The sequence below is a fragment of the Sturnira hondurensis genome, unplaced genomic scaffold (assembly GCF_014824575.4).
Source record: "Sturnira hondurensis isolate 20B ecotype Veracruz unplaced genomic scaffold, ASM1482457v3 Scaffold0000648, whole genome shotgun sequence".
Taxonomy (NCBI): domain Eukaryota; kingdom Metazoa; phylum Chordata; class Mammalia; order Chiroptera; family Phyllostomidae; genus Sturnira; species Sturnira hondurensis.
The window spans coordinates 12080956-12133811 of record NW_028073279.1 but is presented as its reverse complement, the minus strand read 5'-3'; the positions used below and the strand labels follow the sequence as shown (position 1 = coordinate 12133811).

The 52856-nt window shown below is 42.9% G+C and overlaps 3 pseudogenes; 1 reads left to right on the top strand and 2 right to left on the bottom strand.

The window, feature by feature from the left end:
* Positions 1 to 13701: 13701 nt before the first annotated feature.
* Positions 13702 to 15174, top strand: LOC118985493 (peptidyl-prolyl cis-trans isomerase FKBP3-like; annotated as a pseudogene).
* Positions 15175 to 19926: 4752 nt separating this feature from the next.
* On the bottom strand, positions 19927 to 20599 carry LOC118985489 (protein DGCR6-like; annotated as a pseudogene).
* Positions 20600 to 24668: 4069 nt separating this feature from the next.
* On the bottom strand, positions 24669 to 52622 carry LOC118985485 (40S ribosomal protein SA-like; annotated as a pseudogene).
* Positions 52623 to 52856: the final 234 nt, after the last annotated feature.

Sequence of the window (52856 nt, the reverse complement as noted above, 5' to 3'; positions counted from 1 at the left end):
CTTCCATCCCAGCCCACCCCCCCACCCCCCCAGCACTCCTGGACATATCAGTAAAAAAGTTTCTGTATGAAATAGCTGATATTTTCCTGCCAATGTTCTCCTCTAGGACTTTAATGGTGTCACAGTTTATATTTAAGTCTTTTATCCATCTTGAATTTATTTGGGTGTATTTATTTATTTATTTATTTGGTGCCAAATTTATTTAAGTTGGTGCTTGAGTTTCATTTTTTTGCATGTAGCTGTCCAGTTCTCCCAACACCATTTGTTGAAGAGGCTATTTTTACTCCCTTTTATGTTACTGACCCTTTGTTGAATATTAATTGATTGTAGAGACTTGGGTTTATTTCTGGGCTCTCTGTTCTGTTCCATTGGTCTATGTGCCTGTTTTTATGCCAGTACCAGGCTGTTTTGAGTACAGTGGCCCTGTAATACAGTTTGATATCAAGTATTGTGATCCCTCCTACTTTGTTCTTCTTTCTCAAAATTGCAGCTGCTATTCGGGGTCATTTATGGTTCCATATAAATTTTTGAAGTGTTTGTTCTATGTCTGTAAAGTATGCCATTGGTGCTTTAATAGATATTGCAGTAAATCTGTAAATTGCTTTGGGTACTATGGACATTTTGGTGATGTTAATTCTTCCAATCCATGAACATGGTATATGTTTCCATTTGTTTGTGTCTTCCTTGATTTCTTTCTTCAGTATTGTGTAGTTTTCTGCATACAGGTCTTTTACCTCCTTGGTTAGGTTTATTCCCAGATATTTTATTTTTGTTTTTGCTATATCAAATGAGATTTTTTTCTTGATTTCTGCTTCTGCTGTTTCATTGTTGGTATATAAAAATGCCTTTGATTTCTGGATATTAACTTTGTATCCCGCTGTGTTGCCAAATTCATTTATTAGTTCGAGCAGTTTTTTGGTACAGGCTATAGGATTTTCCATGTACGCTATCATGTCATCTGCAAACAATGACAGTTTTGTTTCCTCCTTTCCAATTTGGATGCCTTTTATTTCCTTTTCTTGTCTGATTGCTGTAGCTAAAACATCCAATACTATATTGAATAGAAGTGGTGAAAGTGGACAACCTCATCTTGTTCCTGACCTCAGTGGAAAAGCTTTTAGTTTTTGCCCATTGACTATGATGTTGGCTGTTGGTCTCTCATATATGGTCTTTATTATATTGAGGAATGCTCCCTCTATTCCCATTTTTCTGAGTGCCTTTATCATAAATGGGTGTTGTACCTTATCAAAAGCCTTTTCTGCATCTATTGATATGATCATGTGGTTTTTGTCTTTGCTTTTGTTTATGTGATGTATTACATTTACTGATTTGCGAATATTGAACCATCCTTGCATCCCTGAGATGAATCCCAATTGGTCATGGTATATTATCTTTTTAATGTATTGTTGGATGCAGTTTGCCAATATTTTCTTGAGGATTTTAATGTCTATGTTCATCAGCAATATTGGCCTGTAGTTTTCTTTCTTTGTTGTGTCTCTATCTGGTTTTGGAATTAGGATGATGCTGGCTTCATAAAAAGAGTTTGGGAATCTTCCATCACTTTGGATTTTTTGAAATAGTCTGTGAAGAATAGGGGTTAGCTCTTCCTTAAATGCTTTGTAGAATTCTCCTGTGAAACCATCTGGTACAGGGCTTTTGTGTGATGGGAGTTTTTTGATTACTGCTTCAACTTCATCTGCTGTTATTGGTCTGTTTAGGCATTCTGCTTCTTTTTCATTGAGTTTTAGATTATATTTTTCTAGAAATTTGTCCATTTCACCTAGGTTTTCAAATTTCTTGGCATACAGTTCTTGATTGTAATTTCTTACAATCCCTTCTATTTCTGTGGTATCAGTTGTCATCTCTCCTCTTTCATTTCTGATTGTGTTTATTTGGATCCTCTCCTTTTCTTGATGAGCCTGCCAAAGGCTTGTCTATTTTGTTTATCTTTTTTAAAAAACCAGTTCCTGGATTCATTGTCCCTTAGAATTGTGCTTTTAGTCTCTATGTCATTTAATTCTGCTCTGATCTTGATTATTTCCTTCATGCTACTTGCTCTGGGTTGTCTTTGTTGTTGTTCTTTGAGTTCTTGCAGGTGTAGGGTTTGGTTGTTTGTTTAAAATGTTTCTATCTTCTTTCGGTGAGCCTGTATTGCTATGAACTTCCCTCTCTGTACTGTCTTCGCTGTGTCTCATAAGTTTTGGATTATTGTGAGTTCATTTTCATTTGTTTCCAGAAACTTTTTGATTTCTTCCCTAATTTCATTCTTGACTCATCCATTGTTTAATAGCATACCATTTAGTCTCCATGATTTTGGGTGTTTGGTGTTTTTTCCTTTGGGGTTGTTTTCCAGTTTCAGTCCCTTGTGGTTGGAAAAAATACTTGGTATGATTTCAATTTTCTTGAATTTTTTGAGGCTTGTTTTGTGTCCTATCATGTGGTCTATCTTTGAAAATGTTCCATGTGCATTTGAAAAGAATGTGTATTTAGCTTCTTTGGGATGAAGGGCTCTATATATATCAGTTAAGTCCATTCCTTCTAGGGCATTGTTTACACAATATCTTTGTTGATATTTTGTTTGGAAGATCTGCCCATTTTTGACAGTGGGGTGTTAAAATCCCCTACTATAATTGTGTTGCTGTCAATATTTTAAAGTCCTCTAAGATTTTTTTTATATATTTGGGTGCTCCTATGTTGGGTGCATATATATTTATGATGTTAATGTCTTCTTGGTGGATTCTTCCCTTGAGTATTATGAAGTGACCTTCTGGGTCTCTCTTTATGGCCCTTTTTTTGAGTTTATTTTGTCTGATATGAGTATTGCTACCCTAACTTTTTTTTCTTGTCCATTTGCTTGGAAAATTTGTTTCCAGCCCTTCACTTTCAGTCTGTGTAGATCTTTTGTCCTGCGGTGGGTCTCTTGTAGGCAGCATATGTGTGAGTCATGCTTTCTTACCCATTCAGCTACTTTATGTCTTTTGATTAGAGCATTTAATCCATTTATGTTTAATGTTATTATTGATAGGTACTTATTCATTGCCTTTTTGACAAAGATTTTATTTATGTATCTTTAGAGGGGAAGGGTAGGAGAGAGGGAGAGAAACAACAATGTATGGTTGCCTCTTGTGCATCCCCTGCTGGGAACTGGCCTGCAACCCAGGCATGTGCCCTGACTGGGAATTGAATCACAATCATGTGGTTCAAAGGCCCGCGCTCAATCCACTGAGCTATGCCAGCCAGGGCTATTGCCATTTTTGTACCTGTGATCCTCTGTCTCTCTCTTTTCCTTCCTTAAAGGAGTTTTTTTAGCATCTCTTGCAGAGCTGGTTTGGTGGAGACATATTCTTTTAGACTTCTTTTGTCTTGGAAGCTCTTCATTTGGCCTTCTATCTTGATTGAGAGCCTTGCTGGGTGAAGTAGCCTTGGTTGCAGGCCTCTGGTTCTCATTATTTGTAATATTTCTTGCCATTCTCTTCTTGCTTGGAGCGTTTCCAATGAGAAGTCAGTAGCTAATCTTATTGGGGCTCCCTTGTATGTTATTTCCTTTTCCTCCCTTGCTGCCTTTAAAATTCTCTCTTTATCTTGGAATTTTGCCATTTTAATAATGATATGTCTTGAAGTGGGCCTCTTTGGGTTCCTCTTGATTGGGACTCTCTGTGATTCCTGGATTTGTGTGACTTTTTCTCTCATCAAATTAAGGAAGTTTTCCCTCATTACTTTTTCAGATAGGTTTTCTATCCCTTGTTCTTCTTCTTCTCCTGGTATCCCTATTATTCGGATATTATTATGTTTCATATTGTCTTGCATTTCTCTTAATCCCTCTTCACTCTTTCTGGGCCTCTTTTCCTTTTCTTGCTCTTTCTGTGAGTTTTTTTCTACTGTGTCCTCCAACTCACTGATCCGATCTTCTGCTTCATCATTTCTGCTTTTGATTCCTTCTACTGTGTTCTTCAGCTCAGAAATTGTATTCGTCATTTCCTCTTGTCCCTTGTTGATAGTTTCCATTTCCTTTTTCATGTTGATATAGTTTGCAGTGAGTTCATTGTAGTTCCCCTGTAGTTTCTGGTAGTTCATTGTGAGATCATTGAGCTTCCTGATAACCATTGCTTTGAATTCAATATCTGATAGTTGACTTGCCTCTATTTCATCTAACATTCTTTCTGAGGCTTCCTCCTTTCCTTTCATTTGGGGATTGTTTCTTTGTCTTCCCATTGTTTGTGAGACTCTTCTCGTTAGCCTCCACTTCTTATATTGATCTGTTCTGACTCCCTGGATTTATGGTGTGAACGTCTGTGGTGGAATGCCTGTGAAATTCAGTGATGCAGTTTCCTTCAGTTGTCCTGGTGTTCTCCACTTCCACCTACTCCTTTTTGTGTGTGTATGTGATTAGTTGGAGGGGGAGGCAAAATAGTTTATGACAGCAGGAGAGTATTTTATGATATTTACAGTGACAGCCAGCAGAGAAGAGATAGAAGATCTTTAGGCTATACATAATGTTAACAGTAATCTTCAACTCAACTTGCCACTTTTAAGAGAGGATAGACAAAAGATAAGTCTCTTGTTGGAGAGGGAAGGCTTGTGAGTTGGATCTAGAAAGCAGTGAGTTTGCGGGTGGTCAGATTCTGAGGTAATGTGAGAGCAAAGGATATTAAATAGGTGTAGTGTGTGAGCAAATAGAGTTAATCACTCCAGTAATAGAATTCAGGAAACTGTGAAGTGGACTAAGATCCAGGAGATGTGTTGTGAAGTATTTACAGAATACTTCATGTATAGAATAGCTATTATTTACAATAATATTACAGCAACAATCATATGACAGACTCTATGTGATCTGGATAACATGAATAGGGGGTATAGAACTTTGAGTAGTGTGCTAAAGGAAAACAAGTGGCATAAAGTATAGAAACTTAGCAATACACTGTGGAGGAGAGAACAGGGCAAACCTGTCAAATGATACAGTATAACCAGCCAAGGCAAAGAAGCCTATACAGAAAGAGGAGGAATACAAAGATACTATTCAAATATAAAAGAAGTGAGAATAATGAAAAAATAATAATAATATAAATATGCAGCAACTTGTGGCTTCTCTGTTATAGCAAAGTGAAATTTGTCTCTCTGTTTCTACTGTTGGGATGCCCCCTCTTTGGGTTCAACTCTGGTCTTTTCACAGTTCTAAGTTGTTTGTGACATTTGTGGGTAAAAGGAAAAAAAGACAGGAGAAGGGAGGAAAAGGTGGTAAGGTTGGAAAGAAAGGAAGAAGGAATAAAACAGAAAAGAAGAAAAGAGAGGGGAGAAGCACTGAAAGATAAAACAATAATAACATTTAAAAGATAAAAGATTACTTAAAAAATTAAATAATAAAGAAAAACAAGAAAAAAAATCTCATGTTGGTTTCAAACTGGCCAAACCGGTTTTTCTGGCTGCAGCAAGAAGAGGGGCGATTGGTGTGGTCTTTCTGTGAGCGATCTCCCAAGAGCCAACCCGGCGCCTCTCCCCAGTGCTCAAGGAAGGGGATCTAGGTCTTCCTCATAGAGCTCTTTTCCGGGGGCTTATCACTGTGGGCTGTGTTGCGGGGTGAACATGGGCGCGCGTGCCAGCCAGGCTGCCTGGGTCCCACGGGTTCGGGCGCAGACCCATTCCAGTTCCGTGGGGAGCTCCAAGCCCTCCACCCAACCTCGGGTTCACTGCCAGGCTGGGTGGGGGGCAGTCTAAGTGGCTGTCACAGAAGAACCCTTCAGTTTACTTTTCAAAAACATTCTGCTATAGAAAGCCTGCCTCTCAGCACTGCTTAATCCCCCAGCCAGATCAGTGACTATCGGAGTCAGAGTCCAACACTGCGCCTCTCAATTCTCCTGAGCTGGCGACCACAGAGTCCATGGTTGAACTCGGCCCTTTGTCCTCAGCACCCTCTCTGCAAACTCTAATAAACAAGTCTCTCCCTGCACCCAACCTTGCTTGGCCAGGGAGGGAGGGAGTTGATAACCCAGCTCTCTCCCCAGGACCCTTCGGCAGGCCCAGGGCTCCCAAAGAGTCCACGGTACACACACCGGGAGCCAGGCGCTGAGTGCTGGGTGCTGGCTGAGGCGCGCTGGGCGCTGTGCATGGGGCACTGGGCTCCAGGCGCTGTGCGCCGGCCGCGGCCCCTACTGCTCCTGTCTTCGCCGCGTCCCTGAGACTCCACTGTACTGCAGCCCTCTCCTTACCCTCTGGCTCTTCCGTGTCCGTTACAATTATTTTGTCCTGATCTATTATTTTCATATATGCTGAGGAACTATTGGCTGTTTGCGCTGTTCCTCTATAGACTGGCCAGGATTTTCTCCCATGTGTATGGGGAAATGGAATCCACTCCGTCCTACTCCGTTGCCATCTTGGAACCCTTCCAAAAATATTTGTTGAAAAGGCCAAGAGAGCCCTGTCTGGGTAGCTCAGTTGGTTAGAGTGTCGTTCCGATAGCCAAGTGTCAAGTTTGATCTCTGGTCAGGGTACAGATAAGAAGCAAGCAATGAGTGCATAAGTAAGTGAACAACAACTCTCTCTCTCTCTCTCTCTCTCTTTCTTTCACTCACTTTTTACTTCTAGTCTCTATTAGCCGAGAAATAAAAATGTTCTACATGCTAGAACAGTTTTCAGCCTCAGTAGTGCACCCCCAATCCCAGTTTCTTCCTACCTGTCAACCTTTGGTCCTGTCCATCACTCCAGGCACCACCTCTCCCTGAGCTTGTTTCTCCCCGAGCTTATCACCACGTGTAAGTGGCAGAATGGGGCAAGTGCAGAGTCTACTGTTACGGTTTCCTCTACGTTCTGCTCCAGGTTTCTTGGCACTGACAGCTCAGAGACGTTCCAAAGCAGGTTTGGGCATTTTGGTGGTCCTGTTCTGCTCTGGCCTCTCCTGACTGGTTTCCATCCCCACCTTCATTCCTGGCTGGGGAAAAGGAGTTCCCCCGCTCCTGTTCAGGCCTCATTCCAGATCTCACACCATCACTACAAAGTAACACCTGGGCTTATCATTACCATCTGAGACCAGGTGGTAATGGGATTGGCTCACACTCACAGAGTGTAAGCCAGTGAGACCCCAAGGACAGTGTCCAAGGACAAATCCCAATGAAACCTCAGTCCAAAGAGTAAATCAGAGAGGGGACCACAGGGCACAAGGCAATGCAATAGAAAACAATAGTTAGATGTTTACCCTCTGACAATGGATTTGTATGTGGCATGGTGGTTTCTATCACAATTCAGGGAGTTGAATTTTTTGCCCCGAGCTTGGAAGGCACTCTAGTACAGAAGTTCCCTCTTTGATCACTTCTAAGAGGCAGCAGCCTTGAGTATTCATGCAAGCTTCCAGATGGCCAGGGATGAGTGTGATTTTATTTTTAAATCTGGCTTCCTAGGAACCACCTCAGGTCAGAGTCACTTATTGCTCAGCCAGTGTTTGGTCAGAAGTTGTTTAAGCCCCTTGTGCTAGGGCAGCTCCTGCCCTGAGCTAATAGCTCTGTGCACAGCACAAGTGACACTTTCAAGCTGGTCCCTATTGCTGCTCTTACTGTTCCTGAGTAGGCACAGGCTTGCACATGTGTATGTCCTTCATGGATGTGATCCCTAGCTGTCCCTTAGCTGTCTCCTTCTCTGGTTTTCTGCTACTAAACTTCTCCTCTGCCATTTTACTTGCATAATGAAGCTACCAACCTTCTCTTAATTGCTCTCCAGCAAACTCTCCATTATTTCCAGCAACAGCTTTAGGTATGGGTTCCTCCACACTGTTCCAAATGAAGTCAACCCCTCAGGCAATGCTACAGAGTTCTTCTGTCTCTATGGCCTGCCTTTGCCCTGGGCAGAATCCCTGTGCTTCTGCACCAGACCTGGGGGCCCGCACCTGATGTTACCAGAGTAACACCCCCACTCTGTGGGTAAGCACTGTGGGGAGTGGGGGAGGAGGCAACCCCTGATCTTACCTTGCCTCTTCTGGGATGGAACTTCCACCCTACAAGCAGGTTGGATGGGGGCAATGGGATGCCAGTGTTCTCAGCCTCTGCACCAGAAATAGAGTCCTTGTCCTCAGTTAGAGCTGAGTAAGCAAGGAAAACTCATTGTTTTGGCCGCACCAGCATAGAACAGAGCTTCTGCCACATGGGGCTGAGGGAAATAAATGGCAGCCTTCTCCTCCCCTGGGAGAACTAAAACTCGAAACAGGACTGGATGGCCGCGCACGCCCAGAGGCGGGTGAAGGAGCAGGCTCTGCTCAAAGGCTGCAGACTCTCACTGTTCTTGGCAAGATTTAGATTTATTTTTTCAGTGAATCTACATTTGTTTTATGCCTTTAGGACAATTGTCAGAATATTTAAACGAGTCTTTCATGACTTTCACCAGTTAGTTTGTTTTTCTGGGGAAAGAGTCCACCCAGCTTCATACTCCTCCGTTCTGAGAGTTTTGAGTCCACGCACTCTATTATTTGATCAGAGTTAGGCCCTACTCACCTAGTTGACAAATATTTATAGAGAATCACCTATGTGGCAGACCATGACTTTGTTGCTGGTTGACCTGTGTTACTAACTTGCTGTTCCGGGTTGGCACATACCCAGCACCCACCCAGAACAGGATCTAGTGAGGCTCGGTGAATGCAGCCCTGTCTCTTGGTCCTTGTAAATCTCTTCATCACTTGGCACAAGGGGGGATGTATAATTAATGCTTCTATTTAATTCATTCCTGCCCAATGTCCTTGCTTGACTAACATCATATTTTCAAATATATGTATTTTTCTGTAGTGCTCAGTTCCTCTTGCCTTTATTTTTTTCTTTTTTTTTTTTTAGATTTTATTTATTTATTTATCTTTAGAGGGGAAGGAGAGAGGGAGAGAAACATCAATGTATGGTTGCCTTTTGTGCGTCCCCTGCTGGGAGTTGGCCTGCAGGGAACTGGCCTACAACCCAGGCATGTGCCCTGACTGGGAATCGAACCGAGATCCTCTGGTTCGCAGGCCCGCGCTCAATCCACTGAGCTACACCAGCCAGGGCCCTCTTGCCTTTATTTAGCAAATAATTCTGACTGTTCTATTATTTGTCTCTGATATCAAAATTATTCTGCTGCTCTCCTTGCATGCCTCATATCCATTAGGTCTGTCTACATGCAATCTCACTGATGCTAGCATTAACCCCATGGTCAAAGTATGATTATCCCATTTAGCAGACCAGAAACCCGAAACTCAGAAAGGTTTACAAATGTACCTAAAGTTATAAGGAGTCTGCGGCAGAGTTGTGCTGCCTGACTCCATAGTCGGTCCTCTTCCTGAATGCTAAGCTAGCCTAAGTCTACTTCTGAGAGAAGAGAAATACAGCAAGTTTAAGAAAAATTGTTTTGAACACATTGAGCCATCTACAGCATCACATACTTTGAAAGCCTGCTGGTTTTCCCAAAGCAAATATGCGATCTGGCATCTTGGTGATTTTGCACGTTGGCACACAAAATGACTAATGAAGGACCACAGGCAACCTTGTTGCGCCTCCCTCAAACCCCCAAATGACCCCAATTAAGGCAATCACGTAGCTGATTTACAAAAATGCAGCCCACAAAATGGCAAATGTAACTCAACCACAACAAATCTGGCCCTTGTTAGCTGTGTTGTAATGAGAACTTGCATGAATATCATTATGAAACACTTATGTAGGACAAGAATTGTGCTAAATTCAGAATTTTCTCTTACTAAAAAAATAGAAATGGTGAAGCATATCTATACCTCCACTTTTTTTTAAAGATTTTATTTATTTATTTATCTTTAGAGGGGAAGGAGAGGGAGAGAAACATCAATGTATGGTTGCCTTTCGTGCATCCCCTGCTGGGAGTTGGCCTGCAGGGAACCAGCCTGCAACCCAGGCATGTGCCCTGACTGGGAATCGAACCGCGATCCTCTGATTCACAGGCCCGCGCTCAATCCACTGAGCTACACCAGCCAGGGCTCTATACCTCCACTTTTTAAGAAATAGAGTTAAAGTGAACATCTTCAAAGCACGTGCATCCTCGAGAATCTTTAGTTCTTCAGTGGGATTTGAGTGGTTCAGTTGGATCTCATCTGGTGGTTCCTTTGAACTAATCTAAGCTCATACCTTTTCCACCAAGCTGCAAAATCAATAAAACAAGGAGGGGTAAAATTGCAAACAGTTTGAATGGAGGCCCTGGCTGGCATAGCTCAGTGGATGGAGCCTGGGCCTGCGAACCAAAGGATTGCGGTTCGATTCCAGTCAGGGCACGTGTCTGGGTTGCAGGCCAGTTTCCAGCAGGGGATGCATGAGAGGCAACCATACATTGATATTTCTCTCCTTCCCTTCCCCTCTGAAGATAAATAAATAAAATATTTTTTCAAAAAAGAATTTGAGTGGAAATCTCAAAGGAAAATGTGGGTTTTTCCTCCCATGGGAAGAAGAAAAGTTACTATTTTAGTTAATTGTATTAGACCGTAAACTTAGTAGGTGTTAGACTGCTTCTCCCAGAAGTTCTATAAAACACCTGGGATAGTATTATTTACCTATCAGGGGCTCCTCAAGTATTAGTTGATTATTGCAACCCAAATCTTCCCTTCATTGTCATAGTTGATAGAACAGGGTTAAGTCACTTCAAAAGTTTGCCCATAAATGTATTCTATTACCAGGTCTCACCTGCCATGTGCCTTATCCAGACCTTTTTTAAAAAATATTTTTATTTAATTGTTGTTCAAGTACAGTTTTCTGTCTTTTACTCCCATCCCAGCCCACCACCCCCACCCCCACAGTGCTCCCCACCTCCCTCCCATTTCCACCCCTGTTAGTTTTTCAGACCTTTTTTTTTTGTCATCTTTCTGTGAATTCCAAGGTGGGGTCAGAATATCTCACATAATCTGAGCTGCTTTCTAATCATTCTCCTTTCCCTGTCCTCTAGCAGTTGCTTCTGTTGTCAGGAGTGTGCTGTTTTTCTTCTCAACCACTCTGACGCCCTGTGGGTTGGATTAGGGGCAGGATCAATACTGTCAATCTTTTGCCACCCAGTGCCAGGGAGCCCTGAACCACCGCAGGTTCTCCTTGTGGGGTCAGCTTCCTGGGCCATTTGAGGCATGAAGAGGTAGAATAAGAAAATGCGCCCTTGGGGCAGCTTCCTCTCAGGAGCAGGGAGGAGTTCAGCTGACTGTGCCATTGGCTCTAACCAAAATTACCAATCGGGTCAGTTTTCCACCTGGGTGGGGAGGGACTGAATAAAGGAGTAGAAAGAGGACAAGAGTGTTACTTTTATTGAGCTTATTGCACAAAGAAAGAAACATCAGGAAAAATGGAGAAGCATTTGCCCCCTAATAACCTGCAGAGTTCTGTGGAATGCCCCCAACTCGGCACTGCCGACCTGCCCTTGTCCTCTAATGCCACTGGGGTTCCTAGGTCTAGACCTCGGCTACGCACCCCTGCCTCACCAACTCAGCCTCTCCCTTTCCTTCTTCATGTACTGTTTATTTCATGCGGAAGAAAGCCACATCGAATTTGGGAGGCAGGAGGACTACAGTTGTCATTTCACTTATTTTTTTAAATTTGTAACCAGTGTACTTGAATGCTCTAAACTCAGTAGACCAGCGACTGCCCCTATAAAGGCTCTGTTGAACCTCACTCTCCTTTCACTGTGACATTTTAGACCAAATGTTATGCTCATTTTTAGATATGAAAAAGTACAATGTAATACAATGAATTAGCTTAGAGTTTCCAACTCATATCCGACTTAATTATCTTCCTTGTAACTCGGGAGGCTCATTGTCTATTGTGGAAGGGAGTGCAATTTTCTTTCACTTTTCATTTATCTGCCCCATTCTTCCCAGTGTTTTGGAAACTTAAAGAAAGGTGGGGAAGGGGGAAGCATAAGGCTTGTATTTCAGTGGTTCTGTTTTTTCTTTTCTTCCTTGCCAGTCAATGCCCATGTACAGCAGAAGTCTAAATGCTGAGTCTCTCACAGGCTCGAAGTCCATCCTTAATGGGACCCTACACGGGCCTCACATTACCCAGTACCTGCCGTGGGAGACTCTTTGGCACAATTTCTTATAATCACCTGCTCCACCCTGAGTTCCCATTCCCACTGGTAAATCCCATAGCACTTTTCTGGATGGAATACCTGGAAAATAGCCTAATATATATATGCCCATCTTAACCAAGGACGTCAGAAATTTGTTTCATTCTCATGTGTCAGAATCCATCTCGGTGAGCTTTCTGGTCTGGGTGGGAAGCTCTGCTCCACAGGATCATTTGGGCGTCCTCACTGATCTCTGCATTTCAGCCTGCAGGAAGGGGCAAGAGGAAGTCAGCTAAGCACCTTTTTTTTCTTTAAAATGATAACATTGAATTAGCCATAGGCTCTGAAGCCTGAAGGCACAGAGCCTGCAAAGCTACTTTCATGGAAGGATGAAGAGAAGCAAACTTGTGAATTAACCTGTGAGAAGTGATCCTGTCATGACACCATGTGATTATTTCAAATATAAATCATCTGTGAAGAAAAAATGAAGTAAAACCAGTGAAAGAGCTTATGCTTTGAAACTGTACACACTTTCCAAAGTAAGAACAACATCCTCGTCTCTGAGCTACCTAGCAACCAAACCAAAAATGCACATACGAACTAACGTGACAACTGTTTATGGCACCCACTAGAGAAAGCACGCCTGTTTTTCAGGAGCAACCTGGATTTAACTGCAGCTGGGGTGAGAGGCAAGCTTCTACACTGGATCCTTGTAAAGGGGACACTGTATGACGCAGGCCACCCCATGTTCAACATCATCCCTACAAGAACCAGTTTTGTCCAATTTTTTCTTGTAGCGATGTAGGCACCAGAAATTGAAGGAAAAAAAAAACTTTTAAACTCAGAAACAGTTCCTGCCCTCAGTGTGTGTTGGTCTACTCAGGAGCACAGATGAATAGACAATGCCACATGCTATTAAATTGCAGTGGTGGAGGTGGGGTACCAAGTGTGAAGAGAGCATGTCTCGAGTTCCTAAAAGCAGAAAAGAGTGGGGGCCCAGCACCCAAAGATCACAGTGGCTGAAATAAGGGTGGGGAGTGCTCAGGACACAATAAGCAGAAAAGATACAATTTCATATTCAAAACAAACATACAAAACACTGAAAGGAAGTACACCAAATGATTATTTGTTGTTATTGCTAGGCCATCATATTATAGGTGATTTTTGTATTTTGCCTTTAGCCTGTCTACACGTTCACATTTTATGAGGAGAAAGTTATTAATATTTAGAGACTAGCTTCAGTTGTAACAAGAGACCCAAATAAAAGCAGCTATTAGTTTTGTCACGCATGAGATAGTCCGGTATGATGTAATATGAGGGCTGGGATTTCCTGTGAAATAATATGCAAAGAAAAGTGGCCAGGGGCACAAGCAAGTCAAGACTGATCAGGAGTTGCTAATTGTTTAAACTGGATGATTGATGGATACGTGGGATTTATGACACTACTCTCTACTTTAGTGTGTACTTTAAAATGTCTGCAATAAACATCTGAGAAGGAAGAAACAAATAAGGAAGAGTGACCTTAGCACATCAACCCCTTTCTGCTTCAGTTTGCTCAATTGTAAAGTGAAAATACTTAGAGCTCCCACTTCATAAGACAGCTGTGAGGACTGAATGAGCTAACACACATAAAGTGCTCATAACACACAGGACATAACTGTAAGTGTTATTACAGTGGCTTAAGTCGGGGGCACAATGACCTCTTCAAAAGTCCAGGCTCCTTCCATCTTTCCACTCTGCCGCCTGTTCGCATGTTTATATGATACCGAAGATTTCCTGGGCATCACTTCTTTCTATAGCCTGTCTAGAAGTAGGAAAGAGGTGAGCCTCTGTCCTTTTTCATGTCCTCTTTTGAAACTCAGGACATTTTCACAGAAATCCCCTACCTGGCAGGCTTCCCTTCACTTCTCACTGGCCAAGACCGCATCACATACCCTCGTCTAAAACAATCGCTTACCACGGGGATGGACCTACCAGGTCGGCTGTAGACCAATCAAAACCTACACTCTGGAGCACTGTGAGGGCCCCTGAAGCGTGCAGTACACCCATACCAGAAGGAAGACACTCATGTTCTGTTAGGAAGAAAGAGAGAAAGTGGCCAGTGGACAGTCAACTAACAGTGACTGCCCAGGGCGTGCTCATTCTGTGTGACTGGCGCATAAACTGATGGAGGAACAGAAACAGAGATGGCGGGCAATGGCCACACAGATGAACTGGGCACCAGGCAGAGGACATTGTATTTTTCTTACAGGCAACTGAGGTACAGAGCTAAGGAAAGCGTAACAAGACATAATATTCCTAACTTCCTTTTTACTTAGAATTTTCCTGAAGATAGTATGTAAACCTATGCAGATTATATGCACATCCTATGCAATTTCACTAATTGGTCCCTCAAATAGTTTACATAACTGGGTATGGTCTTTGCTGAAAAACATCTTGGGAGAAAGCAGAGGCAGCGGGGGAAGAAGGCAGCGCCGCTCCACGGCGGGCCTGGACCGTGGGGCGGCTGCCCACGAAGGGCAGTATTAAGTTTCCACAGGACCGCAGATCAGATCCGTTTCTTGCAGATCCCAGGTTATCACAAAACACTAAAAATGTGGTCAAGTCAGCTAACAGGGACCATTTGGTTACAGGAACTGTTTTTTTGAAAGTAAGTGTTTCAAGGGTACTGAAAGTATAAGTGTGTGAGCAGGGGAAAAAAGGTGAAGCTTAATGGAGATAAACCCAAAGACCCCAAGTCTGAAGAGACTCTGGATAAGAATCCACCAAAATATACAAAATCCGTTCTTTAAAAGAAGAAAACCAGCTTCCCCCAAAAGGGAGGTGTCGTCCCCTGCTGGTGTACAGGAGCACTACAGGACGGGGCTGTTGTTGATACCAGTATCCTTTGAAACAAGTTCAAAGAAGAAAATTGCCGAGCCTTTCAGTTCTGAGGTTGGAATAGGCAAAGTCCTCAGAGGATGGACTGAAACACTCTTCACCGAGCGGAGGAGAAAGGCCTGACTGGCGATCGAACCAGAGTGGGCTTGCGCAAAGAAAGGGCAGCCTGGCGCCCACACTCCAGCAAATGCAAAACCCACTTGTGAAGCGGAATTAGGGGGTATTGATCGAAATAGCAACACTTCAGATCTAAAGGCATCAGCAAAGGCCTTGAAGAAACTTATGTAACTAATTACAGCTGGTTACTATTGTAAGGGAAGAGTCAACTGGAAAATTCAAGGACACATGTTAGAACTTGTTTACTTTCTCCCCAAGCTTTTAAGAAATGTCATCTGTTATAAATCCTTGCAGTTTAAAATATTTTACTATAGCTGTGTAAAATACTGGTTAAGGAGGATTATTTTCCTTTTACCTCATGTTGTAAACTAAAAGGCTGAATAAAAAAATTACCCAATGCAAAAAAAAATCTTGGTCAAAGTAATTGACTCAGCAATAATATCTCTAAGGTGAAAGCAAACAAACTTTGGAATCAATATTTACATCTTAACTTCATTTTCTACTGACTAAGACCTTTTTTTAGCTTCTGTACTAAGTTCCTTGACCATTTCCCTTCAAGGAGTCAAGGAATATCCATGTCCCTGACCAGAGCACCCACCTTCAGTGCTGAGTGTAATTATCCTTCTGTGAAAATGAATTCCACATGAATCTGTTGAGGAAGGCAGTGCCTTTTAAGGTATTATTTAATTACAAGTGAGAAATGCTTTACTTGATTCATTAGAGAAGGTCACCATGCAAAAAGAGACTGACCTCAAGCTGGTGAAAACTTTTCAAATTAAGATCCTGGGAGTTTCATTATTGGCACAAGTTTTGCTTGGGGCGGAGCACATGCAAATGAAGGGGGAAAGAGATTTTAGGAAGTGTGCTTATCATGTATGAGACCTCCTAGTATTTCTGGACAAGAAGTCTTGATTTCAGACAGATCTTAGGTGAACAAAATAAGATCATTATTTCTTCTATGAAAGTCGAGCTGCACATTCTCCATTGGAAGAAGTAGAGTGAGATATGGAAGGTAAGTAGTTCCCACGTATCTGGTATGTTTGAGGATTAGAATACAGAGCCTTGAAAAATTTAGGTGCATACTCGAATTTGTTAAATAATGGAATAATATCAACCCTGGTATAAGCTAAATTTCAAGCCTGGGCAACTAAAAATGTTTGTGTATTTTATATGGATTACTAATTATATCCTTCTTGTCATTTATTCATTTATTCAACATATTTTAATCTAAGCCTCTCTATAGTAACTATTCTAGGTATGAGAATACAACATTGAATAAAAAAGAAAAAATTCTAATTGGGAATGATATAAAACAAACAAAATAAAGGTATATATATATATAATAGTAGATAGTGAAAGATACTAAAGAAATAAGTAAAGTAGGTGAGGGGAATAGGGGAATTGGGAAATGGTCAGGAAGGCTTGTCATTTTTGTAGTACAGCCAGGAAGATCTCAGTTTAATGATGACTATGATAACCTTTAATATCTTAGTACTGTTCCTCAATATTCCTGACTCTTCTTCTGAACGCACAATCACAGGATTGCGCTTCCTCACTACACTGGGATTAGAAAAGCCCAGTGACTTATTTAGGCTGATGAAAGTGAGTGAAGTGATGGAGTGGCTGTTTTGGCATGGACACTTTAACAGTTAGTTAAAGTTTTGTTTATGATTGTTTATGATTGTTTCTGCTCTTTCTTTCCTCTGTCACAGCAATGTTCCAATAGCAGTTGTTCTGTCATCTTGGAAACGAGTGAGGACAATGTGGAGCACAGCCCAGCCACCCCAAAATGGACATATATTATGTATGACTTGTTTTAAGCTATTGAGGTTTTCATGTTGCTTGTTATTGTAGCATAACCTAGCCCATCCTGTCTGATACAGTGACGATTGATTGAAGACCTGAAGAAAGTGGGGGAGTAAGAAGTGTGGATGTCTAGAGAGGAGCAATCACTATTCCCAGCAAGAATAGTACAAAAGGCTCAAAGTGAAAGTATGCTTGGAATTTTGGTGTCAAATAAATGTGCAAAAACATAGTAGAAGATGCAATCTGAGATATAATGGACTTCCAGATCATGGAGGGTATTGTGTACCATTTGGCATTTTCTCTAAATGAGAGCCATTTGAAAAGATAGTTGGGAATAAACTGAAGTGGGGGTGAGATAGCAACAGGGAGAAGGGTAGGGAGTCTATTGCTCCAAATCTAAGTGAGAGAGAACTGCCTGAATCATGGTAGTCGCAGCAGAGGTGGTAGGAAATCGTCTGATTCTGGATATATGTGTGTGTGTGCATATATATATATATATATATATCTACTATATATATATTTCCTCCAACCCCTATCTGACCTATCAGTAAATTCTACTGCATATACATAGTAGAATTATATATATTCTCCATATATTCTATATTATATAGAATATACTATTCTATATACTGTATATATAGTAGAATCTGCTGATGGGTCAGATATGGGTTGAAGAAAAAAGTATAGAGTCAAAAATTACTCCACTGAGTCATTTGAGGAGAGATATAAAGAGATAAAGAGATATAAAGAGATATATTTTATAAAGAGATATAAAATAGTTGTTGAGGAGAATGAAGACGTGAATGGATTAGAAAAATATTCTATGATTGCCAGACAGCATTAAAGTGAGTAAACAAGAATTTAAAGGAGACCGATGAGCATGACAGTGTGGTTTTCCCAGGCCACATTCAGCCGTGTGGGAACAGGCATGGAGAAGGCGGAGAGGTGGTTTTATGGAAGTCGGGGTTTTGCCGCAGCAGCATGAGGAGGAAAAAAAGGGGCAAGACAGGTTGATACAAGGGCATGATGATACTATAATTAGCAATGGAATGTAAGCTGGCCAAGGAGGGAAATGAGGAAAACGAGCAGGGTAAATTATTTTAAATATGTGTTGGGATCAAAGTGCACCATCTCTAGAAGAGGGGCTTTACATTAACTAATGCTAATTCACATCAACCTTACAAAGTAGGCATTATTAGTCCAAATTTATAGATTGCTAATACACTGATCCCACGTACTGTGACCCCACATACTATTTTAAATTGAATCAGCTATTTCAGTTTTCAGTGTACAGTACTGTTGGGAATTGCCTCGCCTGGTTTCAGAAGCTTTAACACCCCCATGGCTAAGGCTGAGTGAGAGACCTTGGGACCCTGAGCCACTGAGGAGATGACACTCATCTCCCTGGCAGGGGCACTGCCTCTGCCCACTTTACTTCACCCTGCCTGGCCCCCAGTGCATGATCAGTTAGCCAATGATGGGTAAGATTCCTCAAGGGAAGGATGACCTAAGACAGGCATATCACAAGGGGGCCCTCAGGGAAGGACTTGGGGGGGCTAGAGAAAAAGGGGGTAGTGGACCCTCTCCCCTTGGCTTTGACATAGCCTGAGTCCTCATTATGTCTGTGAGAAGTCTCCTAATCTCTTGGCTGCCTTACTTCCCCTGCTTGACCTAAGCCTAAAACAATGCCAGAGGTAGGTGCAGCCCTGTGCTAGAAAGGACGGGTTCCCTAGGGTGGGTGATCAGGCCTAGGAAAGAATGCATAAAATCCTATGAAACCTATTTTACTAATACCCTCAATTTAAATGATAAGGGTCGAAACCTGAAATGAGTTTGTTTCCCCAAAATTTTATGGCCCTTTAGCTATCTGACCCTGATGCTAAATAAGCCCTCATAGTTCTTTGAATGTTATCTATTATTTAGTCATTACTACCTGACAATGATTGATGGGCCTAATGTAGAATGTGGGTCTTTGGAACGCTGGTTGCTTACTGATTACAATAATGCTCTGTGTACTTTGACACATTTGCAAATTATTTTCCCAGGGTCATGTGAGAGACCAGCAAGTAGCAAGCTTTGTGGGATCTCTAGAGGTCCTAACAAAAAATAAGGGGGGAAATATAGGAGACCATTCTGGTTGGTGTGGGCCCAGACAGGACCCATGCCCACAGATAGATTCTCCCATAGAGAATCAGGCCTGCAATGTACCTAGGCTGCTTTGAGACTTGCTTTTGCTAAAACTCCCTAACCCTGAATTGAGGCAGAAGTGCTTACTGTAACTTCCTCAAGTCTGTGCTAAACGCTAAACCTCCCCAGTATGGAGTGTAATGGGTTCAAACACTTTCCACTTTGCATTTGCAAATATCCTTCTCTTATGTGATTAGCAACATCATCTCCTTTGTTTTCTGTAAAAAGTAACCACCTAAAGCAAACCTGTGCTTAGTAAATGAGGACCCTCATGTAATGTACCCAGAAAAGCAATAAAGGGTCAAGGCTTTTTCTTCTCTTGAGAGAGAAGCCATGCCATCCCTTTTCCTCCACAGGACTCAGTAGTCTGTGTGACTTTGTCTCATATCTCATCCACAATGTGGGGTCTCATAACACGAGCTGGGGTCTGCATCACAATACATATATTCAATATCAATAACAAGTGTTAATTGATTCTAGGAACATGGAAGAAATGGAGACATTTAAGGCTTTTGCCAAGGAAATGCAAAACCCAGCCAAGAAACTGATGGGGGCAGGAGTGACAGGCTTCCTAGAGTATAGAAAAATGTATAAACTGACTCCAGACACAGGGTAACAGAAACAATGGTGTCTTAAAATTTATCTGCAGCTATAAATAAAGTTCAGCAGAGTAAACAAGAACCCAGTCAGCAGCATCCTGGCTGAAATCTCCACCTTGGAAGTAAACTGAGAAACCCAACCCATGTTCTACATGAGAAGATATAGCAGTTTTCCAAGTGATGTATAAGAGGAAAAATGTATCGGGTAGCTGATGATCCAGGGATGATACGGGTCTCTCTGTTGAAATAACCTCAGTGACTTTCAGTGATATATGTATAGACAAATGTAGAATTCTTTTTTTTTTCACTTACAGGCCATACGGAGCCGCCTTTATTTCTCTGGGTCACTCAGGTTTTGGGCCGTGGAGCTTCTCGCACTTGGGGGCTGCACCTGGTCACGGGCTGCCCTCCCTACCTGGCTGCCCCTTTGTTGCAGCTTCCGGATGAGTTCCAACAGGTTCTCTGTAACGTCAGTTCCTGTGGGTTGGTGGTCACATACAAGCCAGCAACCCCCACCTTCTCCAGTGTCTTCTGCTGGTCCTCCACCTTCCGGTCTCACTCCAGGATGATCTCTGGTCCATTGCCTACTAGTGCTCAGCATGGGCAGGTTGTGGGGCCCCTGGTGGGGGCCTGCCGGGCTTCCCGGGGCTTCTGGCGCAGGGCCTGCCTGAGCAGTCGGTGCTCGTTTTGCATCTGCAGGCGTTGGCTGTACAGGCTTTTCTCGGTGAGGTGCTGGATCTCCAGCAGCCCCTGAAGGATCTCAAACGCGGTGCTGTGTAGGAGCGCCAGGCCAGGGTGCTGAGCGTGATGCAGGACAGGCGCTGTTGGAGGGAGCTGGGCAGCTCCTTGACCAGGCTCTGCAGCGCCAACAGGATCTGATAGTGCTGCTCCTGCTGCGGAGCCCCATCCACCGCGTCCTCGCAGGTGCCCACATAGAGACCCAGGGCCCCTTCAGCCCACCAGCCGAGGACCCGAGCGACACTCCCCCTAGAATTCTCCAACATTAATATTTCAGGCTACGGAATCTATGCAAGTGTTGCATATTTCTAATGCTTAAGTGATTTGGCCAATAGAGTGAGAGTGTCAGAATTCCAACTTAAATTATGTAATGGAACACTTAAATTTGTGATTTTAATTTAATGTCTTACCAAATTTATTTAAGAGAACTGCCTATTTCTTTTTCCCCATATTTATGTTTTTATTTATTAGACTTATGCTTGTTAGACTTGTTTTTTAAATACCAAAGAAGTTTCATTTATTATCACACAATTCTCTAAGGATGGAATCAAATACATTAAACATATAAATGCACTTAAAAATATTTGAAGATGTTCAACCTACAAATCATGTATTATAGAATTGTACCCCTGAAGCCTATAAAATGTTATTAAACAATGTCACCCCAATAAGTTCAGTTAAAATAGAATAAAATGACAAAATAAAATATTAGAAGATGTTCAATTAACCAATTTTATAAATGAAATCAAATATTACTCATAGGTCCCTCAAAAGTGGTTATTAAAATTTGCTAGGACTTATAAATGTAAATGTAAATGTATGAAGCCACACTTAAAGCTTCAGGAAAAACTCATTTTCACTTCGTATATTTAATTTAAAAAACATAATTTTAAAAACCAGAGTAAGCCTCTGATTAATGTTCCTGCCTTTGAGGGTGCCCCCAAAGTCTTATGAATGTAGATGAGGAAACTGAGGCAGTTATTAAGTGGCAAAGCCAGAGTGTCATCCCAAGTCGGCCAGCTGCAAACACCCATGCTGTTCTCATCATTCTTCATCTCCTTTCCCTGACAAATAATTAGACAATAGTAACATACAATTAACCCAAAACCTTGAAGAGTTCTTTCTGTCTCCCATGTCCTGCAATGCCTCGGGGTTATAATTATATCATTACCCTGCAGTGCAGACTGAGGCAGAGTAGGTGTTTAAGGATTGGGCCGAATTAGTACGACTTTAATTATAACCTACCCTGAAAGTGGTGTTTCTTCCTAAATTCCTAATGCTGTCATGTGTGTATATATTCTTTGCCAGTTTCTCATAAAAGTAGAGTATAAATAGAGGGAAGAAATCCAATAACCTGTGGCAGATTATTTAAATTATCAGTATGCTTGTTTTGTAGATAAACTCGAGCTTCCTTTCCTTAAGCTTTTTCTTTAGACTTGTTCAGTGGGTCCCTAGGAAGAAGGATGGCATGGAGGGGTATTCCCCTTTAAGCATTCTAATAAAAAAATAAAATCAAAATCCCCAAACAGATAAGATATGATTATTCTCATTAGCATCCAGCATACTGAAGCCTCATTCAGAGCCCTCAGCCTTATTATCAGGGACTGCTCTCCAAGGAGCCACCTAATTCTTGCAGCGCCTGTCTCCCATCGGGCCTGCATTTTCTGTTAACAAGGAAGGAGACCAGTAACGATTGTTGAGGGACACAGTGGGTGGCCTTCCTGATAACCATCAAAGTCATTCCTCCTTGTTAACAGATTCCCAGTGTTGCTCAGGTATCAGACAGCCTGCCCAGGGAAGAGCTTTGATTATTCCAGTCTTCTCTGTGATAGGTGTAGAGGTGGACATGTGACCTAGTTGTAGCCAATAAGACATAAAGGTAAGACTGCAGTAGTGGCTAGGAGTCCCCTAGGAAAGATTTCTTCCCCAATACAAGAGGGAGTGCTGTAAGCAAAAGTGCCTCTGGCTATGCTCTCCTTCCTGATGGGAGTGCTGTCCTTTAAACCAGTGATGCTAGGAATTCCAGTAGCCACCTTGGAATTGCTAAAGGTAAAATTTCCATATACACTTGTGTAGGAGATGTCAAAATCTGTTGTTGTGTTTTATCACAGCTGCTTTTATTTATTTTTTTTAAGATTTTATTTATTTATCTTCAGAGGGGAAGGGAAGGAGAGAGGGAGAGAAACATCAATGTATGGTTGCCTCTCCTGCATCCCCTGCTGGGAATGGGCCTGCAACCCAGGCATGTGCCCTGACTGGGAATTGAACCGTGATCTTTTGGTTCGCAGGCCTGAGCTCAATCCACTGAGCCACACCAGCCAGGGCTATCACAGCTGCTTTTAAGCAGGAGAACATATCAAAGGACCATGAACTTTGAGAGAAGGGAGGAATCAGATCCCTATGGACTGCATTCAAGACCCTTTGCTGACCAATGAACAATGAGACTGGTCTTAACAAATCATGGACAGGATAATGGATTTATTCTGCTCTCCACAGAATAGTAGTTTTCAATCCTCAGCCACCATGAACCACTCTATCTCATAATTTGGTGTTTTTGTTTTATTTGTTCACATGACCACAAGGGAATCACAGAGCTGATTCTCCAGCTCCCTTGTGTCAAGATGTTGCTGAACCAACCTGGACACCATCTCAGACAGACTTCTGGGTGAACCTTAAATATCCTATTTTATGAGAGGAATTGACCAATGACAGCCCATGGGCCAATAGATAAAATTTCACTGGAACACAGCCACGCTCACTTGTTTACATATGGTCTATGGCTACTTTCATGCTTCACTGAAGGAACTGGGTAGTTGCAACAGAGACAGCATGACCTGCAAAGTTGAAAATATTTACTACCCAGCTCTTTACAGAAAAAGTTTACTAACCTCCATTTTAACTACTGTTAGTTGGATTTACTTAGTACACAATATTGAAAGCATGCCCAAATGATACAGCTATATTACAGCGACCTCTTCCAATTCCTGGATTCTCCCAGTAAGATAGTCCCACCTATACCACATGGTGGACCATGGATTGAATCCAGTATCTACTTGATCTAACACCTTAGATAATAGACCACACCACTATCCAGTCATCCCAGCCTTTTAAAGGTCTGCTTCAATAGAAATAGCTCACATTTAGTCTGAAACATTCTTACAACTCTTCCTTTCTCCTTGGCTAGCTTCTATTCATCTTTTCTAGTTTAGCTCAAATGCCATTCCTTCAAGAAAAGATTCTCTGACCCACCAAATAGGTCATGTCCCCATTCTATGGTTTCCTGTAGCCATAAATTTCTTTATCATAGTGCTTAACAAAGATTATAGTAAGACATGAATTGTGTAAGTAGTTTTCATTCATTCCCTTCCTTTTTCAGGTAAAAACTCCTTATGTACAGGGGTCATCTATCCTATTGATGTTCTTTAGCCCTAGGGCCCAGAATTACCTTATTTATAACACTCACAAAATAGATATGTGATAAATGAATGAAGAATAGGTGAATGGAATAAACAGTACAAATCATACTTTGAACTCTGTGAAATCTTTTAAATCTTACATCCTTTACTGGACCACATTCATCTTTCAGAAATACATAAATGGCTCGATTGTGCTAGGCTTGTGTGTTTTAATGAGTCTGAAAGTATCATGAAAAGTATGTCAAGATCCGGCACCTCAGCCACCTCATCCAGCCAGCATGCATCTCATTGTCTAAGATGACGCGTGAGTTGCCTAACTCAGTCACCTGGTGGCCTTGCGTTTATGTGTATCAACCTCTGCATACCCGCAGAGGCTGTTCTTCCCCTCACTAGCTACCTGCCCTTACAAGCAACTTACCTCTGTTTCTTTCACCTGTATAATGGAGGACACTACACGTTGATTAGAGACTTTTCTTTCAACTGGGAAAAGGATGTGTAAGTGTCTGCCTAAAACAAGACACCATGATAGAAATAAAGAAGGAAGGGGGAAGTAACTTGAGAGAGAAGATGTAGTTCTGATCATCCTCTTCATGGAATCTACTAAATATTTGGGACAGTTTTAAACCTAGAGAGTGCATTATCCTTTTTTAAAAAACTGTTTATTTTCCATCAATCTTATTTCCATGCTCTGTTTAAGAACAGCTTAAGAACAGCTTAAGACTGGTCTCTGATTTTTCCTTCCAAGCAGCGGCCTGAGCAGTGGGGGCTGCAGGCCGGTCTTCAGTGCAGCTGAGCGCTCCAGGCTTCAGTAGAGAAACTGCCGGAGGGCACCGCACCTTCAGAGCAGTCTGCGACCTCAGGCTGAGCAGCAGTGAATGCAGGAGCTGGGGTAGCCATCCACTCTGAAATGCCCCCTCGGTCACAGCCCTTTCAGTGGGCTATCCTTCCTTTCAATCTCTTCAGGGTCGCTGTAGAAGTAGAGATCAGGCATGACCTCCCATGGGTGTTCAGGGGCGATGGTACCACACATGCGCAGAACTTCGCAGGCCAGCATCCACTGACATCAGACCCGCTGAGTGAGCCCCTTTGTTGCTGCCGGGATGACAATGTCCACACAGCGCAGAGGGCGGTCGGTGATACACAGGGAGTGGTAGGCAGGCTAACGTAACACGCGTCTGTGGGAGGCTGGCGGTCAGCCCTGGGACCAGTAACCCCCAGAAGCTGTGGCTCCCGGGAGGCTGCCTGGATCCGGTTAGTGCAGGTTCCCGAGGGGAAGCGTCAGCCCTGGGAGTGGCTGCAGGGGCAGCAGCGATCTCCAGCGCAGCTTGCTGGCGGGTGTTCCTGGACGGTAGGACACTGACAGGAGCGGGTTTGCAGTGCTAACAATGGCTCAAGCCACCAGCCGGAGCTTCTCCCGTGTCCGCTGCAGAGTCATGCTGTGCACGCCAGCACCCTTCCTGCTGTAGACGTGCCGTTGCACGTGGAAGTCAAGGCTGCTGCCTCCGAAGTGGGTTCCTGCTGCAAGGAATTTGAGGACATTCTCCTCCTTCATTTGCAGGACACCCACGGCTGAAGAATTTATGAAAGTTTCCCTTTAAGTTATGACATGAACTCAGAGCAATGCCATATGGACCCTCTCGGGGTAAACATGGAAAGGCTGTGTTATCTTTGGTTGGGAAGTCTGAAATTTCTCCCTGCTCCCCATCATCAGGAATAGGATATTGAGAGCAAAATGGATCCGCAAGGAAAATGTCACTTTCTGTTATAATAGCAAGTTCTGATTCTAAATCAAAGTTTCAATCTCACTCTCAACTTAAAAAAATCTGCTTGCTCCAATGTCCCAATTTGCAACTCTCATCATTGCACAAAACCTGTCGTGAGGAGCGGGAGCTGTGTGTCTGGTGCACGTCTGGGTCTGTTCTCTCTCTCCTGGCTTTCCAGAACTGGGGTGGGAGGGAGGGAAAGAGAAAGAGAGAGGAGCATCCTGTCTTTGCTGCTGTTGCTGCTGCTGCTGCTGCTGCTGCTGCTGCTGCTGCTGCTGCTGCTACTGCTGCTTTAGGTTCCCCTCAGCTAACACTGCCTATTTCCCACTGGAGGCTCCGGTAGGTTGGGTGTATGGATTACTGCAAAGCACCCTGAGGACCGTGCAGCTCCCTGACATTAGTGTGAGTGGCACACTCTAGCTGATGCCTTGCCATTCTCCACTCCCAGCTTTTGGAGTTACCATGCTACCATTTTCTGCTAGGGTGACTTCAAGGATCTTTAGATACAGTTACCTTCCAAAACATTCTCTTGGCCAATGGAAAACTCAGCATCCCTTCCCTGCTAAACGGTGGGGTCAGGCTGCTCCCCTGCTGCTTTTCCCCCTTGCCCAGCTGCTGCAAACGGCTTCTCTGGGCTCCCACTTAGGCTGCTCAGGCAGGAAGTGGCCACAGCTTTCTGGGTTCACACGTGCCCTCCCACCTCCAGGGAAGGAAATGTATGTCAAGTTCCCAAGAACTTGATCACCCTACTCTGCTTGAGGGGCAGCACCTCCATGGGCCTGGGAGTCTCTATAACTCAACCAGCATCTAGTGGCGAGTGACAAGCCAGGATCGCCACCTGATAGCTAGTCCCAATCTCTTGAAATAGTTTACTTAGAACTGCTCTCACTTGGCCTGAGAGGTGTGTAACTTCTAGAGAACGGGAGAGATGTCGCAAGAGTCCCCAGTCAAGCAACATCTCATTAGTATGATGTCCCTATTTAAGCAAACTGAGTTTGAGTTTCTTGATGCAGGTTGATTGGGGTGGTGCAATGTTGCAAGACTGGTCTACCGTTTGCTGCCGTCTGCAGTTATGTATCTAGCATCTCCTCTTTAGAATGTGACACTTCTGTCACCTTTGCAGCTATACTCTGGGGCCCAGGACGAGAAAAGTCCCATTTAGTATCCTATAACACAAATCTAAATGTATATCCATACAATATTTTAGCAAATTTGGATTGTATTATTTTATCACTTGCTTTTTCTTACTTAAAAATGTGTAGTAAAATTTCCCAGTCTACTAAATGTGCTTGGAAATGCTATTTCTAATACCTATGTGTGAGAGAGAGAAATAATTTCTCAAAGCACCAGTAATATCATGGCTGCCTCAAAAATGGTGCATCACTGTGTTTTAGGGGGAGAAAAAGGGAAAGCTCATATTTAAAAGATACAGAAGCACCCTGGGTGGTGTGGCTCAATAGATTGCATGCCGACCTATGAACCAAAAGGTCACCAGTTTGATTCCCAATCAGGGCCCATGCCTGGGTTCCAGGCCAGGTCCTCAGTGGGGGGGCATGCAAAAGGCAGCTGATCTGTGTATCTCTCATAGAAACATCTCTCAATGTTCCTCTCCCTGTCTTTCTCCTTCTCTTTCCCTCTCTGTAAAAATAAATAAATAAAATCTAATAGATTAATAGGTGGATAGATAACCAAAAAAGAACACTAAATGTTCTGTAAACTGGAAGGAGGACAAACAGACTTGATCTATGCAATCCTGTGAAATTCATGGGTGGGTACGTATCATTATTATTACTATTATTATGTTTTACTTTTTTAACAAGGAAGCTGAGGCTTAGAAATATTGAGAGATTTGTCTATAATCAACTGGCCCATCCATGGCAAAACCAGCTGTCAAAACTGAGATTCCTGGAACCTAAGAGGAAACTGAATGTGAGAATGAAAGGAAGAAATGAAGGAAAGCAAGGTCACAATGAAGGACAAGGGGGTGTCCTTGAGTGACAGAGTGGAAGGGGAAGGAAAACCCTCCGCTGTGTTTCCAATTCGGCCGCTTTTGTTCTGAGAGAGGCCTGGGAAGCTGACCGCCAACTTCCCTCATCTGACAAGTGAAGTGTAATAAATGCATGCTTTTCTTTTTTGTACAAATGTGAAGTTGTTTCCAAAATTAGCCCTGTCCAACTGTTAAAAGCCCCAAGTTCCCAAACTCTCTCAACAGGAAACAGCCATGGACATCCAGATGTTTCTCTTCACAGTGTTTGTCTGTGTAGTGTTTACATTTATCTTTTTCTTGTTGAATTGTGACTTCATGAAATGCTTTATTATGGTGATTGATCATTTGCACGAAAGTACTGAGAAGGGGAACTGAGGGATGCATGGGCACAGGGTGACACATGGCCCCTTAGCCAATGATCCATCTTGGAAAACTATTTCTGAGAGCTACACTTCCTGCAAATGCTCAGAGTAAAGAAATTCACCGAATACACGACTCAGTTGAGACTGTCTCTTTTCTGTATGCAGAGAACTAGCACAAGAAAGAAATTTCAGTGAACCCACCCTTGGGAGGTTTAGAAGGAAAATAATCTGTCTGCAAATCATGGAACCTACCAAGGCTGTGAATAACAAAAGAACGCCTTTTTGCAGGAAGAGAGCTGAACAGAAGCCTGGGATGGTAGATAATAAATATAGGCTACCACCTTGGATATCATTAGTTATTTCTTACTTACATCAGGAGCTGGGCTATAAGAGGGGAAGTATTTCGTGTATATACTTCAGTTAATGCTCATAACAGTCTTAAGGAGGAGGTTCTGTTTGTAGATAAGGAAACTGAACCCCAAGAGAGGTTAAACAACCTAAAAGTCTGTATACCTAGTAAGCAGCTAAGCTCGGAATTCAACCTAGGTCTACCTCAGTCCAAAGAGATTATGCATCTAATGAACCACTTTATTCTGAATGTAATGCTGCATAATTGTGTTCTAAAATTTTTTTAAGGTTTTTACAAAGGTGATGAACCCACTTGTTGATTCTCCAAGGAGGAGATGAAGTTTTGCCCCAGTTTTTAACAAAGCCAGGACTGCCTTTCTCTCTCCTTGTCACTCTTTGATGAGCATCATTCTCCATCCTCTACAGCAGCTGTTCTCTTAGGCAATGGGACCAAGTTTGATCACATTGGTTTGGCTTCCTTTGGGTCTGCCATTGTTTCACTTTCTTTGAACTCCAAAGAAAGATGTAAAAGGTAAACTGCACATACCTGAAAGGTCACAGTGATTAGAAATGAGAGAAAAAAACAAGAACAAATGAAGGATTGAGTTCTGGAAGCCTTCTCCTGCCAGGTAACAGGTGATCAAAGAGATAACTTATCAGACTGATACCACATTTGATGAATTAGTCTTTCTTCTTCCCCTTTAATTATGATCTTAGCCCAAACTCCATGCTGTTCATCCTACTAGTAAAGGGAAGGAAGGAAGAAAAAAGTGAAGATGAATATAACCAACTTTATGTGGATCTGCTATGTCTCATTAGCGATTTTATGGTTTTGGTGAAGAGTAATACTTAGAACAGAAAAGACATTTTCTCTTTCTATTTTTTTAACTGAATGCTTAATTGGTTTGTCCCCTTTGGCCTAGCTAGAGAAACGCCTATATCCAACATGCACACACTGTATGTAAGAATGGGCGTAAACAAAAGTCAAACATCTGTTCACCAGACCTGCCCCTCAGTCTTCTTAAGCACCAGGGAAGCATCTCAAGTTAGTCTTCAGTTGGACTTTGCAGGAATGCTGGGTTCACTGTAGCGTTTTTGCCTCTCACCTTTCCTGGGAGTTTATAGGAGGCTTTGAAGTTCCTTGGAACAAACAGGGTCTCTGTGTTTCACTCATTGCTGAGCCAACCCTGGGGCCTTGGTTCCATCAGCTCCTTATTAAGTGTTTAGTAATTCCAGTTTCCACCTTTTGGTCTTGCTCGCTTTGCAAACATCTGGAGAGAATTAGCTCCCAGGCCTCTGTAACATACCCATTTTGTGGTTCTAGGGAGAGTTGTGTGTTAGGGGATGTTGTTGCCCTTAACGAGGTTTCTTTATGGTTCTTAACTATAAAAGGCACCCTCGTTAATATTAATAGACAAAGAGAAAGCGAGGCCACTCGCCCCTATTTAACTGTTGCCAACTTCACTGTTAGTGAGATTTTCATGCTGAAAAGGAAAGAATAAATAGCATAAAAATGGGAATGAAGTACAAGATTAAAAATATATACACCTACACACACACACACACATATATAAACAATAATTACAGCAACAATAATGTCCAGGCACTTAAAATCAGTATAAGTCTATACCTCCACGATTCATATAAGTGCTAGCTACATGTGGCTTTTGAGCCCTAGTACACATTAGGATTTACTGTTTGTGTAAAATACACACTAGATTTGGAAGACTTAGTATAAGAAATGTAAAATATTTCAGTAATAACTTCATATAGATTGTAGGTTGAAATGATTATAATCCAGAGATACAAGCTTAGAAGTAATGTTACCTGTTTCTTTTTACCTTTTTCATGTGATTATTAGAAATTTTTTAATTGTATAAGTGACTTGCCATTGTGGTTAGTATCAGGTTTCTGTAGGACAACAGTGCACTGAAGGACCAGACAAGTTATTTAACAGAAAATGACTAAGACTTGCAAGAATCCCATCACTGGGAACCCATGTAACATCGAAGTGAACAGTAGAGTAATACAAAGAAGTATTATGAAAATGTCATCCCGATTTTCAACAAACAGGAAGAGGTAACTGTCAGAAAGTACTGATTGGTAAGTTTTTTCCTCAGAACAAAACTCTACATTCAGTTATTAAATCCAAAATATACAAGCAAATTAGAAAACAAGTCGATGGTTGCAGAAATTGGCCAAGTCTACTAAAAATGAGGCAAACCAATTACAATCAAGATGGTGGCATGCATGAATGTGGCTTGTCTCCTTGTACAACCACATAAAAATTACAACGAAAATATACAACCACCATCAGAACTCAACAATCAACAGAAATTGAGCTGAGTAGAAGTGTGACAACTACAGAAAGAAAGAAACCACATTCATCCAGACTGGTAGGAGGGGCACAGATGTGGAATAGGCTGGTCCCACATCCACATGTGGTGGATAAAAATTCGGGAGGGTTATCTCAGGACCAAGGAGTCCATCCCCACACGAGACCCCCTGTCCAGGGTACCAGTGCCAGGAAGATAAGCCCCCATATCTTCTGGCTGAGAAAACCAGTGAGGACTGAGTTGGTGGAAGAAACTTCTGGGGTCCCAAGCAGTTCCCCTTAAAGAATCTACACATGGACTTATTCAGACTCACTCTGAGCTCCAGCACCAGAGTAGCAGCTTGAAAGGCAACAGTGACATACAGGGATAAACTGAAGTGTCTGGAATCAAGGCAGGGAGACAACTTTCTACCAGACAGAAAGGTGGGAGAAGGCCATTGCCCTTTTCTGAATCCTCTCCCCACAGAGTCACAGAGCCAGCAGGCTGGTGCCATATCTGAGACTCCATCAACTTGGCCAACACTGTTTGCCCTGCCCTGGAGATCCCCTGAGACTCCATCACACCCAAACTGCTTTTCTTCTTCTTTTTTTAAAATATATTTTATTGATTGTCCTATTACAGTTGTCCCATTGTCACCCTTTTATTCTCCTCTGCCCTGTACTCCCCCTCCCACCCACATTCCCTGCCTTTAGTTTATGTCCATGGGTCATACATGTAAGTTTTTTGGCTTCTATACTTCCCATACTATTCTTAGCCTCCCTCTGTCTATTTTCTACCTACCATTTATGCTACTTATTTTCTGTAACTTTCCCCCTTCTCTCCCCTCCCACTCTGCTGCTGATTACCCTCCATGTGATCTCCATTTCTGCAATTCTGTTCTTGTTCTAGTTGTTTGCTTAGTTTGTTTTTGTTTTTGTTTTAGCTGTGGTTGTTAATAACTGTGAATTTGTTGTCATTTTACTGTTCATATTTTTTTATCTTCTTTTTCTTAGATAAGTCCCTTTAACATTTCATATAATAAGGGCTTGGTGATGAGGAACTCCTTTAACTTGACCTTTTCTTGGAAGCCCTTCATCTTCCCATCCATTCTAAATGATACTTTTGCTGCATGGAGTAACCTTGGATGTAGGTCCTTGCCTTTCATGACTTGAATACTTCTTTTCAGCCCCTTCTTGCCTGTAAGGTTTATTTTGAGAAATCTGCTGATAGTCTGATGGGAACTCCTGTGTAGGTAACTGTCTTCTTCTTCTTCTTTTTTTTTTTTTTGCTGCTTTTAAGATTATCTCCTTATCTTTCATCTTGGGTAATGTAGTTATGATGTGCCTTGGTGTGTTCCTCCTTGGGTCCAACTTCTTTGGGACTCTCTGAGCTTCCTGGATTTCCTGGAAGTCTATTTCCTTTGCCAGATCAGGGAAGTTCTCTTTCATTATTTGTTCAAATAAGTTCTCAATTTCTTGCTCTTCCTCTTCTCCTTCTGGCACCCTATAATTTGGATTTTGGAATGTTTAAAGATGTCCTGGAGGTTTCTAAGCCTCTCCTCATTGTTTTGAATTCTCGTTTCTTCATTCTGTTCTGGTTGAATGTTTCTTTCTTCCTTTTGCTCCAAATCATTGATTTGAGTCCTGGTTTCCTTCCAACCACTGTTGGTTCCCTGTACATTTTCCTTTATTTTACTTAGGATAGCCTTCATTTTTTCATCTAATTTGTGACCATATTCAATCAATTCTGTGAGCATCCTGATTACCAGTGTTTTGAACTGTGCATCTGATAGGTTGGCTATCTCGTTGACACTTAGTTACATTATTTCTGGACCTTTGTTCTGTTCTCTCATTTGGGCCATTTTTTTTTTTAGTCTTAGCACAGCTGTTACGTAGTAAGGAGCGGAGCCTTTGGTGTTCACCAGGGTGGGCAACCCATGTCGCTGCATTGTGAGACTATGTGAGGGAGAGGTCCGAGAGGGAACAATGCTACTGGCTCCACTCTCTGCCAGTTTTCAGTCACTTCCCCCGCCACCCACAAGCAAATTGGGCCCTTCTGGTGCTGATTCCCAGGTGGGTGGGTTTGTGTACATTCTAGGACCCTGTGGGTCTCTCCAATGAATTCACTCTCCTGTGAGGCTGGGAGTTTCTTCCACTGCCACCTCAACTCCCACATGTGTTTTCAGTCAGAGGCTTTGAAGCTTTATTTCCCTACACTGGAACACTGGGTTGTGCGGTCTGTCTCACTCCCCAGTTGTTCCTCCAGGTTTATTTGCATGTGAATATGGGACCACCTGGTCTACCAACCACTGCCTTGCGGTGAGTCCTCTCTGCCCAGCTGCCCATCTCTGCTCCTCCTATCAGTCTGGATGAATGCATCTTTTTTAACTCCTCAGTTGTTGGACTTGCATACAGTTCAAGTTTCTGGCTGTTCTGACTGTTTTTTGTTTTTAAATTTGTTGTTGTCCTTCTTTTGGTTGTGCAAGGAGGCACACTGTGTCTACCTATGCCTCCATCTTGGCCAGAAGTCCCCCAAGTTGCTTTTCCATATGAATGGCTGGTCTTGGCTCATACTTCACAACTTCCCAAATCCCATCAAATGAGTAACAGTCAGCCTCAGTAAGCTGCCAATATCCCATACTTCTTGCTAAGTGGCCCCAGCCCAGCACTATCAGCAGGCAACCTAGATTAATAGCTTGGCTTCACCTGGGAATCTCCAAACCCAGCACAAAGTAGCAGTCATCTCAGACTGCTTTGTAACTCAGGCAGGGTGGCCCCAGACAAAACACAGGTGGCGGCTGACCTTGGCCTGAACTACCTGGGAAAACCCAAGGTCAGCACACCCAGTGGACAGCTACAGACCATGATGGAGCACCACCACCCAGCCCCGGCACAGCTGATCCCCGACAGAGGGTAGAGGTTGATGGTCAGTGGTCACAGCCAGTCCGTGCAGCTGACTGGCCTGGTTAAATTCCTCCCATTGATCTGCCAACAGCATCACCTCTCAACTACAAGAGGAGGGTGTATTGAGCACACATGATGAGTGCACATTGAGTACCCAGCTTAGGTGATAGGGGAGGTTGTGCTACTGGACCATGCAGGATACATACTATGTTAGGCCATTCTACCAAGTCAGGGAGTCATAGCAGCTCTACCTAATACATAGAAACAAATACAAGGAGGCTCTCAAAATGAGGACACAAAGAAACATGGCCCAAATAAAAGAACAGATCAAAACTCCAGATAAAGAATAAAACAAAAGGGAGATAAGCAATCTTATCATGTGCAGAGTTCAGAACACTGGTTGTAAGGATGCTCAAGGAACTCAGTGAGGACCTCAGCAGCATAAAAAAATTCAGTCAGAAAGAAAAGATACACTAATTGAAATAAAAAGCAGTTTACAAGAAACAACAGTAGAATGGATGAAGCCAAGAACCAAATCAATGATTTGGAATATAAGGAAGTAAAAAACAACCAATCAAACATAAAGAAGAAAAAAGAATTTAAAAATGAGGATAGTTTAAACAGTCTCTGGGACAACTTTAAGAGGTCCAATATTTGCCTCATAGCGGTGTCAGAAGGAGAAGAGAAAGAGCAAGAAATTGAAAATCTATTCAAAATAATAGTAAAAGAAAACTTCCCTAATTGGTGAAGGAAATAGACATACAAGTCCAGAAAGCACAGAGAAACCCAAACAAGATGGATACAAAGAGACCCACTCCAGGACATACCGTAATTATAATGTCAAAGGCTAGTGATAGACAATCTTAAAGGCAGCAAGCAGCAAGAGAGCCCTGGCTGTTGTGGCTCAGTGGATTGAGTGCTGGCCTGTGAATCAATCAGGACACATGTCTAGGTTGCAGGCCAAGTCCCCAGTAGGGGGAGCTTGAGAGGCAGCCACACACTGATGTTTCTCTTCCTCTCTTTTCCCTCCCTCCCTCTGCTCTCAAAACAAACAAACAAATAAATAAATAAAATATTTTTAAAAATCAGCAAGAGAAAAGAAGGTAGTTACCTAAAAGGGAGTTTCCATAAGACTGTCAGGTGATTCCTGAAAAGAAATTTTGCAGGCTAGAAGGGAGTGCAAAGAAATACTCAAAGTCATGAAAAGTAAGGACCTACTGCCAAGATTGTTCTACCAGCAAAGTTATCATTTAGAACTGAAGGGCAGATGAAAAGCTTCCCAGACAAGAAAAAAACTTAAAGAGTTCATCATCACCAAACCATCATTATATGAAATGTTAAAGGGAATTATTTAAGAAAAAGAAAAAGATCAAAACTATGAACAATAAAATGGCAATAGATCAACAGTTGAAACTTAGAAACAAATTAATCAAACAAGAAGAACAGAGACAGAATCATGGATACAGAGAATGTTTTGATTGTTGCCAGATGGAAGGGGCATGTGGGGGAATGGGTGAAGAGGTGAAAAGATTAAGAAGTACAAACAGGTAGTTACATAACAACCAAGGGGATGTAAAATGAAGTATAAGGAATAGAGTATCCAAAGAACTTACATGCATGACCCATAGACATGAACTATGGTGTGGGGATGGCCTGAGGGAGTAGGGGGTCCTAGGTGGAGGGAGGCTAAGAGGAAAAATTGTAATAGCGAAATCAATAAAATGATTTTTTTTTAAAAACACACTACATGACGTCAAATTCACTACCATTTTTGATTATGTAGTAGTGACAAGTATTGTATTGGATAATAGTAACCAGGTAACACTATGACCAGTTGAATATTTTTATTGAGCCTTAAATATCTATCTTTGGAAAAGCCTATACTTTAGGTCACAAAACTAAAATATTCATTAAATTAATATGCTGAATACCAAAATCAGTACTCAAAAACTAATGCATCATGATGAAAACATGATGTATAAACACCATAATGTAAAGTGCTGAGTTCACAAAATGAATTAAGTACAGCAATAAGGTGACTCAGCTTGAAAATGATGCCAATGGAAAGAATTAATTTTTTAAGTCCAACACAAACTAACGGTGTAACATGCCTATGGAAAAATACCATAAGGAAGTAGCGGTCTCCTTTATTGTACTGAACTAGCTAAATACGGAATATTTTGTTCTGTTCTGGATAACCACCGTGGGGAGGGGGCCTCAATGGATGGAAAATGCAGGCCCGACAAAGAGGAGCTCTCAGACGGACACGATAGCTGTGCTCAATGCTGTCAGCTGGAGAGTGTGTGAACATTCTGCTTTGCTACAAAAAAACAAGCAGATCCAAGAAAAATCTGTGGAGGTTACAGAAGAAGTAGGAACAGATCATTACGAAGAAGAATTTTGGAATAATCTTTGAGTTCTGCATGGGAAAGGCTGCCTGGTTGATAATAAATGGACTCCCTACCCTTAAGGGTATTCTGTAGAGGCCAGACAGACATTCACCAGGAATATCACAGAAGATACTTCTGCATTAGAAGGGAGGTTAAACTAAGTGAGATCTTTAAATTCCTAACTCTTAAGGCTAGAAATCCCATTATCATTATAGGGACACTTAAGATATATTAGGGGTATCTAACCTTTTAGTGTCTCTGGGCCACACTGGAAGAAGAAGAGTTTCGGTGGACCACACATTAGATACATTGTGACACATAAGCACAAAAATCTCATGATGTTTTGAATAAATTTATGATTTCGTGTTGGGCTGCACTCAGAGCCATCGTGGGACACATGTGGTCCACAGGCCACAGGTTGGACACCCCTGCTCTTCAGGCTTCTGCTTTGATGAAATCAACCTATTATCTGGAAGTTTCTGCAAATGATGAAGCACCAGAAACTAGACTATCAAGAAAACTAGCACACAACTGGCTCTGTGTGTGTGTTTGGGGTTGGGAAAGGAACAAAGCCCTGGTTTGTAGTGTTTGCCAATTTCTGTGGTGTAAATACTCCTCCTACAGCAAAATTTAAGCTACCCATAGTTCCACAACCAGCTCACAACTTTTCTGAAAATTTAGCATAATTCTCACAAGCCACTCTGAGCTGGCTCCAGGATGCCAGTTAGCAGTCAGAATGTGGTATCAATAAACAGAAGCAATCGACCAATCAATCAAGCTTTTGTTTTTGTTTTTTAATGTTCGTTGTGGGCTACACACCCTCAAAGGTGTTAATATGTGACATCGTCTTGTCCTTCAAAACACTTTAGGCCAGTTTATAGGGGAAGGGAAGGAGTTGGGGGGATAAAGATCAACACACAGAAAAAACAGAAAGTATGTTAGGACATGGACAAGTGCTGACCATGTAAGTCTGTGCTAATGGAGCTTAGAAAATATTGAATGGACAAAAATCTAATGTTTATGGAGAGTTAAAATGTTTCATGTGCTGTGCACAGAGCCACAGTTTCTTATATTTTAAGAAATATTATCATAACCTTGTAAGGTAGTTATTGTGCCATTGTATGCAGCAAAATTTAAGGTGGACCAGAAACCAAAATTGCTCAAAATATCAAGACTCAAATTACCAAAACTCGTACCTGAGGCCACACCACTGGTAGGAGGACAAGTCCACCTGAATCTACATATGCATCAAACACATTCCACCATTTCTTCCTTTGCACAGTCAGGGAAGGAGCAGGTAAGATTGAAGCTTAGCTGGAAGGACAGAGAGAATTTAAACACCTCCTTCAAATGTAGAGGTCTGCAATGCCAAAGAATAGTCCCACCTGACTTCGAGGCAACTCTGCTGTAGCTGATGTGGGGAACAGCTTCTCCGTGGAGGTTTCCCCCTAAGTCAGGGCTGACTCCAAGGACAAAGCAGAGTCAACCACGAGGAGGGCTACCTAAGCCCCGCCCACTGAGCTGAACCACTTTTCCGTGAACTTAGATGTGGGTTTGAGTTTTTGTTCAAAAATTCCAGCAATGTCAGTTAGAAAAGTAAATAACTTCTGAGCCTTCGTTTCTCTTGATGTAAAATGACAGGAAATACTAATTCACACTTTGTTGAAATTAAATGTGTTAATTTTTTAAAAACCGCAGAGCACAATGCCACGCACTGTGGTTAGCAAGGTACATGGCTGTCATGCTTGTGTCCCCGGCTGGGCTGAGCTGTCATGTGCATCTTTGTGTCCACAGCAGCTAACTCTGAGCCTGCCCAAATACACAAATAAATAAAGAAACCGTGTTTAGTCACAGTGCTGATTCATAACCATTACTCTGAGCCCAGAAATTCTTCCTACATTAAATAAAAGAAATACCTACGCGGATTTGAAACCCCACTCCAGTGTTCAGAAGTCAATGTACGCTCTTCTCGGGCTGGTCATTCCCTGAAGGCGGGGGAGTGCCAGCTCTTCCACAAGGCTTCCTGCTGGCCCACTCTCCGCCAGCTGAAAGCTGCCTCCGTTTATTTACTTCAGCAAGGTGTCATCTTTCTGCCAAGGTGGTCTTTCAATTCTAGTGAGCTGTTTGTCCCATCCCATTAACAAGTGACAGTGTTGGGGTTGCCGCGAAGGATCCGAGGCAGAATGTCTTGCTGGACACTAGAGTTTAGGTATTAGGGCAGCTCAGGTTTAGTTCAGTCAAGGAGACCAGTGGCAAAGGTCTCATCGGAAGGCCCTCTGATTTTTATAAGGGACCTCATGACCATTGATGCAGCAACAAGGACTGACCAGTAATTGACCGAATGGGAGCTGAAGGAATTGCAGCCTGAGGCTTGTCACGACTTCGGGTGATTTGAAGAGAACAGAAAAGTGGTCAGCCGTGTACAAAGCTCCACAGGATTAAGCAAAAGCGCCCAACCATATTAATTCGCCCTTTGGGATAATTCAAGGCCCCGCACCCAGTGCAGTTTACCAGGGTGTGCCCAAAGGTGCTCCCTGTGTGCGTGCTACAGCAACCAGCCAGGAAACCCACCTACGTATATGCTATGGAAGCTCGCTCTGATTTTAGCAGACAGCATGAGCTGTCGTCTGGTTTTCATTAAATTCCATAAGCAAGAGAGCAATTCATACCCCAAAATGTTACAGACTCGCTATTTACATAGTGAGACTCTGACGAGAAACTGTTTTGTCCTTTTCTGTTATACTCTATTTTGCAAAACTTTTTAATGAGCATGGAGTACTTTTATTATTTTTTAAAGAATGGTTGCCTGTCACAAACAGAAGAATAGGCACAATAACCTTTATTGCTAGAGGCTTTGGGAACAATTTTCTTACTGCTTTGTTGGTCAGAAAGTCATCTTATTGGAACATTTCCCCCCACTTGCTCTGAATTTGAGTGAGTTTTGTTCTGAGACTGCCAAATGGAGAATAGGATATACATCTTATAATTAGAGGGATAAGTAATTCATTGAATTCCCTAGCACCTACTGTAGTTAAAGTTCTAGGTCAAGTGCTCAGAAAATAATGGCCTTTCAAAAGCTGGGCTTTCTCAGCATGGAATGACAAGATACTCGTAGGACAGCTCTTTGTCCAATCATTAATGGAGCATCAGTGTGCACCTGGCTCTGTGCTGGGCTCTGAAGATACAACAGTCATTTGTGTCTTCACTCTTTTTTTTAAAGATTTTATTTATTTATCTTTAGAGGGGAAGGGAAGGAGAGAAGGAGAGAAGTGTCAATGTATGGTTGCTTCTTGTGAGTGCCCTGCTGGGAACTGGCCTGCAACCCAGGCATGTGCCCTGACTGGGAATCAAACCACAGTCGTGTGGTTCGCAGGCCCGTGCTCAATCTGCTGAGCTACACCAGCCAGGGCTGTGTCTTCACTCTTATTAGGACAGTAGATAGGAAAACAATGACACGGTCCCTGGGGGTGAGTTATACACAGGGGTGTGGGTGAGCAGTAAGGACAGGTTTCACAGAGGCCAAGACATTTCAATAGTCTTCATGTTAGAGCGAGCTTTTGCTCAGCAGACCAGACCTGGTTGGGTGGTAACGGGCTAGGTAGAGGTAAGGAGAATCTGGCAGAAGGAAAGGATGTATTAGGGTATGGAAGCATGATCAAGACCCCAGGACCTAACTCAGATAATGTTCTCAAAGACAACCATTCTTGTCCCAAATAAGATGCTAATGAGCCACTGTGAGCCCCAACTCCATCGAACACTTACTTGTTAGCATGGCCATGTACCCAGCACAAGTATGATGGATGATACAGAAACATGATATTACCATCCAAAAGTTCTTGGTGACCAGAGAGTTATCTTGTTGTGATGCTTCCTGTCCTTCTGATAAAATTGCAGAGTAACATCTAAACCCTGAGGTTGCCCACTCAAGAATAAAAAGTTCGATCATCATAATAAGTACTTAAGTTTTGTGTAACCCACTGGAGATTCAAAGATGGCTTTTCCTGGGAGAAATTAAAATCTGGGTACTGTCCTGCTACCCACACAGGCAGCAGAGGGCAGAGGGTAACTGGAGCTCTGCCAGTACTTGCTGGTGGCTTCAGTGGTCCTCCAGTCCAAGGAAGAGATATCATTATAAGGCAGTTTTCCTCTTTACTGAGCTCTTGCGAAGCATATTAAAGAGAATCCCAAATGTACAGCAAAACATCTGAAAATTACCTTTCCCTCTTTCTCTCTAGTCATATATGTCACACATTTATGGCTCTCCCCTCCTAATTTCTTCCTTTCGTCTCCCTGCATTCCTCCAAACTCTCTTAAACCCAACCCCAAAAGCACTTAGCTTTTCTCCCCCAGCTCCCTTCCCCTTTCTGGACTGATCCCTCCGGTGGCTGGTAGCTCCTTCTCCCTTTCTACAGTAAATCAGCTTCTCCTTTTCTGGTGCACTACTCCAATCAGCACCGCGGTACTTTTATACGTGTGGCAGAAGTTTAATAGGCAGAGTGGGGGATGCTTTGCAGAGGCTCAAATACCCAGGAGAAAGATTGGTTTTCCTGTCATCTGAACAGCAAGCATTTTTCTCCCCTGCTGGTAACATTTCTCTCTGGTGGCTTCCGTATTTTAGGCCTTATTCACCCTAAAAACATAAGGTTTCTCATGCTAGAGAAGCTTGATGTAAAATGATCTTCATAAACGTATTTTCCTGGAACTTATTTCTTTCTCTTTTACACACAGCAAGTTTGAGTCTAATTTCTTTACTTCAGCCAAGGTGGTTAACTGCAAGATACTACTCATTGAAGACCTGTCTTCCCCACATGCCTCAAGGGCAGGGACCCATCCATCAGCATTGCCTGGGAGAAGGGGATGCATTTCTTATTGTTTTTAGTACTTTTTTGAACTGAATTGAACATGGGCATGAATTTCTCAAAGGATCTGTTAGTCCCTGAACCACATGGGAACCAAGTGTCACTGAAGTCACGAAACCTGGAGGGTATAAAATTGCACCTGCCTCGGCCCCACGTGAATGGGTGACCAGCAACCTTTCCCCTCCAAAGGATTTTCTCCAATGCCCACCAAGGATCTCTGAGTACAGAAAAAGCCACGTAGTTTTTCTGGTCTTTGAGGGATGTGGCTGGATGCAAAGTTTTCAGACCCAACTCCTCACTTCTCTGAGCTCATGCTGGCATTTGAAGAGTTAATCTGCTGCCACCTAGTGGCTCTCGGTCAAGCGGTGATCCCCGGACTCACAGGACAGGGATGAGTGAGGGTGATGGGGTGGGGTTGCCTGGTGAAGGGGCAAGGTTCCGAGTAGCTTTGTCTTTTCACCCTAGAGTACTCGTTAGAGGGGTTGGCTTTTTCAAGCATATTCTCTCTCTCTCTCTCTCTCTCTCTCTCTCTGTCACACACACACACACACACACACACACACACACACATGCATGCACACTACTGGGTCGTTTCCTGTAGACCTGAGGCAAGGCAGTAGTACAGGCTAGGATTTCTTGCAAGTTTTCCGCTGTGGGATGCCACAACAGCTGTGACCCTGGCTTGATTTTGATGTAGACTTCAAGGGCGCCGTCCCCAGCGGGGGGAACATTTTTACCTCAGGAGCCTATTCACATTGGTAGCCTTGGCAGGGAAAGTTCCAGAAGCTTTGATTACACAAATACCTCTGCTAGGTACAGGCCCCATCTTGGCAACCTGGGGAGAGAGAATGTGCACGTGGGCTGATTAAACCAAATGACCCGTTTCCTTTGCTGGGGCTGGGGGCTGGGGGTCTTCAGCTTAGAAATGATTTTTCTCCTTGGCTGTGTTGCCTGGAAACTTAGAGGGTTTAATTAGGACTGGGGAGGTTTTTGGCTTCTGCAGCTGCCTCTGCTCTCCCTGAGGGTTACTGTATTACTGTGTGTGTGTGTGTGTGTGTGTGTGTGTGTGTGTGTGTCCCCTGCAGTGTGGGCCAAAGCTGTCTGGAGAAGTGAATTGTGGACCGTGGCAGATGTGACTCTTTTCATTTCAATTGATTTCAGTTAATAACTTTTAACCTTCTGAACCACAGAGAGGCTGCGTGTGGTTTATGTATCACGTACTGGAGCCTGAACAACAGGGTGGAAGTGGTAGCTATTACCTTATTGCCTACATCCATCCAGGGCCAATCTTTGGAAAATTTTCCGAATGTTCCCAAGTAAGTTCAAGAAGGGCCGCCCTGGGTCCCTGTCTGCCTGTCTGGTTCTGGACGTTCCGAGGGAGAAGCAAGACAAAGCCCGGCCTACCCCAGTGCGCTCAGCCTCCTTTGTTGAGAAAAACACCAAGCAAACAAACTTAAATACAATGGTTTAAAATTTTTCATTCACCCTGATATCCTTTATTAACCCTGATGTTACCAGGTAGTTATCTTTCCCTTTAAAAGGGTTGAGGTAGAAGAGTTTTCTTTCCATTTTCCTTTGCTATGCGCACATGTTTGCATTTATTTATTTTTCAACTGTAAGCATAATACATAAATATGTCCCAGTTGTAAAAGAATTAAAGACAGAGGTGTAACCCCTCTTGCCCAAAGACAGACTTTCCAGCTAGGTCGAGGCACATCTTGTCCCTGACCCTCTGCTCCCCCGCCCCCCTTTTCTTTCCTCCCTCCTTCAGAGGAAGATTCAGAGACTTGGCCCTTCCCTTCACAGAGTGCACCGAAACGAGCCATCACATACCGTGTGTATTAGTTCCCTACGGCTGCTACACAGATTGGTTGGATTGGACTATAAGGATGTATTTATTGTCTCACTGTCTGGAGACTAGAAGCTCAGATCAGGGTGTCAGCAGGGTTGGCTCCTTCTGAGGGCTCCCTGTCCCCTAGCTTCTCATGGTTTGTTGACAGTCTTTGGTCTTCTCTGCATGTAGATGCATCGCCCTGATCTCCACCTGGAGTTGCCCATTGCAGGCTTCACATGCAGCTTCATTGATTCAGTAGGCTAGGTCAGTCAGCAGTCTCTCACAGCACTTCTGCTGTTTCCACCTTTTCCACCTCTGTTTTTGTGTTCCTGGGTTTCGGGACGGAAGGGGACTAAATCTATGTGTGTGTCCAGTTGGCCAGCTTTAACTCCAGAGCCATTTTTGTCTTTTAACGACCATGTTCTGGAGACGTTTTCAAACCCCAAAGGAGGGATCTTATTCCTGGGCCCTCTGGAAGTTCGAGGTGAGATTAGGGAGGAAAATAAGACTTCAGTGTGCTTTCTGTAATCTACAAACACGTACACACATTCCCACATACACACTCCACTCAATTGTCCCCTCTGGATAATCTACAGCCTGAGCTGAATATTTGGATAATTCACCGGCACCAGATTCTTATTTTGTTCTGCATGTAATTTCCTTACATTCCCCAATTCTTTCTCCCCCTCTCCAACTTCTTTTTGACAGTAGAAACAGCCAAACCATTCTTTCTAAAAATGCAAACCCAATATTTATGCCATCCCCCTACTTCGAAACATTCAACATCTTTTCTTTGCCTTTGAATAAAGTCCAAAACGCTACTCTCAGCCTATGAGCCCCCTCCAGCCTGGACCCTGACTATCTATCTGTCCGTTCTCAGACGAGTCTCCCCTACCTTGCTTAGCTTTGGCTTCCTGGGCCATTTCTCGGTTCCATTGGGCCTTTGGACATGCTCTTTCCTCAGACTGGAAAGCTCAGCCTCCCAGGGGCACTTTCGCTGACTACCCTTTGGCCCTGTCCCACACCCACTAGGTTGAATCCTGCACATCACACGCCCATCACATCCTGTACTTTTTGCTTTGATAACATTTAGCTACACGTCTGGTCTAGACTTGGGAAGCAACATGAATACATGATCTTTTTGCTTCTTGTTCACATTATAACCCTGGCACCTAGCACCAGGCCTGGGGCATAGCTGGTAGTCAGTGAATTGTACTTTTCACCTTAGGTGTTTCCAATCTTCACTCCTACCCTCACTCCAGGGTGCTCTCCATTCTAAATCTCCATTGATCTAATAGGGAACACTATTAGCTACAGGTTGGAAGTGTTCAGCCTAAAAAGATACTCATAGATCCCTTTCTGGAAAGCAGGGCTCGGTGGCTCTTTCTCTCTCCCTTGTGGAAAACAGCCCTAGATGTCCTCAGGATCCCAGAGCAGGTGACCAGGTGTCTCTCAGCTTATTCTGCTGGCTCTACAAGCAGAAGATCCCCACGATCATACAGAGAAATGGAAAGCCTTCATTTTTGTTTTGCAGAGGCAACTGGGGAAGTTGGTTACAGTAATAAAGTTAGCAGGTCATATGAGGATTCTCATAAAATAAACTGAACAGAGGTCCCCATTACAGAATTACAGTAAGACATGTAAAGGTTGCCCTGGATTTTTTTCTCATTGCATTTATTGCATGAGAAAAACACTTAGCCCACTGTATGCAGTAATTGAAAGTTTGAAACTGAAACTATTTGTTTCCTCATCTGTAAAACACAGAGGTTGAACTAAGTGCCCTTGAACGTGGCTCTAAAGTGCTATGATCTTGTTCTATGATTCTTTATAAGAGTTGTTCACAAGAACTTCTGGGTTTCTGAAAATACATTGCTCTTGGGGAAATCAAATTTTTACTGCAGGATTTTTAAAAAATATAAACACCTTTATGAACCTGGCAATGACTTTGGTGAAGAATAGTGTGGATTTGCAATCTGCCAACAATGGTACCATTCTAAAAAGTTCAGTAGTCAGCATTTTAGGACTCAGCCCGGAACAATATGAGGGCTGAAACCTTCAGTGGCAGCTTTGGAGTTGTGAGCCTTTGCACTGGGGCAAAAATGAAATAACACCTGCCTAAATGCAAAGGGCTATGTATCCTAGACTCTTAAATAAACAAACAAACAAGCAAACTTAGTAATACTTCACATTATTATTTAGTAAATATTTCTTTCCCTCCACGCCCCATCATGGGCCTTCGCGTTCCTCCCCCATTGATGAGTTTGGCCATGCAACCTGCTTTGGCCAACAAAATGTCTGTGAGCATGACATGGATCTTAATGAGCATTCTCAGGTTAGGTTTAACCTCGTGCACTGGTGGCCGGCCACGAGATTCCCGAGTAGCACTGTCCCTTTCTCCTAGACTCCAAAATAAACAAGTGGGAAGCAAATGTAAAGTGAACGTACACACCCTCCCAGCTGAGTTCAGTCTAACTCAGTCAGATCACAGGTAATCTGCAGACCTTTGTGCATGAAAATAAATGCTTGTTTTAAGCCACTGAGTTTTGAGGTAGCTGTTACACAGCATTATTATAAAAAAGCTGACTAGTGCAGGATGCCATGTGAGTTGTCATGAGCTATTATAAGATGATTAAATTTGTGCCTTTCCTTGAATCTCCCTTCTAGATATTTACTAGAAATGACATGTTATGCAGTTTACTCGACCTCTCTGAGACGCAATTTCCTCATCTGCAAGTGGAGATAATCATGGTTCCAAGCTCATAGTACTGTTTTGGGAAGCAAATGAGATAATATATATCAAGCAACCTAGACAGTGCCTGATACGTAGTGAGGATGCAAGAAATGTTTACTATTCTTAAGAATAGTAACAACGGTCATTTCTGTAAAATGAAACATGGTCCCATTAACTTACACTAGAAAAATGAATATATTTTTTCTACAAAACTGGATGTAAAAACGTATTTGGAAATGTTTGGTGAGGAAGGAAGAAGGTAAACATCCTACCCCATGAACGATCAGTTCCATATCATTGAAAGTTCCTTGTGTATGGGAGGTACATTTTCCACCAAGCAAGCATACCTGTGTGTATGTGTTACTGTGTGTTCTGAGTTACTTTGCAACTATTTCCCAAACCCGAACTCTTTTTACAATCAGTTCACATTTCCATGTCCCAGGTCTAGGATCTGAAGTGTGATCTCAGGCATTTCAATACTCTGGGCCTGAGTCGGAACTGTCAGTGCCCAGCATTATTCCGTAACATCCGTGGCTAACAGTTTAGTGAGGTTGGACTTTGCCTTCATGTATTTAACATGCATTTATTAAGTACTAGATGTTGCAGTAGGTACTGGATGTAGAAAGGTAACACGTGGTCTTATATCATGGTAGTCATAGTTAACTATTGATGGGAAGTATGTTTCACTCTGGTGTCAACCTTGATAGATTTAGAGGGACTGCCCAGAGCACTGGTTAAAAACAGTTTTGGTAAAAAAGAAGACAATTTTCCCTTTGCAACAGTTCAGATGGACCTGGAGAACATTATGCTAAGTGAAATAAGCCAGTCAGAGAAAGATAAATACCGTATGATTTCACTCATATGTGGAATCTAATGAACCAACTGAACCAACAAGCAAAATAGAGACAGACTCATGGAAAAATAAATAAATAAATAAAATAAAAACAATTCTAGAAGCATTTGATCTTAGTGGGGAACAGAGCCATGGGTATGGAAAGAAGAAATAGTTTTGAGGGTTTGCTAATCCAGGTTTAGCTGGGGACAGACGCATACACAACAAACCGTAATTTAATGTGCTAAGTGCTATTTGTGAGATAAGAATGAAGTAGCATCGAACACAGAGCAAGGAGTAATTAATTTTGCCAAGAGGGGATGGAGTAAGGAAAGGCTTAATTGAAGAGGGGAAATTGTAGCTGGGCCTTGACGGATGACCGGGATTTTAGTAGGTGATGAAGTGGGAAAAGAAGATTTCAGGCCAAGAACACATCATGAGCAAATGCACAGAGGTGCCTAAGTATGTGGGGGTGTAGAGGTAACAGCGAGGAGTCCCATTTGATTAGAACACGGGGTGTGGGGATGGCGCTGGTGGGAACGAGTTGTAATGGCGGGTGGGAACCAGACTGTACCACTTTATCCTGTCAGCCGTAGGACTCACTGAAGGCTTTTAAGCTGGTGCAAACTATGGCTGAATATGTGCTTTAAAAAATTACTCAAGAATAACTAGGATGGAGATAGAGAAAAAGAGAAAGAGGCAGGGCAGCCGAGAGGAGGTTATTTCAACCTTGCAGACAAGGGGCAGTGGGCCCCTAAACTGGGGAGCTGTCGGGGTGGGGGCAGGGAGAGAGGCTACAGCATCAGCACACAGCACGGGGTGTTCTCTGCTTAAAAATGACCTGCCATGAGGACTTCAATCAATAAAAAGCGAATTCAATAGTCTAATTTTTTCATTGCTCACACTCTAACATGACTTTTTGGATACATGTGTATACCACTAAACTACACATATAAATAAATGGGACCTCCAAGAGCAATCTAAGATTTTTCAGTTTAAACTCATGACAATTGTAAAAGGGAGGTGCTGTCATTCCCACTTTACAGAGGAGAACACTGAGGTCCAGTGATCTAAAGAGCCCAAGATTGGAGGCATCAGACTAGACATCTTCCTGGTGTCAGACGGCCTTCGAACCCAGGGCTGCTGGCCTCCAGCATCCATGCTCTTACTCACTGCTCTATGTCACGTAAACAATCAAGTCCCTGATGCCATTGTTCATCTCTACCACACGTTAAACCTCTTACACACCCCTTTTTCTCAGTTACATATATCTTGGCCATGGAAATAAGCCAATGAGTATCAGAGAAGTGTTAAAAGCAAGAGCAAAGTACCAAGAAATGTAAAGATACATAATAGTGACTGAGTCCAACCTCTGCAATGATCCAAATAACTTGGACTTGAAGTCTAAAAAAAAAGCTATCGGTTTATTCCTGAGTATTTGAGACATCTGAATCTCTAACTCTGCTGGAACAAACACATTTATCCATCTACTGGCAGTGTACCTAGCAGTGTGCTGGGGAAACAAATCATCCATGACTCAGCCCTGTGTAAAAACAACAGGGGAAAGAGCCCAGGACTATGAGTCAGGAGACAGAGCTTGGAGCCCCAGCTCTGCCCTTAACCTGACCTTTGGCCTTGGACAAGTCACTTCCCTTGGGAGGGCCCCTGTTTCACCATCGCAAAGAGCCCTGATGATCTCCAAGGTCCTTATCATTCCTACAATGTCCTGTGGCTGCCTTGCTGTATTCACGTGAAGGAAAAATAAAAGAGCAGTTAGCATTCGCATAAAGGTGTGGTAATAAAACACATTCCATTGCCACGACTGTTTTAGCGGTCACTTGGCCACTTCTGAAACCTCCCAAATGCACAGGCGGAGTGTTTATCATTCCTGCTCCCACAGAGCCTGACACTTCACTAAGAGGATTGTCGTTACATTTTTTTAAATTGCTGCATTTGATCAATTTGGATATCTCTTTTTCTTTTTCTTGCTTCATTGTTCTGGCTTGAATGTTTAGTACTATGTTGATTAGAAGTGGCAAAAATAGGCCTTCTGTCTCATTATTGAGGTTAGAGGAAAAACTTTGTCTCTTACCATTGCATGTCATATTAGCTGTGGAGTGCTTTTTTTAATTTAAAAAAAAAAGTAGACCACTTTTAAAGCCCTTTTGCAATCACAACCCCATTGAGCAGAAGGTAGAGAGATTTTTCATAAGCCCCCTACCTCCACACATGCATAGCCCCCCTCATTATCAATGTCCTCCACCAGAGTGATATATTTGTTATAACTGATGAACCTACATTATCATTATCATTATATCATTATCATTCAGAGTCCATAGTTTCCATTAGCGTTCACTCTTGGTGTTGTGCGTTCTGTGGGTTTGGACAAGTTCATAACGATGTGTCTCCACCATATAGTATCACACAGAGTAGTTGCACTGGCCTAAAAGTGGTCTCTGCTTCACCTATTCATCTTTCCCTCTAGTCTGGCAACTACTGATACTTTTACTGTCAAAAAATAAGAACTGCTGCATTTGAAAACTTGCAGGATATTAAAAACCATAGAGCACCTGAGGCACTCTTAACAGTTACTCAATGCTGTATCCCTCCCTCCTTTTTATCTTACCTAGAGAATCCCCAGTGGTGATTTTTAAACACGGTAAGGTACTTAATCAAGGCCTCCAGTGCTTGGGTAGTGCACAGCTGACTCAGAGGCAAACTATTTTGAACAATGGCTGGATATGCTCCCCGTTTTCTAGTGCTAACAATTGCAAATACATGTTTGCATCCCATTTCTCCCAGGGGGAGCTATGGGGTGAATGGAAACACAAACTTGCTTTTGCCGCTTCAACAGCACCATCAGTTTTCTTGTAAGGATCACTTTGGCTTCTAGAGGAGCAAGCGCTGAGCCTAGCCACCGTGCAATCCTGGCTGCCTTCCAGCCCCCACCATCGAGAGACAAGTCTCCCTAGAGCACGGGCTCCAAGCAGTGATTAGACATGATTGCATTCCTGGAGTGCCGGGGCCACGTGCTCTGCCCTCCAAAATAAATGTTTCTCTTATGGCTTCACACTATGCATGGTTCTTTACGTTAACACAGGGGCTGACAGATTGGTTGAGAACCTGCAAATATTTCTGAGGTCATAAGAGATGACTGTGCTAGTTCTAATTCCAAAGCTGATCTTTTTTTTTTTGCAGATTATGATGGATGACTCAACACGGTGGTCAGCGCCTCCTGTATATTTTAGGTGGAATGCTTTCTTTTGACACATACTTTACAGAGACATATGTGTATCCTATTTTAATTAATGGAAGAAATGATTCATTCACAAGTGAAAGGTTTAATTAAAGAAAGGGTCAGTGGGGGTCAGCCTTGAATTGTAAAATACCACTGATGTTTATTATACTCTGCACCATCCCTGCATGCTGTTTGAAGTGGTGCATGGCCTTGGAAAGAAATAAAGTGAAGTTTAATTCATTCATTCATTCAGCTGATATTAATTGAGCCCCTGCTGCGTTGTAGGCACCATGCTAGGCTCTGGAGACACAGTGATGAATAGACAGACATGATTTTTGCCCTAATGGCAGCTACGATGCAGCTAAGGAGATAGGAATAAGGGAGGAACAAACACACAGAACACCATTACTACAGATTACAACATATATGTGGGCTGTTCTCCTATGGTCCTTTGGAATTGCCTTTAAAGATCTTAATACCCATCTTAATAGAATCATATTTATTTAACTTAGGAATATGTATCTGACACCAGGCAGACCCAAGTCTGGTAGATACGTTATCTCATTTCTAGAAGCAGCAGTTTTACGTATTGACTCAGGCAAATTTTGTTTGCCATGGCAGCTCCTTCCTCTGTACCTGGTGCTTTAGACTTAAACAAACCTGGATTCAAATCCTGGCTTCTCCTATAAATCACCTCTGGCCTATGGTATTCGCACTTGGCTTTTCTGACCTCCGTTTCCTCATTTACAAGGGAATAGTAATAATGGTAACACAAGACATTGGTCCATTGTGAAAAAAAACATGAATAACACCTAGTACAGAGCATTAATATTAATTAATCAGCAAAAATATTTGTAATTCATGCCCTGGCTGGTGTAGCTCAGTGGATTGAGCACGGGCCTGTGAACCACACGATGGCGGTTCGATTCCCAGTCAGGGCACATGCCTGGGTTGCAGGCCAGTTCCCAGCAGGCGACTCACGAAAGGCAACCATACACTGATATTTCTCTCCTTCTCTGCTTCCCTTTCTCTCTAAAGATAAATAAATAAAAATCTTTAAAAAATATTTGTAATTCATGTTCTTATTATATTATTCATAGTTGGCACCATCATTTCCTCTCTTCTGAGACATTCTTTATGAAACTTTTGCTCGGGGTGTTTGTGTTATTGCCTTGTCCCCTCGTGTGATGATAGAGGTCACAACTTTGAGGCCCAGGACTCGACCGGATACATGGTGTGTGCCCAGTGAAAAACTACCAAATGAATGCATGAGATTCTATCTCTTGTTGGAACTGGGTGGAGATAGTAAACAAAGCAATCAAAGACTTATCATAGCAAACAGAGCACAGGTGCCCTGACCTCTGCCAACCCTTCCAATCTCAGCCGCCACTACCTTCCCCCTATACTCAGCTTAAGGCACCAGCCTCACCTGGAATGTCCTTCCCGCGGAGCAGTGCCTGGAATGCTATTCTGTGCACTGTTTCAGGCCTTGGGTCTCTGCTCAGATACCTTCTCACAGGGGTATCTGAGAGACCTATTCATTCCCACCTATTCATTTTCTACCTCCTTGCACCACTTCCCACCTATTCATTTTCTACCTCCTTACCCTGTTTACATTTCTTTAAAGTATTATCACTGTCGGAAATTACGTGACATAGCTCGAGCTGGTGTGACTGGATCCATTGATTGGGTCATCGTCGGATAAACCAAAGGGTTGCAGGTTTGATTCCGGTCAGGGAGCATGCCTAGGTTGCACGTGTGGTCCCCGGTGTTCGGGGCACGTGTGAGAGGCAGTAGATCAATGTTTCCCTCTTGCATTGATGTTTCTCTTCCTCTCGCTCCCTCCCTTCACCTCTCTTTCAAATCAGGGAGCATGCCCTCGGGTGAGGTTAAAAAAAATTACATGGTATTTTTCTGAGTTTATGAATCTATTGTCTATCTCCCTCCACTTACCCCACGTGAGCTCCCGAGGGCAGGAGCCTGGTCTGCATCTGCCCAGCCCTGAGTCACGGGGCCACTGAATGCATCACACAGATGAAGTACTCTTTTTTTCACATTCCTAAGAAAATACGGGTATGAAAGCTATCCAAATAGTGCCTATAGTATGGTAGCCTCCAAAATATAAGAAGTCTCCCCACCCCCAAATTTTTGCTTGCAGGGCTGAATTTAACTTTTCGCCGCGGAATGGCAGGCAGAAGGAAAAGAAATTATCCCATTCATATGGATAATGAAAACACAGCCAATAGAAGGCCCCCGAAAGCCCAAATTTTAATAAAATCCATGCACACTTCACTTTCTCACCATGATTCTGGCCCTTTTGGTAACTCACTTCCTTTGTGTTAAAAAGTAGCTTGTCACTCCTGTTCTCAAAGGCAGCAAACATGGATTTTCCTCAGTTTTCACATGACCTGGCTCAAAACCCCAGGAAACTTGGATGTTTCATTTGGCGTCTCTCACTGACTGAGAACTGAAAAGTTGTAAACGAGAGACGTGGCTCCCTGGGCCCAGGACGTGTTAGCGCTGAAGAAGAAAGGTGAGAATCATGGATACCACCATACCTACCGTCCAGGAACCGATGACCGCGCTCAGCCCCCACTGGATTACTAGGAAGGAGCGGATGTGAGAGAGGTTTCCTCCCACTCCTGAGAATGTGAGCGACAGAGGCTGGGTGTGCCGGGTGCACGCCGCTGCGTGGCGCGGGGCTCCGCTGTGGTCGTTTGGAGCATTTTGTCCCGGAAGGCTCTCCAAAGAGCCAAACAATACCGGCTGTTCCTGGCAAGGCGAGGCCCGGCTTACTCAGAGTCGTGTTTTCAGAGAGGTGCTTTGGGGTAACAGAACTGGCTCCAGTTCTGCCATGACCACATCAGCCCTGGTTTCCGCTGTACAAAAACAAAACTCTACAACATGTTACCATACCAAATTGTGTGTGGCTTTTGTTTTATAAACAACTTTTTTTTTGGTCCGTGGGAACTATAATGAAGACCAACACCATATCCAGTTGTTTTCCAGAGAGCCAACTCAACAGGGGAGAATCTCAGCATGAGGTCCTATCCTTCTTAGCAGCTATTGCTAAAATGTGACTCCACACTGTCCAGGACACAGCGGGGGGTTCTCAGCACCTCATCTTGAGACCAGGAGCTTCTTTCTGCTTCTGAACGAGGTTTCAAAAGCACTAACGGAGCAGCCGGGGGAGAGAGCCAGTGAAGGGAGAGTTCCAGGGGAGGGTCTCGGTTCTGCCCGGGAAGGATGGGACTTCGAGGGCCCGGTGCAGCTTCGGCGCACAGGGCCCACAGGCGATGGGAAGACCTCATGGAGGCCTAGATATTCCCAGATGCCTGGACAAGTCCCCGAAGTTCATTGCTTCCAAATACCTTACTTGTTTCGGGGTAATTTCATTTAAGACAAGGCAAAAACTTACAACAAGATGTCACTGACTTTCAAACCAAAGTAGGCAAAGATAATATTAATGGAATACATAAGCTCAGGGGAAAATCTAGCAGATTCCTGGTATTTATACGCAATGACAGACCACAAAGTAGAATTGA